This window comes from Salvelinus sp. IW2-2015, linkage group LG11 (assembly GCF_002910315.2).
Source record: "Salvelinus sp. IW2-2015 linkage group LG11, ASM291031v2, whole genome shotgun sequence".
NCBI lineage: Eukaryota > Metazoa > Chordata > Actinopteri > Salmoniformes > Salmonidae > Salvelinus > Salvelinus sp. IW2-2015.
The window spans coordinates 15275666-15347754 of NC_036851.1; the positions used below are offsets into that span (position 1 = coordinate 15275666).

A 72089-nucleotide genomic window follows, 5' to 3' on the forward strand; every position below is an offset into this window, starting at 1 on the left:
TTGTCATACAGACCAGAGGACATTTCTCCAAAAAGTACGATCTTTGTCCCATGTCCCAGTCTGGCTTTTTTATGGCGGTTTTGGAGCAGTGGCTTCTTCCTTGGAGCAGCCTTTCAGGTTATGTTGATATAGGACTCGTTTTAATGTGGATATACTTTGTGACCCCTCCAGCATCTTTACAAGGTCCTTTGCTGTTGTTCGGGATTGATTGCACTTTTTGCACCAAAGTATGTTAATCTCTAGGAGACAGAAAGCGTTTCCTTCCTGAGCAGTATGACAGCTGCGTGGTCCCACGGTGTTTATACTTGTGTACTATTGTTTGTACAGATGAATGTGGTACCTTCAGGCATTTGGAAATTTCTCCCAAGGATGAACCAGACTTGTGGAGGTCTTGGCTGATTTCTTTTGATTTTCCCATGATGTCAAGCAAGGAGGCACGAAGTTCAAAGGTAGGCCTTGAAATACACCCACAGAAATACACCCACAGGTACACCTCCAATTTACTCAAATGATGTCAATTAGCCTATCAGAAGCTTCTTAAGCCATGACGTAATTTTCTGGAATTTTCCAAGCTGTTTAAAGACACAGTCAACTTAGTGTATGTAAACTTCTGACCCACTGGAATTGTGATACAGTGAATTATAAGTGAAATAATCTGTCTGTAAACAATTGTTGGAAAAATTACTTCTGTCATGCACAAATTTGTACAAATTTGAAATTTGTWGAGTAGTTGAAAAATTCGTTTTAATGACTCCAACCTAAGTGTATGTAAACTTCCGACTTCAACTGTATCTCTTCACAGCACAGCTTGCTTCCGGCACACCTGCAAGAAAGAAAACCCAATTGGCTAGCTTGTTCTGGACAGATAGCTCTTTTTAATGGTTACAGAGATCAGGCTGAGGACATTTCCACTAACAATGCATTTCAGTASCTTCTTCTCATCTTCCTTCACCTCCACTATTGTGAAATAACTCAAGTKATTTCTAGTGAAGTCAGACACGTTTCAGTGTCAACCTTCTTCAGTGTGTGTGTGTATAGTGAAGGCAAATATCTGGTAGGTTAGCCTTGGMTCAGGGCCTCCGCTACTATGTTTCACCTATCTTGTGTTTTCAGATCAGTGTCGATACAGGAGTGGAGAAAATGAGGAAAAAACACTGAAAATCATTAAGATGTACCCTAATGTTTAGTGACTAACATCACGTTTGTTGCTCAGCTCAGTCTTGTTATGTATCACAATGAATGGAAAGTCAGTCAGGTCACTCTTTCTCCAAACCTCCAGAGCAGAGAAAGAGGTCTCTGACGTGATGTTAAACAGAGTTAGGCAACAGTGAAAGCCCCTATACAGGGGCATACCCAGAGACTGGAAACTCTCTGCCACAGCAGTGTCCCAGATCTGAATGAAGGGAGACTAATATGAGTCTGGTTATGAGCTGAGAAAAGACAGTAGCAGCCACTGTCGACAGTTGTTCAATTATTTAATGTGCTGGGACAGATTGGACATAATTAAGATAATAAGTCCCACAAACAAGRACTCACCTGCAGAATGACTGCACTTCCCTCTAGGCTCACTTCTTTGGTGAGAAAMTCAAGCCCAATGGTTGCTAGGTACATGTCAGTGAAGCAATAATTTACATACTGTATCTGTTCATGAAGAAGGATTTCCCCACCCTGAGCACACACTGAGTTCCCCTTTCATCTCATTTTGGGACTGTGTCACACACAAAATTGTATGACAGTTCACTTTACACAACAGTGATATGGATGCAATTATCATTGATTAATTACATTTATGATATYAACGTTATTTGATACTTTGCTATCACAAACAATACCTTGTAGAATAACTATGAACTTTATAGTAATTTGACACCGTTTTTTTTACAGTAGCATAATTTGACCCAATGTTGCGTCTCAGAAAAAAGGAAGGGATTCCCAAAGAGAAAGTGATCTACCCTTTCCAAGCTCCTTTCCAGAGAAAAATAGCATTAAATTAAGGGGCACATATGGCAACTATAAATAATGACAAACGTACATTGGCRAGCATTGTCTAATATTATTTTTCGGCCTTATACAGAATTGCCGAGGTTTAGGTTTGCCCAATTCCGTCATGAGTTCAGACGTGTCGTAGCCGATCTGATATGAAAACAGACTGTCTGCGTGCACCCTTTCCCTGTCTTCAATTTACCTGCTATGTTATGTCCCATCAATTTCTGTAAACATATTCAACAATGGCAACAACTTTGGTTAAAGGACTTTAAAAAATCGAATATCTGAGATAATTATAGATTTATGTTATAGATTTTATCTCACGTTTGTCTTTGGTTCTTATCAGAGGGCAACGCGAAGTAAAACCTATTCCTGGCAGTGCGCACAACCCCAATTCGAAACAAATTTCCTCCTTTTTTGCCCACATTTATTCACCTGGTTATTGACTTGAACAATTTGTACTGAAGTTTCTTTCAATGGACGTTACATTTTTGGGGGGAAATTCCAGAGATTTAAATCTTGCATTCACTGAGGTTCACACAATCCCACCCCAGTGCAGAAAGCTGCTAGAAGCCTGGCGCCTTGGCAAGTGCTTCAACGACGGCGCCAATTACATGAAGGTGAATGAAGCCAATTAACCATTGATTGAAGACGACTTGAAATGAAAGACCCGCAGCCACTGAAACAGTTCCTCCACCAGAGGGTGGTCAGTCATATGATGTTATATATGGGCCGACACAATGATTTCTGGAATCCTGCTAGAGTTCTATCAGCTCTCACTGTTCCAAGGTGTCACCATCGTCACCATGCCATGATTAATCAAGATTGTATATCATATCATAGATTTGATCTTACTTTGATAAATACATTCATCATTTGATATCATTATCACAATATCTATAAAAGAAGGGGCTATCAGAGTATCAAATAGGAAAGATCTTATCTTTTCCAATAGGAAAGATAAAATAAGACAGCAAAGGTATGTTATGGTGTTTCAAGCACTTGCAACAGTAGAACAAATATTTGTTGTTCTGTTTTTTATATTTAGAATAACAATGACAAATTGGAGAACTACAACAACAAAAAATCAAAGATGGCAGTGAAACATTTTWATCACATATTTATGTTATTTTTTGTATCGCAATAAAATATCTTATAAACAAAGCTCTGTGAATATGGCTGTTGCTAAGATGTGCCCTTCTCTTCCAGGGCCTGTGTAAGACGCATATCTTGTATTTATCAGATGAAGCGCTGACATTAGCCTTGCTTAAGAGTTCTTTACACACAAATATGTTGGGGTGTGTCAGGGTTTTATGGCAGTTGGGGTGTGGTACCAGCCTATAATTTGTGATTGACCATTATTGAGTAAATATTTCATTAGTAATCATTTAAATGATTTGTGTAATAATCCCAGTTTTTACTGTTATAACAGTGTAGATGCCCTAGACAATTTTTCTCTGACAGCGCACACTTCATGTACACAGAGACACAGCATGTCTGAGAGTTAGCAAGAGAGAAGGGGGGGGGGCACAGTAGTCCCGGGTGTATACCAGTGTCTGAGAATGGCTCAGCAGCCTCTGTGTGGTAAAGATAAGACTACTGCATACAAAGAAGACTGTTTCTTAGGAATTGGAGGTTTGACCTCAATGGCCACCCGCTGTGTCCCCTGCACCCCCCATCATCATGGTATAACCAATTCTATTATGATAAAATTGCTGAACTGTATAATTTAGGTTATAATTTTTCAGTTTCAGATATATTTATGTGTGTGTGTGTGTGTTTTACTGCACATGCCAGTGCAAAGACAGAGATGTATATTTGTGTGTGTAAATGTTTTTTTTGTTTTTTTCCTCATACACATGTGTATTAGGAGTGGCATGGCTTTGCAGGGTGCTTTTATTCCTCTGTGTTTGCTGGGTGACAGTGTAATTCCTGGCCTCCCCCTTTCATCTTGATAACCTCTTATCAGAGACAAGCAGCTCGCTGACAGATTGCCACCAGCCACATCCCTCGCCACCYCTCTCCACCACTCTCCTTTCCTCACACAAACCCAGCTGTACACAGTCAGGAGGACCTCAGCCTCTCTCTCTCATCTTCATTGTTTCTCCCTTTCTTTGAGTGAGCCATAAGGCTGAAAATGATCTCTACGACTTTGGATGTAATGCTTCATTCATCAATCAATACTGTATATTTCCTCAGTATTGTTCGAATTTGAATGTTGTGCATTTGAATGCTCTCTTTCACCATTATAGGAACAGGGACTATACAGCAGTTGTTCAGGTAAAGTCTGTTCTACTTCAAAAAAACAGTTACAGGCAGTGAGCTACAGTAGGACGTGTTTCTTGTGCAATTAAAAGGTTCACTTCTCTCCAACTCTCTCCTAATTTCCCTGAAAACTGTAAATGAACAAAGGAGGAGGAAAGTGGGGGATGCTTTGACTACCAAATGACTGTGACAGAGTGAGGCCTGTCTGAAGCCTACCTGTGTCCAGACCATATCTCTCTCCATGATTGCAGCACCTCTCCCGATTTGCATTACTGTCCTCCACTCTAAGCTGTGCAGAACCACAGAGAAATGTATTCTTTGCATTTTTCATTTGCTTTGTTTAAATGCCCGTCTCTCCTTTTTCCATGTGTGTCTGGTCTTATCAGCGTTGTATGCATATCCATCAACAGACAAAAACAGTCCCTGCTGTAAGCTGGCTACATGACTCAATAAAGATTGTAATTCAGGAGCAAATACTGAGAAGAGATTCCAAAGCGCAAAAGTCTAATGGAGGCAGTGAAATTCTGACTTGGACATCTTACTAGTCTAAGATATTGGTCTAGATATAACTGAAACAAGTCACATTAATACACACCTGTCATTTTAATACCCGTCAACTCCCCATTTTTATACAACAGTTCCATCACATAAATCGTATACAAATAATGTTAAAAAGTTCATGTTTACCATTCCTGTCAATAACATAGAGGTAAATAATGATTGTAAGGAGTTTCTGGGTATATATTTACTGACAATTTGTAGTTGTGACTGACTATAGTGAGTCTACCCAAGCAGACAAATTAGATGTCTCTTGGTATAGCAGGACCAGGAGGTGTGTCTTTCAAAAGAGTTCTTCCTAACCCCTCCCATCGCTCCCTTTCTAACGTTAACCTCAGTCATTTTTTCGAGGGGTACAAGACCTCAGTTATTCTTCTGGCGATTTGCCCACACAGACATAGATCCAGACACTGGAACCTCAGGGCAGTGTGTTCTCTCAATCTCTCACCTAGCTGGGTATCCTGTACTGCTGCCATACTCTACTCTCCTTTGACATCCACTCCTCACAAGGACCTCAGGTAGGTGCAGCGTTTCTGTCACATTACAGTGCCACTGTACACTCTTACAAAGAAGGGTTCTAAAACGGTTCTTCGCCTGTCCCCATAGGTGAACCCTTTTTYATTCCATGTAGAACCCTTTTGGGTTCCATATATAACCCTTTTGGGTTCCATGTAGAACCACGTGTAGGAAGGGGTTATTCAAAGGGTTCTCCTCTGGGGACAGCTGAAGAACCCTTAAAGGTTCTAGTTCTAGCACCTTTTTTTCTAATAGTGTTCACAATATCAGCCTGAATGATAGTGGATGATCACAAGTGTAATGGTGTCTACCTGAAACCTGTGGAAGTTAGCCTTCTTTATTACTCCAGACCATTAGTTGTTTGATTGGCTGCAACCATATGTGAGAATGTAGTGGTGAATGACCTCTTTAGATCATTTTACATTTTGGTAACTACAACTGTAATGCTACAGTTATAGTCAATGACTAGATGGTTTAATTATTTCTACACAGACAAGTGTATACTTATCAACATGTGTTGTGGAGGAGTAATGGTGCATGGATGTTCATGGATGTGAATTTATCAAGCATTTTCATTTAATGAATAGACTTTTTAATTAGAAAAATGTTACTTTACAACTTTTAAGGAAATAGTTGTGTTGTTGTTGTTGCAGTGATAGCATTGATTTATTCTGCACTGTTTGTTATTAAGAGAAGTTCCATGACGGTGGTTTTCTATGGTCCGCTGMGTAGTAGTCAGCAGTAATTGTGCGACAACATATTTCTATTAATCAGATGAGATTAGGGTTGGTGTTCCGTCGTATCACTGGTGCTGGGTATATTTAGTATGACAATAATGTGCTCTATCTGATTTTCTCAGACTCTATCAGACCCTATCAGGCTCCTCTTTCCTCTTATCACAAGTTAATAAAGATATGGGTCAACATTGTCTCTACTACTAACAACATGCACTGTGTGTTCCAGAGCAGACACTACTTCTGTTATTTCCAGAGATGTATCATTTGTTTTGGTTAGAAGCACTCTCTGTTACATTATATAATCAATTAGCCACAACAGTGAATGTGATAATGACGTAGAAATAGGTGGGCAAACAACTGTGATCGCCGGTCATGGTGAAAAAAGTAACGCTTCCAATACTTTAAATGTTTTTTCCTGCAAAAAGTGTGGAAACTGTAGGGGGGGTTAACTGTGTTTATTTGCGTTTACCCTCCACTACACAATAAACTCATTTATACTAGGCTTATGCACTTTATATTATGCTAAATTGTCACTGAACTACATCAAKTTATCTAGATGCTGAACATCTAGATTATTGCCATCTAATGAACTGTTTTCAATTTCATTATTACATTTGTATTTGRTTTCCTTAGAACTCACATTCTGTTTTGACATTTAACCTTTATTTAACTAGGAAAGTCAGTTAAGAAAAAAWTCTTATTTACAATGATGGCCTACACCGGCCAAACCCGGACGACGCTGGGCCAATTGTGCGCCGCCCTATGGGACTCCCAATCACGGCCGGTTGTGATACAGCCTGGATTCAAACAAGGGTGTCTGTAGTGACAACCCTAGCACAGAGATGCAGRYCCTTAGGCCGCTGCGCCACTTGTGAGCCCTAAATAGGAATTCCTATAAAGGTCATTGGTTGTAAGCAAACGTTTGTTCACTGTTTGTAGTTACAGATAGGCCTATTTATTTTTAGGGTCTACTTTCAGCCACAGTCAAATGAGGATCCTTGAAAGGGAAGTTTGAAAACCTGCTGCTGTTGAGTGACCTTCATGTCTTGAAGTTACATGTGTTTCTTGAAAATGGCAGCCTCACAAAAAACAGTATTTGTAAACACTTCACATCAGCCTACTGAGATGCTGGTACTGTCTYGTTGTTGCTATAGCTCCTAATCAGSTTCCAACTAGGATCTATTCACTGTGACTCCCTAGGTTTCTCCTAATCCTTTCTGTTGTTTCAGAGTTAGTGGTTATCTCTGTAAGCATGGAGGATTCCTCTGAACAGTCTCACTGGGTGTCTCCGGCTCTGCTCAGCTCTGATCCCCTGGCCAGCTTCTCCTCAGAGCCTGGCTTACTARCTCCAGGAGAGGAGGGAGAGCCCTTCTTCTCCAACCCTGAGACTGACTTCACCAGCCTTCCCTCCTACTTCTCCAACCCCAGCCACAGCAGGGCTCCATCAGTCTACAGACAGAGCTCAGGTCAGAAGCGAGGAACATAACATAACATAACTTTAAAACATTTATGTTGACCTTTCATAGTGTAAATTAATATTGAATTTAAAATAATGCACAGTTTCTGTAATCAGGGACTCCCCTGACAACTGTTCCCTTCTACTGTTTCTCTCTCATACAGTTCGCCAGGTGTACTCCTCGCCCTCTCTCCTGAGCAACCTTCAATGGCTGGATGGCCCTGGGAGCCACTCTCTGACCTCTCCATACAACCCATCATCCTCTACCTGGACCAGCAACCCTTTCACTAAGACTCCTCTGCACCCATACACCCCAACCTCCCTTTATGCCTCCAGCGCCACATCCTCGTTCACCTCCAGAGATGGGTACTCCTCTCCAGGTAGGGATGGCAAGGAGAGTCCCAGGCTTCAGGAGGCCCTGAAGGCCGAGCGCTTGAGTCCTTTGGGTGGAGGTGGTGGAAGCAGTTTTCTGAATCTGACTTCTGCTGCTGGGAGTGTGTGCACACCATCTCCCCACTCCCATTCACACATGCTGGGCCCCTACAGCTCGTACATGACCTCTCCACAGGACTACACAATGGCAGGCCTCTACTCCTCCCCAGGGGCATGGATGAGCCCCTCCTCCTACTCCCCCAAACTACGTAATAAGATGAGGCTGTCTCCACCAGGTGAGCATCATGCATCATATCCATGCTATCCCATCTAAGTAATTTTACTCTGTCCTCTGAACGTCCTGTGGGATTCCAGATAATTATTTGTGTGTCTGTGTTTGTGGCAGAGGCCAGAGAGTGTGTCAACTGTGGAGCCACTGCCACTCCTCTATGGCGTCGAGATGGAACAGGACACTACCTGTGTAACGCCTGTGGGCTTTACCACAAGATGAATGGCCAAAATCGTCCCCTGATCCGACCAAAGAAAAGACTGGTATGATATGGCATAAGGACCGGATAAGATATGATAATAATCAGTRGTAAATTCCATGGTGTTGACATGCCAATCAATTGATCGAAAAACACAATGAATCCAAATAAACATTGGAGCTCATCTTTAATCTACAGAATTGACTTATCTTTCTCTCTCTCTGTTTCAGATTGTCAGCAAGCGGGCCGGGACTCAATGTGCCAACTGTCACACCAGCACCACCACGCTYTGGAGACGGAACGCCAGGGGCGAGCCTGTGTGCAACGCCTGTGGACTCTACTTCAAGCTGCACAACGTGAGTCAATGAACAAGATACATTTACTGTTCTCAATTAGCTAGAGAACTACTATTACTATTTGTAGCTAACACTTCCTCGGTGATTGAAACAGTAAAACGCCACACAACCCCAAGCTACTGATTCTGAACCCAAGTCATTGAACATAAACTTGAACTGAAACTCTACATTTTAACCTCAATAGAGATGTTTTTWTTTTTAAATCTACCTCCTGTAGTATAGTAGTATCAGGTTAATACTGGAGAAAGAGAATGTACTAATTTATGTATGTGAAATTAAGGCACACTTCTCTTTTGACAGGTCAACAGACCCCTTACTATGAAGAAAGATGGTATCCAAACACGAAACCGTAAAGCGTCCAACAAGAACAAGAAGGGCAAGAAGAGCGCCATGTTGGAGCAATACCCTGACCTTTCACAGGGTCCCCCCCTCGATGACCACGGGGGCCCCTACTCCCTGTGTCCGGGGCCACAGCTCTCCTACAGCCACACCCCTCACTTCCTCTCCCCACCCTCCGGCCTGCACCCGTCTGCCAGCCTGTCTTACACCCATCACCCAAACACTGGRATGGTGCCCACACTGGTGTGAAACAGACCTAGGCATATGCAGACCCATAAAGGCAACATACAGCACATACAGCACATACAGTACAGACACAAACTCGCCTACTGAGGAATAGCTTCTTTGTAGCAATGGATGCCTTGTACATAAATGCATTTATACTTTTTTCCTTCCAATTTTATGTGTGAAGTTGATCTTGTCTTAACACTGGACATAATACTGCACATTTTACAAGATCAAAAAAGAAAAACTTTATTGGAAGGATTTGATTGTATTTTGTTAAAGGCATATTCTATTTTTATGAAAACTAAAACTTTAAAAGTAAAGTTTAAACTTCCCACTGTAATCATTGATACGGGTAACACTGGTATGAACTTGTATCTGTATTTCGTAAATACGTACCGAATTSTGTGGACTAAAGTTACCATATCCCTTTTCAAATGTTTATGATTTTAGTTGAAGGTGAATGGGCATTAAAATGTGAATTGTTTTGTATTTGCTACATTTCTATATTTGTAATTTCTTACAAGCTCCTCATAAACAATAAAACATGAATGGTAAAATTAAGAAAACTGTTTCTGATTATTTACTATACAAATACCTGGGTTTGAGACACACGTTTATCGTTTTCAATGTGTAAATGGTATTTAAATTTTCTGCACTCTTTCAGGTGCTGTGGTGAGTCACTATAGTGGCATTGTACTTTCACTCARTGAGGTATAATGGTGTCTTTGTCCAGGCTCTGTTGGAGGTAAGGACTGACAGTGGAATTGTATTYGGAGCACCGGACATGCAAATCCTCAGTTTTCCATTAAGCAGCGGTAAAGTGACAAAACATTCAACTCAAGTGAGAAAGGTGTGCCAGGTTCTACATTTAGATTGATGTGGCATTACCTACCGTTAGGTCAACAAAAATCGACACACAAGCTGGTACACACACACACACAACTAAAAATAACTATATGAAGAAGTGTAATATTCTATATTTTARGGAGTCGTGGCTGAACAAGGACATGGATAATATACATATCGCTGGCTTTTCCATGCATCGTCAAGACTGGTCGGCAGCCTCGGGTACGATGAGGGGGAGGGGTGTGTCTCTTTGTTAAGAAAAGCTGATGCGAGATCTCTAATGTTAAGGAAGTCTCGAGTGGATGCTAAACTACAGGACTGTTTCGAWAGCACAGACTGGAATATGTTCCGGGATTCATCCAATAACATTGAGGAGTTTACCACATCAGTTACCGGCTTCATTGATAAGTGCTTCGACAACATCGTACGTACATATCCCACCCAGAAGCCATGGATTACAGGCAACATCCGCACTGAGCTAACGGCTAGAGCTGCCGCTTTCATGCAAGACACTAATCCAGAAGCTTATAAGAAATCCTGCAACGACCTCTGACGAGCCATCAAACAGGCAAAGCATAAATACAGGACTAAGATCGAATCCTACTATGCCGGCTCTAATGCTCGTCGGATGTTGCAGGGCTTGCAAACTATCTCGGATTACAAAGGGAAACCCAGCCGCGAATTGCCCACTGACGAGCTTAATGCCTTCTATGCTCGCTCTGAGGCAAGCAACACTGAACCATGCATGAGAAAGCACCAGCTGTTCCAGACGACTTTGTGATCTTGCTCTCCGTTGCCAATGTGAGTAAGACCTTAAACAGGTTAACATTCACAAAGCCGCAGGGACAGATTACCAGGACGCGTACTCAGAACACGCGCTGACCAGCTGGCAAGTGTCTTCACTAACATTTTGTAAAACCTACATGTTTCAAGCAGACCACCATAGTCCCTGTGCCCCAGAACGCCAAGGTAACCTGTCTAAATGACTATCGCCGTAGCACTTACATCTGTTGCCATYAAATGCTTTGAAAGGCTGGTCATGGCTCATATCAACACCATCATCCCAGACACCCTAGACCCACACCAATTTGCATATCGCCCCACAAATCCACAGGTGACGCAATCTTTATTGCACTCCACACTGCCCTCTCCCACACGGACAAGAGGAACACATATGTGAGAATGCTGTTCATCGACTACAGCTTAGCGTTCAACACTATAGTGCCCTCAAAGATCATCACTAATCTCAGGACCCTGGGACTGAACACCCTTTGTAACTCGATGCCGGACCCCCTCACGGGCCGCCTCTAGGTTATGAGAGTAGGCATCAACACATCTGCCATGCTGACCCTCAACATGGGGGCCCCTCAGGGTTAATGTGCTTAGTCCCCTACTGTTCTCCATCMTCAACACCATCATTAKGTTTTCTGACGACTTGACGGTGYTAGGCCTGATCKCCGATGACGAAGAGACAGCCTATAGGGAGGTCAGTGACCTGGAAATGTGGTACCAGGGGCTGTAGTGGAGCAGGTTGAGAGCTTCAAGTTCRTCAGTGTCCACATCACTAAGGAATTAACATGGTCCACAAACACCAACACAGTCGTGAAGAAGGCATAACAACYCCTCTTCCCCCACAGGAGGCTGGAAAGATTTGCCATGGGCCTCAGATTCTCAAAACGTTATACAGCTGCACCACTGAGAGCATCTTGACTGGCTGCATCACCGCTTGATATGGCAACTGCTTGGCATTTGACTGCAAGACGCTACAGAGGGTAGTGCATAAGGCCAAGTACATCACTGGGGCCGAGCTCCCTGCCATCCAGGACCTCTATACCAGGTGGTGTCATAGGAAGGCCTTAAAAATGGTTAAACACTCCAGCCACCCAAGACTATTCTCTCTGCTACCGCACAGCAAGCCGTACCGATGCACCAACATTGGAACCAACAGCACCCTGAACAGCTTCTATCCCTATGCCATGAGACTACTAAATAGTTAACCAAATAGCTACCCGGACTATCTGCATTGACACTTTTTGCACTCTTTTGACTCATCACATAAGTTGCTGATACTGTTTATTATCTATCCTATTGCCTAGTCATTTTACCCCTACCTATATGTACAGTGCATACAGACCCCTTGACTTTTTCCACTTTGTTATGTTATTATTATTTTTATTTTTTTACCTCATCAATCTACACACAATACCCCATAATGACAAAGCAAAAACAGGTTTTAAGAAATGTTTGCTAATTTATATATTTTTGAAAATATGATATTTCAGTTACATAAGTACTCAGACCCTTTACTCAGTACTTTGTTGAAGCACTTTTGGCAGCGATTACAGCCTTGAGTATTCTTGGGTATGAAGCTACAAGTTTGGTACACCTGTATTTGGGGAGTTTCTCCCATTCTTCTCTGCAGATCCGCTCAAGCTCTGTCAGGTTGGATGGGGAGTGCCGCTGCACAGCTATTTTCAGGTCTCTCCAGAGATGTTCGATCGGGTTCAAGTCCAGGCTCTGGCTGGGCCACTCAAGGACATTCAGAGACTTTTCCCGATCCACTCCTGTGTTTTCTTGGCTGTGTGCTTAGGGTCGTTGTCCTGTTGGAAGGTGAACCTTCGCCCCAGCCTGAGGTGAACATTTCGCCCCAGTCTGGAGTAGGTTTTCATCAAGGATCTCTCTGTACATTGCTCCGTTCATCTTTGCCTCAATCCTGATTAGTCTCCCAGTCCCTGCCGCTGAAAAACATCCCAAAGCATGATGCTGCCACCACCATGCTTCACCGTAGGGATGATGCCAGGTTTCCTCCAGACGAGACGCTAGGGCATTCAGGCCAAAGACATCAATCTTGGTTTCATCAGACCAGAGATTCTTGTTTCTCATGGTCAGAGTCCTTTAGGTGCCTTTTGGCAAACTCCAAGTAGGCTGTCGTGCCTTTTACTGAGGAGTGTCTTGGTGGAGTGCTGCAGAGATGGTTCTCCTTCTTGAAGGTTCTCCCATCTCCACAGAGGAATTCTGGAGCTCTGTCAGAGTGACCATCGGGTTCTTGGTCACCTCCCTGACCAAGGCCCTTCTCCCCTGATTGCTCAGTTTGGCTTGATTGATGGAGTGCTGACCGGGCGGTCAGGTCTAGGAAGAGTCTTGGTGATTCCAAACTTCTTCCATTTAAGAATGATGTACACTTCCTAAGATCTGTGCCTCGACACAATCCTGTCTCGGAGCTCTACGGAAAATTCCTTTGACCTCATGGCTTGGTTTTTGCTCTGATATGCACTGTCAACTGTGGGACCTTAAATAGACAGGTGTGTGCCTTTCCAAATCATGTCCAATCAATTGAATTTACCACAGGGGGACTCCAGTCAAGTTGTAGAAACATCTCAAGGATGATCAATGGAAACAGGATGCACCTGAGCTCAATTTTMAGTCTCATAGAAAAGGGTCTGAATACTTGTGAAAATAAGGTATTTTTGTTTTTTATTTTTAATACATTTTCAAAAAATGGAATGCAAAAAGGTAATGTATAAACAACAATCATAATGTGCTTTGTAATGAATCAGGGACAAATATGATATTKAAGTTGTATATACTGATTAAAATTTCCTTACAGATGTAGCCAAAGGCAAAATCAATATCATGTGCTAATATCTAACTGTAAGTTGCTCTGGATAAAAGTGTCTGCTAAATGACTCAAATGTAAAACCTTTTTTTTTGTAACATAGCTGAACTAGACTAAATTATACATATTGGTATGGACAAGTATAGCCCAATATAATGTAGAAGTTGTGACCTCGAAAGTGTATTTTTCAGTCCGTGGTGGGGAGTAGGGTTGGGGTTGTTCAGTACAGTGGCTGTCTGACTACTGATACCTTATCATTGAAGCCACACACTGTAAACCACCCACCTGCTGCCAAAAGCCACTCATACACACTCCCCCRGCAGTTACTCACTCAGAGGCTCTGCAGAGCACACAGGTACTAAGCCCAATGCCCATGCATGCTGAGGACTGATCTAACAATAAACAGACTAATCAATCTAAACAGACCAATCAATTGAGCAATAATGATTATTACAGTAATAATGATCAAATGATAATATAAAGCTAATAAATGGTAGTATGATAGCAGTCACTTTTAAATCAAAAACTAAATCAAGCTATTCATGAGGCATGACCATAAAGAAGGCTACAGTTGTGAGCACCTRTCTGCATAGAAGTTTTCTTACTTCACTATTGCTGTATATTTCTTGCACTTCACACTACATGTCATGCTTTCAACCTACACAAGCGGTGGACACAAATCCACACACATAGATTCAATGGACCAGATCTAGATGTAAACATTAATTTGCATAGTTGTGTCTTTATTTATGCAACATCCTGTTTCAGCCTTGTCAACACACCACCCTGTTGCAAGAAGAACCAGTGAACATCTGGACATGCCACCTAGGCTCAAGCTTACATCCACTTTCATTATGAGAGGGGTCATAATCATCTTTAGCCTGCTTTTACATATCCAAAAAACYAACTTCATACAGTATGACTTCCAGGACTCTGATGTCCTGGGCTCTCTGACCATAGTGTCAAGATCATGTATAGCAGCGTTGGGCTCAATTCAGAATTGAATTGAGAATGCCTCATAAATTCTAATTAAATGATTGAATTTGAATTGAAGTAGTCAACAGGATACAGAATTGCAATTTTAATTTGAATAAAAGGAAATTMAATTMAATTCAGTGAAATTCAATTCAATTCAAATGCCTCTTCTAGGTGTAGTCTATACAAATATACACATTGTACATAAAACATCAAACATGTCGTTATATACAGCACCAGTCAAAGGTTTGGACACACCTACACATTCAAGGGTTTTTCTTAATTCTCACTATTTTCTAGAATAACGTAGAATAATACTGAAGACATCAAAACTATTAAATAACATATATGGAATCATGTAGTATGCAAAAAAYTGTTAAACAAATCAAAATAGAATTTATATTTGAGATTCTTCAAAGTAGCCACCCTTTGCATGTAACGTCTGCTTCCAACTCACACTCTCAAACACTTAGATCCCCTGAACGCAGCTCACTTTCCAGCTCACACTCTCAAACACATAGATCKCCTGAACGCAGCTCACTCTCCAGATCCCAATCACCTGAATTCTGATCACCTGTTCACACACCTGTATGTCATTTTCACACACTATTTAGTTCAGTCTTTTTGCACCCCATCATTGTGAGATATTGTTTGTTTTGTGACACACTTCTATTTGGAGCGCTGGGCTTCCTGTAAGTTATCCTCCCGTGTATGATAGTTTTTGCCTGCCTCACTAACGACGCCTGTACCTTAGCCTATCGGATTTCCTGTTATCAACCTATTGCCTCATCTCCCCAACGATGTTACTTGCCTTTTCTCTGCCTATACTGTTGCCTTTTTGGACCCCCTGTGTATGACCTTCTGCCTGCCCCTGGACSCAGCTACCTGCCTCCTCCAGTGGTCCTTTACAATAAACACCTGCTGCACCCTGCGCTTGAAAACAGCTCCCTGTCTTCCATCGTGTTCATTACATTGCCTTGATGACAGCTTTGCACACTCTTGGCATTCTCTCAACCAGCTTCATGAAGTAGTCACCTGGAATGCATTTAAATTAACAGGTGTGCCTTGAATTTCTTTCCTTAATGCATTTGAACCAATAAGTTGTTGTGACAAGGTAGGGGTGGTATACAGAAGATAGCCCTATTAGGTAAAATACGAAGTCCATATTATGGCAAGAACAGCTCAAATAAGCAAAGAGAAATGACAGTCCATCATTACTTTAAGACATGAAGGTCAGTCAATCTGGAAAATTTCAAGAACTTTGAAAGTTTCTTCAAGTGCAGCTGCAAAAACCATCAAGCACTATGATAAAACTGGCTTTCATGAGGACCGCCACAGGAAAGGAAGACCCAGGGTTACCTCTGCTGSAGAGGATAAGTTCATTAGAGTTAACTGCTTCAAATTGCAGCCCAAATAAACGCTTCAGAGTTCAAGTAACAGACACATCTCAACATCAACTGTTCAGAGGAGAATGCGTGAATCAGGCCTTCATGGTRGAATTGCTGCAAAGAAACCACCACTAAAGGACACCAATAAGAAGAGACTTGCCTGGGCCAAGAAACACGAGCAATGAACATTAGACCGGTGGAAATCTGTCCTTTGATCTGATGAGTCCGAACTTGAGATTTTGGTTCCAACCGCCATGTCTTTGTGAGACGCAGAGTAGATGAACGGATGATCTCTGCATGTGTGGTTCCCAATGTGAAGCATGGAGGAGGAGGTGTGATGGTGCTTTGCTGGTGACTCTGTGATTTATTTAGAAATTAAGGCACACTTAACTAGCATGGCTACCACTGCATTCTGCAGCGATATGCCATCCCATCTGGTTTGCACTTAGTGSGACTATCGTTTGTTTTTCAACAGGACAATGACCCAACCCACCTCCAGGRTGTGTAAGAGCTATTTGACCAAGAAGGAGGAGAGTGATAGAGTGCTACATCAGATGACCTGGCCTCCACAATCCCCCAACCTCAACCCAAATGAGATGGTTTGGGATGAGTTTGACCGCAGAGTGAAGGAAAAGAAGCCAACAAGTACTCAGCATAGACTTTTGGAAAAGCATTCCAGGTGAAGCCGGTTGAGAGAATACTAAGCGTGTGCAAGGTGTCATCAAGGCAAAGGGGGTCTACTTTGAATTATCTCAAATATAAAATATATTTTGAGTTAACACTTTTTTGGTTACTGATTCCATGTTATTTCATAGTTTTGATGTTTTCACTGTTATTCCACAATGTAGAAAATAGTAAAAATAAAGAAAAACCCTTAATGAGTAGGTGTGTCTAAACTTTTGACTGGTACTGTATATGCATATAAATATTGCTGAAACAATTGATTTTCAGGACAAACTCTTAATGAATGATCAAGGAAATAAAAACCTGTGTGTGACTATTCTTAGTTATTATATTTCATTAATCACATTTTTTTCAACATGGGAAAAATACTAAATTTACCAGAATGCATTAGTTTCACCCTCAGGTTGACCCTGAGGACTTAAACAATAAGCCAAACAAATGAAAGGGTTGGTGGAAATATAATGGTCCATTCTAAGCACTAAGGTTAAAAGAGTATATCAACATTGTTTCCAGAGAAAAGTGATATATTCTTTGGTGTATGGAAGTGTGACCTGTCAGATTCAATGAAACTCTCATGTGCTATGACTGAATTTCTTTGAACTTCACTGAATTAAATGATTCTTCCTGTTACTAAAACTCAAATTGTATATCCTGTGGGGTGTGACTAATTAAATTCAAATTTCAACTCATGAGTTGAATGGGAGTCAATTCCAAAATTCTGAATTGAGGCCAAGCCTGATGTATAGAGAAGAGGCCTTTATTTCCCATAAATATCACTCATTATATACAGTATATTCCCGACACATATTCTCTATAATAATATAGTTTTGAATACAAAAATCTGCTTCGGGCTAATTCCGCTCACAGTTTTGTGAGCTTTCAAAAAGAACCAAGATGCAGAGGATGAGAATATGACAAGTAAGAGTTAGATTCTCTGAGAAGCTGGTGAGTTTCCATAATTTATTTCCTTAACTGGCTTTATCCGCTGGTGTGCCTAGCTATGGTTTGCGGAAAAGGCAACAAATGACAGGGAGAGATTAGCAACCACAGGCTCGGTCCAGCCTGCTCGATATAGTCCTTCCATATCTGCCATGTCTATTCCATTCAGACTTTCAGCCTTCTTCTWTGAGAAGTCATCTCTTCGTGTATTTTGAATATCGTAGGCGCCAATGAATAGATCCAGTAGTATGTTATTATCTGGAAATACCTACAAGTTTATCAACCTATGTGATTCTTCTTCAGATTAATACATCAAACTATTCTGTACGTGCTCTTGAATAAAAATGTTGAAAAAAATAAATAAATAAATATCAACTACATTGTGTAGGATGAGAACATGAAATATACATTATTTACAACTACATACTATATATTCAAAATGAAATTCAAAGGGYTTACAATGGCTTCTTTTAATTGTGCAAAGGTAGCAGGAATTTGATTCCAAGCCAAGTTGGATGTTTCACTGCCATCAGTGTTGTAAGCCATTTCCAAACTCTCCTAGCGAAGAGCTTCGAGAGACAATGTGACATTAGCAGTATATTAGAGATACACTCTTCAGATCAACACTCTCTGGGAAACAGGACAAGGTATTCCTGATATGTTGCACAGAGTTGAGGCTGAAAAATWGTCACTCCAGAAACTGTATTTGTTGAGCACATGCACCCCCTAATGGCATATGAGAATGCAGCGTMGCCAATCTGAATTTATTACTTACTCAGTGTTCTCACTCTCTGTGTTGTACTATTGTCAGTAAATCACATAAAACAAAAACACTTAAAACATGAATATGTTTTATTATTTAGTGCATGCCTGAAACTTCAGCACAGCAAGGAAGGAACGGAACACTTAAAGAAAATGTCAAATGAAAACAGGTTTGGTTTAACTTCTTGGAGCAAACTAAATAAAAACAATATTTTAGAATCTTCAATGGTATCGGTCAAATGTTCATTTGGAAAGAATGTCTGTAGTTGGTCCTAAGGTATACAGGGTAACACACAAACCTAAAAACACGAAAACAATCTATCACACAAGCTGTATTTTTCCCATTCACTCTTAGCTTATCAGGTCCATTTAAAGCATCTCTAGTCTTGAATGCAACACCCTTAAAAACTTAAAATAAAATAAAATAAAACCAATAATATGAAAAATATCATAAAATGATATGATACGTATCACTTTTAAAATGTAAAAAGAAGGGRGCAGGACAGGAGACGTGAGTAGTAAAACAGCTCACCAAGCTACATATTGATTGCCCAAAAACTGCAATATCCAGGGCTACTAATCAGGTTTCTGTCAGTGCACAAGCAGACTGGGCTTATGTAAACAAACTTTTAAGTTCTATTTTCATTGATTTTGCGTTTATATGTGCTGGGTTTATATGTGCTGGGGGTAACGTAGATGTAGCTTCTATTCCACCACTCACTGGCATTTCTTCATGATGAGAGTGCCGACCAGTACTCCTGAAAGCAGCATCACCCCAACTAGCAGCCATTTTCTTAAGCTCTCCTGGGACCGTCGGACATCTGCAGCTGCATCTCTGCCGAAGATCTCCGCAAAACGGTCCTTTCAGGGAACAGAGAGAGSAAGATAAATACAGTGAACTATGTGTTAGCAACCCATCAGTGTACCTCAATACCCCTCTGTAGCTTCTCCTTTTAGGGTAGTCGATCATAGTATCCTCAATTTCTCAGAGAGAGTGGGTGCAGCAAACGAGGCACACACACACCATAGTGTTGACAATGAGAATGTATTTCTAAATTCCATAATAAGGATATAGAATGTGTGGATGTATAGTATCAGCTCTAACCTACCCATCCTCCTTGGCTCTGGATCCAGGGCTGGATATGGTTGTCCAGGTAGGTGGTCATCCAGTCTGCGATGCGCGTCACCAGGTGGCTCATATCCTTCTCAACACACTCAACGCACAGGGCCCCGCCGAAAGCAAACAGGCCCACCACACGACCCCAGTTGACCCCGTCCCTGAACACTTCGTCCATCACGCTCTCAAAGCTGTGGTAGGCTGTGGCAGGTGTGATGTGGAGCTGGGAGGAGAGGTCACTGAAGGCGCGGGTGTAACGCAGCTCAAACTCATCCACTGAGTCCCGTAGTGCTGCTTTCACTGCCTCAATTCCCCCCTGTGGAGAGGAAGGCTTACCCAAATTGCTTCTGCCGTTCCTGTTGTTCCCCAAAGACCCATTTGCAATGGCTTCATCCCCCTCGGTCCGTCCACTTGCACCCTCCAGCACCAACTGACAACATGGATAATTTCTCTGGGACAGTTTATAGCTTATAAAAAACACCACCAGTTCCCTGTTACTGTAAGACATATTTTCCACCTTCTATGCACCCTCTTTATCCATTGACTACACTATTTGGATTCGCAGGGCTCTCCTGCCATACCTAACACTGTAACTGGGATGTCTAGAATGAAGGCTTGCCGTCTGGCAGTTTCCTCTGGGCTGCAACAAGTAATCACACCCTGGAAGAAAAAAAACACACAGACACACACACAAATTCTCAGATGCAGAACACATGAAAACACTGTGGATTCTATTGGTCATTGTCATTAAGAATGAAACTCTCTGCCCCAGCAGCATCACGATCACCTAGAAATAATGTAATTCAATGTTATGATCTACTAGTCCTTACATAAASCAATATAGAAAGTCTTGCTAAATCCAGATCTGTTGGGTAAGGTAGAAAAAAAATCATGCATCGCCAAATAAGCCGCTGACACATGTATGAAACTAATTACYCAATTAATACCATTGACGTCAGGTAGCAAGCTAGCTGTCTTTGCTAACTAAATGCAGTGGAGGCTCCTTAGAGGAAGAAGGGGASGATCAGCCTCCTCAGTGTTTAAAATCAAAATCTACATTTTTTTGACAAAACTATACTAAATATATTTACATGTCACCAAATAATTGAATAAAACACACTGTTTCACTATGATGGACTACAGTAGCCTCAAAAGKACTCTGTAGGGTAGCACCATGGTGTACACAGAGGACAGCTAGTTTCCATCATCCTCTGGCTACACTGACTTCAATACAAACCCTAGGAGGCTCATGGTTCTCACCCCCTTCCATAAACTTACAAAGTAATTATGAGACCTTACYGAGGACGTCCTCCAACCTATCAGAGCTCTTGCAGCATGACCTGACATCTTGTCCAACCAATCAAAGAATAAGATAATGAATCTAATACTGAAAGCATAAGCTACAGCTAGCTAGCACTGCAGTGCYTGAAATGTGGTGAGTAGTTGACTGAAATAGAGAGAAAGACAATAGTTTAAAAGTTAAATTAATTTCTTCAAAACTGAATGAGAAGCAAGAGAGAGAGCGTGCTATACATTTTGTTTTATTTTTTTCACTTTAACTTACTTAGCTAGCAAATGCAGCTAGATAGCATCCCTCTGTTTGGGTAGGCTAAACTATGTTTGCTAGCTGTGTCTATCCAACACTGGAACTCTTTCAAGTCATGGTAAACTTTTGGTTTTGTTTATTTATTGCTACCGGGGCCCACTGGTGTAACTGCTAGCTAAACTGCTTCCTGACTTTACACTCACTGTACTGCATGATTGTAGTGGGTTTACTAACATGTTAGTTCTATTAGCTATGTTGACTATGACATTCGCTAATATGGTGACAACAATGTAGGCTGTGTGTAGCGGTTTGCAGTTATGATATGAKGTTTTTTTCGAGTGGTCACAGGCAGCTGATGTGCACTGAAGTCCACACATGAAGAGAAKATGTGAGAGGAGGGTGTGGCTGCTATTAAAGTGAACTGTGTTTGATCAGAGATGTATTAATTTAGCCGATTCTGTTGAAAAACGTTTCGCAAACGGAAGCAAACGGAACAAAACGGTAATAAACATCACTGCATTTGTCGAATAGAAACTCTCGTTTGCAACTGGACTAATGATTACACTAATGATTACACCCTAGATCAGCTAAATGCAGGCACGTGTGCAAGACGGTATTGAACGTGTCACTGTCACCTTGATTACTCACATTTTTCTCTCAACCTGTTGTTGCGTTGTAAACTTTCGTTCATAGGCTAGGTTGTAGCAACCTCATGATGGGTATAGGGAAAATTCGAGTATCATGTAGTAGCCGAAACCTATCGATGTTACATTGAGCTSGGTGAATGGAATACGAATGGCAGTCGTCCAATATGCTGTAATAGTAATAAGGCCATACTCATTTTAAAACGGCACCGACCGCCACAGATCTAAAGCGTTTAATTTCCACCAAACAATGCGCTTTCTTCGCTAGATAAAATGAAACGGCTAATATAGCAATTGTTTACATTATGGCACGTTTGACAAGAGTGCATAACCTAGCTCCTAGTAACAAATTGTCAAAATGTGTTTGCTTTCCTGCTGCGCAATAGCCATATAAATGGATTTCACAGCTCAAAAACAAACGTATTGAGATAAAGTTAATATCACCTGGAGTAAAAGTGACAACCAAGCAATAATTTCTCAATACGGTATGCATAAAATAAGTGAATGTATGTAGCTGAGTTATACGTATCAAATTAGCATCGTTGCTAGCAAGCTAGAAATGACAGCTTCATATATTGCTTAGCTACACTGTACAAGCTTCCGATCTCCATAGTAATATTTTATAACCCAATCATTAAAAATACCATGGTCTGTCATACTTACAATTGCAACTAAGACTGAAGTACCTTTCAAGGGAGAGGTATCGATTTTTTCAAAGGTGGATTCCTTTTTGTGCATAAAAGCATATAGAATATCGACATATTTGCAGCAGCGAAAYGGCCATTAATGCACGTTGGCCATTGGCCAGTTTTCTCAAGTAGATCGGATGTTCCGCCTTTTCACTAAATTAACAACCAATCAGACTAGGCACAACGGAAGTTGAGACCTGTGTTCAAAATGTCACAGGGCAGATATTCCGTGTTCTGATATATCAATGTATTCCCTCAGATTTTGGACAAATATTTATCTTTATAAATAATTTACTTACCCTTTCATTGAGGGTATATTACTCTGAGTTGACCTTTTCAATTTACCAAACATTTAAAGAAAATGTAACAAACATTTTTATTTTAATAAATGAATTGTGCAATGGAATAAATTTGCATAACAGAGGAGCACAATGACATGATACTAGTGTTGGTCAAATGAGAAGGTTAATTGCAAACAGCTTTATTAAACAAAAGTGAACATGGGCATACATATTACCCTGCTATCTCTAAAATGTAAATGACAATAATACATCATATGGGTGGACAATCCATATGACTATATGAAGAGTGAACGTTTTTTTATTACACTTAAAATTGTGACATTAGTCTGGATGTATGCATAATCTAATGTAGGCCTACTAAATATGTACAATGTTACAGCCAATATTAGTTACAGACGCCATACATTTTATTTTGCACCATTGTTTAGCTCACTTCAGCAAACCTTTATCTGGAGCCAGAAGTTAAGTTTGTTTCTATACTTGTGTAGTTCCTAATTCATAAGTCATTGTTCTTTACTTAAACTGCACATCCCACTGACTTTATGAAGTCTTCATTTGTCCTGTCAGTCTCTCATACTTTCCTATAACCGAATAATTGTAGTGTGCAATGATTACCTGCACAAAACCCTCGTTATACTTTGTGTACCGCAGGTCTTTTAAACTGCTCTCATTTTGATGTCTCATGTTATCAAACCAAGGCACCTTCTCTCTTGAAGGCCCATCAATGCTTGGAGTTCTCTCTTCTGGCAGGTTTGATTTCTCTTAAGATGTGACATCCACAGATTTGTGTGTGTCAACTTCCCCATTCTTAACAGAACAGTCCTCTTGTTCTGACTCACTATCAGACGAGTCAATTGATATGGGTTCTGTCACTTCTGTGTAAGTACTTAGCTTGAGGGTACAGTTAATTGTTTCGCATCGTTTGCTTTGGTCTGTGTTAAGTGTCGGCCTAGACTTAAAGGCTTTCTCCACTGAGGTGACAGGGAGCTTGGTTTTCTCCTCAAAGTCCATGTCATGCTTCAGTCCCTTGAGTGCCTGCATGTCAAAGCCAAGTAGCACTTTCAATTTCCTGGTCTCACAGTCCCTCTCACATGACCTCCTTCGGTGAGCYAAGTGACTGGCAATGTCAGACTTCCAGAGCCACAGGCTTGCAGACAGCTTCTCTTCTTCCTGTGAGGTTAGATAGGGGCGACGATTGAAATAGGCTGAGAGGAAGGCTTTTCGTGCCTCATAGGTCTTGTGCTCATAGCTTCTGGGGTCCAACACTAGATCCACAGCCTCCCCTGGCTTGTCCATGGGGTAATACCCAACATCATTGTTAATCTTCATCCTCTTGGAGTCAGACATGGTTTGGGTGGGTAGCTGACGCTTTAAGAACCCTGCACCAGAAGAGTTGAGTGTTAAGGCAGACTTTGGTCCCGGGCCCTTCTGGGCCCTGCCCACAGCTCGGCACTGCACAAGATGCAGAGTGATCGTGGAGGCCACCATGTTACTGGTGTAGACACCCAAACAGTGGATGCACTTGTACGTCAACTTCTTCTCCACAGGGTGCATCGTCTGAAGCACTTGGTGTCGTTCCCTCAGATGCTGTGCCAATGCATCAGAGATGGGACCCTTGAGGATGGTGAAACACAGTGGGCATAGGGTCTTGCCAACCTCATTGCTGCCAGATACAGTGGCTTGACTTCTGGCAAGCATGTCATTCTTTCTTTCTGGCATCTTTGAATGCAGACTCTTCACTGGAGCATGGAAGCTGTTCTGAGCATGGGAAGCCATAGACTGCTCCTGGGCAGCTACAGGTTCCTTCATGTTATAGGTTATAACAATAAGCTGTATGATCTTGTTCTTAGCCTGCCCAATTGTGAGGTCAAAGGTAAGCGGGGAGGCAGCTGGAGGACCAACAAAGTCATCTGGGTGAGCCTGACCCACATGATCCAGCATTTTCTCCACATTATTGAAGCTGGCATGACACTGTGGGCAGGTGAGCCCATGGATCAGCATGTGGTTAAGCAACGTGTCACTTGGCAGATAACGGTTGCAAAGCAAACACTTACTGGTGAAGTTGTGGATCTTCATGATGAACTTCGCAATTGCCCATACCTTCTTAGCCTTGTGTGCCTTCTCAAAATGAGCACTGTAGAGGTTTTCAGGGAAGAGCTCATTGCAGACAGTGCATATCTTCCACTTCTGTGTTTGGGATGTAAGACTAGCGTTAGCACCAGAAACCTGCTTTCCTGAGGGTGACGTTAAGTTATTGGATAAGGAGGCTCTGCCTTCTCCCAACCCACTATGGCCAGGAATGGTCAAACGCTGGCCAGCAATAGAGGACTGACTGGTCATATTCTTCAGTCCAGAAGGCCCCTGCTTTTGATGGGCCCCCACCATATGGCTAACCTGTTCAGATGTCAGAGTACGACCCCCAGTCACAACAGAACCCTTCTGGGTCATCCCATAGCTTTGGGGTCTAGACACCACAACATTAGCATGTCCAATCATGGTTGTCACCTGAGAGCCAATGCGCTCATGATATTCAATGACATGCTGCACTAACGCCTCATAGCTACGGGTGGAGAACTGACAGCGCTTACAGAGGATGTTGTTACCATTGACAGCATTGGCTCCATTTTTGACTGATGTTTCTGAGACCATGGCAACATAGGGTGAGACCACATGCTGGAAGTGCTCCCTGTAGATGTGCCTTCGCACAACATTGTACAGAGGGTCCCGGTAGGTACACTTCTTGCAATAGTACATTGCCCTCTCCACCTTGTTATTTGCACCCACAGCAGCCCCCTGGTAGGTGCCCAGACCCTGACGCACCGCACTGGATATGTGGAAGACCTTGACATGCGTTTCCATAGTCTTCTTGCTTGCAGTGAATGTGCAGTAAGGGCAGTTGAGCAGGATGCGGCTCTCAAAGTTGTTCCTGTGAACATTTCGAAAGTGGTTCTTGTAGCCTGAGTAGTACTTGGAAGAGAAATGGCACTCTGTGCAGCAGAAAGGCTTTGACCGGTACTCCTGTAAGACACAAATACCCAGGAGAGTTTAAGAATGGGACACTGCACTAACATAAAAAAACATTTTGAAAATGTTAATGATTGCTACTTCATCCAAAACTAGTTTTAGTTATGATTGTGACAAACAAAGAAGKACTATAATCATTACAAACCCCAAAATAAGTGGTAATTGAATAACCAATCTTTTAAATTGACTAGTGCGAGTGATTTACCTGTGTTTTGGAGAATGACGGATCCCATGAACAAAGTTCCAGGCAGACAGTATTCTTCACATAGTTCTCATCTGGGCAAAATTCTTTGAGGTCCTATGTGAGAGGGAAGAGCATTTTGATCAGAAATCACAGAACTGTATGCTGGATCTTGTCAAATTGGAATATATCCCTATTCATTTCTACCACCACAATGTTTGAGAGCACAAGTGACTACAACATTATGAATGAAACTCACAGAAGTCAGACACACTTCAACCAAAACCCTAGTGATAGGTAAAAGCTATGAAAAATAAACATTTAAGCTCACCTCCGCTTGCTCCTTGCAGTACTCCAGTCCAATGTCACTAAGTGCCTTCTTCACCTGTTTCCTTGCTCTCCGTATGCTAGTGAGGTTGTTCACAGGGAGTTGATACATCTTTCCAGTCTGCAAGAAGAATAAATCAGGGAGAATTCTATTAGTACTCATGTCAAACCTATATGGCCTACATCGTTACAGTTGATGGTTAGCTAGCTAGCGAATTTTWGCCATATTCGCATAGACATGACATCAGTCAAAACAAGACATGGTATCAAGAATAAGATAAAAAATAGCTGAAATGAGCTACCTACGATTCCCCGCATGGCAGCTTCATGTCATTGTTGCTAGCTATCTGGCCACCCAGAATCACAACACACAGACTTTTGCCACATTGAATAGCACGCATCGTTTGTGACGTTGTCAGATAACCAATCTATAACAGTTTTCTTACATTAATTTATAATATTTTMTTMMTTGATTTGGCACATTTTTCTATAAATTGTTGAACATAGACTCAAGTCTACGGGCATATCAAAGTTGCAGAGTGGGATCTCAGCTAGTTAAAAATGATAACTTATGGCACACATAGTAGGCAATGTTTTAGATTGGTTAGTCTAGCGAGTTATCTAAACTTGTAGTAATCATGGGCGAATACCAACCAGGCACGCACAGCACGTGTCCACGGGCTCTGACCTCCTGGGGGCACCCATTGATTTTGATAGTCACCCTCTCTTAGATATCATTAACATAGCATAAGTCATGGCAAAATGTGTAGTCCCGTGACACTTGACTTGCTGGTCAGGTGGGGTCGTAGAGCAAAACAGATAACACCATTGTGATTGTCAGAGTCTCCCCTTTCCATAGAGTGGTCAAAAGTTTGTCGGCCAAACCGTTCGGACGCTACAGACATTTTTGTGAGAAGAAGCTTGGCCACCTTCGACTGGGTACCTGCTTCTATAAACCAACGAGGAGATGGGAGAGGCAGGACTTGCAGTGCGATCTGCGTCAGAAATAAAACTGACTTCTATTTTAGTCCTTGGCAACGCAGGCGCTCGTTGGCACGTGCGAGCAGTGTGGATGCAATAATTTAATAATATAGATTTCTAAAGTGTAGCCAGCTTGTTAAGGATTAAAGTTGAGTAGAATTGCTTGAAATTTGTTATAACATGTAAAAAATGATCCACCCCATGACGAAATGTGTTAAATTGCAGGAAATTAACGTTAAAATGTACATTTGTCTCCTCTGTCAAGAGGGGGGGCCACTGTTTAAAAAAAAAAATAAAGGGCCCACTTAGGGCACCCAAAAAGCTAGAACCGGCCCTGCCTACAGATTAAACATGGAGTTTTTAAAACCTCTTAGATGTAAGGTCCCCTTTTTAGCCTGTGAAACCTGAAACCACTTGAAGCTGGGATGTCCCTCCTACCATTTCATTTTCTTTTCAACTCCTGGCTGAATCCTACATCACCAACAAAGCATATGCCTGCAATCCTTACATCGTAGCGCAGCAGGAGAGTGTGATTTCATCYCAGTAGCACATTCAGAAATTAATTTATAGCCAMTACTCTAAAATAATTCATACATGTTAAACAAAAGAACATTGTCATAGACGGAKAAGATTAATATGAGATGAAAGTCGAGTTCCTAAAGAGTTCAGGAAGACAAGTTAGAGCTCTTTGAATCGTTCACAACTATCGGGGAAGACATTTTGATTAAGAGACCTTAATGAAAATATGCACATTTTGTTTAACACTAAACATACAAATATGCATTTTACAGTAGGAAGGTGAAATCTTTAGTCATTTTAGAATTTGAATATACATTATTTAGAAAGCATACAGGTCATTTCAAGCCTTACTCATACAGTTTTGTTGAATAGGAATTAAATATATCATACTTGTACTGGATACTTGAGCTTTTGTCCTCAAAAGTGACTACACCTCAGTAAATGTATACGTAACTATTTTTTACCAGAAAGGTGAGATTTTAACCTTTGAGTATGCAGCATTACTAGTTATTGTTTCTGGCACTCATGATAAAGAATTGGTTTTGGGGATATTGTAGTGGACATTTCGATTACATTTAATTACCTTTAACTGGTTTAAAGGAGGCCTGGGTAAGGCCAAAATGTCAAACATACCAACTAATTAATTCTCAATTAAYCTTTTAGATCCAATGTCAAATATATGTCAACAATCGTTCCTCCAAAAAGGACCATTCTATGGATTACATTTCGTGAAAATCCTCAAAAAAATGTATGCCCATGTTTCGTATAAAATCACTCTGATGCCTTAGCTAGGAAGTTAGTTATGATTCTTTGCGGTTGAAAATCATAGCTAAATCACAAGCCGCATGAATGGCACAGAAGTGATGGGACTTCAGTTCTGGCACAACCTGATTTATTTTTAACAGATCTTTTGGCCTAGTTAGCTAGGTTGTGATGTCGTGACTACAGCAAGCTAAACGTGGTAATAATGGTAGCGTTCATTCAACGATTTTGAGACGACTATCTAGCTAACTTTAAATTAGCTAGCTAACTTGGCTTAGTTGTGCCTGCAAGTTAGGCTTTTGAACTTACGGTACCTAAACTAGCTACTTAGATACATTGTTAACAGTAAAGCTAGAGACTATTTCCAAATGTCAGTGCCCTGAAAAGCCTGGGTAGTATATAGCTAACGTTAGCTATTGTTACCGTGAAAGGGCATCGTTTTTAGCAAGCATAGAAGCCAGCTAACTAACGCGCGTTAAAGAACTCAGCTAACGTTAGATCWGATGTTGGTAAGCTTGATAACCACAACGTTGGTTATTTAGAAAACGTTGTTAAATACAAGAAAAMAAGAAATACACATAATGGATGCTAGTTACTATTTAACTTAATTGCTAGCTGACGTCTGGGGTTAAGCTTAGTATAACGCGAGCTGGCTAGCATGCAGTAGTTAGCCAACGTCCAGCCGACCAGTTAGCTAGCGTAGCCATGCATGTTTGTCAGCTAGTTAACGACAGTTGCCTCACATAACGTAGCTAGCTAATGTTAGCTAGCTAATTATAAAATAAATGGTGCGTCTTTCCTCCAACCAATCTTACCTGGTATGTCTCCGAACCCGACCACAAAAAAACTGGGAGCCCAAATCTGGTTTACTGAGATAGTATGCTAGTTTACAAGTAACGTTAGCTCGCTAGCTGGCCAACGATTGAATCCAACTCAATGATGCAGTTGTTGTTCGTCTTCGCCAAGCCGGTGTTGCTGCTTAGCTAGCTAGCCGAATCTCTGTGCCATCTGCAATATGTTAGATTAATTTCTAACAGGCAAAATATTTGTGATACATGCTAGTGCATATTAGATAAGATACATTGGACTGTTACAATAGACTCTGATAATCATCAATCAATCCTTCTCTCCTGAATGTTCCCAACTAACCCCCAACCAAATCAACAATACAATCCAAAATGGCGAGGAGAAAAAGACGGAAGTGAATGTTTGGGGATGAGAAGTTTTTAAATTACGATTTTTTTCTGAGYTACGTGCTTTCTTTAGCACTGAGTATGTAATTGTTTCAAAAGTCACAACAATGATTCTTGCGTGTATAATTAAGGAAAGTTTCATTACAAGTATGTTTTACTTGATCTGGACCCACCCACATAATTCAGGATATGTGGGCCCATGGAATACTACTGCCTTTTTTATATATACTGAACAAAAATATAAACTCAACATGCAACAATTTCAAAGATTTTACTGAGTTACAGTTCATATAAGGAAATCAGTCAATTGAAATAAATCCATTAGGCCCCAATCTAAGGATTTCACATGACTGGGAATACAGATATGCATCTGTTGGTCACAGATGTATAAAAGAAAAAAGTAGGGGCGACGCGTGGATCAGAAAACCAGTCAGTATCTGGTGTGAKCACCATTTGCCTCATGCAGTGCCACACATCTCCTTTGCATAGAGTTGATCTGGCTGTTGATTGTGACCTGTGGAACGTTGTCCCACTCCTCTTCAATGGCTGTGCGAAGTTGCTGGATATTGTCARGAACTGGAACACGCTGTCATACACGTTGATCCAGAGCATCCACATCAAATCAAAATGTATTGGTCACATACACATYGTTAGCAGATGTTAATGCAAGTGTAGCGAAATGCTTGTGCTTCTAGTTCCGACAGTGCGGTAATATCTAACAAGTAATCTAACAATTCCCCAACAACTACCTAATACACACAAATCTAAAGAGGTGAATGAGACTATGTACATATAAATATATGGATGAGCGATGGCCGAGCTGTCCTTGATGATCTTTTTGGCCTTCCTGTGACATCTGGTGCTGTAGGTGTCATGGAGGGCAGGTAGTTTMCCCCCGGTGATGTYTTGTGCAGACTCTCTGGAGAGCCTTGCGGTTGAGGGCGGTGCAGTTGCCGTACCAGGCAGTGATACAGCCGACAGGATGCTCTCGATTGTGCATCCGTAAAAGTTTGTCAGGATTTTGGGTGACAAGCCACATTTCTTCAGCCTCCTGAGGGTAAAGAGYCYCTGTTGCGCCTTCTTCACCACACTCTCTGTGTGGGTGGACCATTTCAGTTTGTCCGTGATGTGTACACCGAAGAACTTAAAACTTTCCACGTTCTCCACTGCTGTCCCTTCGATGTAAATAGGGGGGTGCTCCCTCTACTGTTTCCTTTGTTTTGTTGACGTTGAGTGAGTGGTTGTTTTCCTGACACCACACTCCGAGTGCCCTCACCTCCTCCCTGTAGGCTGTCTCGTCGTTGTTGGTAATCATGCCCACTACTGTTGTGTCACCTGCAAACTTGATGATTGAGTTGGAGGCGTGCATAGCCACGCAGTCGTGGGTGAACAGGGAGTACATTAGGGGGCTGAGCACGCACCCTTGTGGGGCCCTAGTGTTGAGGGTCAGCGAAGTGGAGATGTTGTTTCCTACCTTCACCACCTGGGGGRGGCCCGTCAGAAAGTCCAGGACCCAATTGCACAGGGCGGGGATGAGACCCAGGACCTCCAGCCTGATAATYAGCTTGGAGGGTACTATGGTGTTGAATGCTGAGCTGTTGTCAATGAACAGCATTCTTACATAGGTATTCCTCTTGTCCAGYTGGGATAGGGCAGTGTGCAGTGTGATGGCGATTGCATCGTCTGTTGACCTGTTGGGGGCGGTATGCYAACTGAAGTGGGTCTAGGGTGACCGGTAAGGTGAAGGTGATATGATCCTAGACTCTCAAAGCACTTCATGATGACAGAAGTGATTGCTACGGGGCGGTAGTCATTTAGTTCAGTTATCTTTGCCTTCTTGGGTACAGGAACAATGGTGGCCATCTTGAAGCATGTGGGGACAGCAGACTGGGAATTGAATATGTCCGTAAACACATCAACCAGCTAACATCCCAAACATGTCTGGCCATGTCAGCTTCCAGGAATTGTGTACAGATCCTTACGACATGGTGCCGTGCATTATCATGCTGAGACAGCCTATAGGGATGAGGTCAGAGACCTGGTAGTGTGGTGCCAGGACAACAACCTCTCCCTCAATGTGAGCAAGACAAAGGAGCTGATCATGGACGACAGGAAAAGGCGGGCCGAACAGGCCCCCATTAACATTGACAGGGCTGTAGTGGAGCGGGTCGAGAGCTTCAAGTTCCTTGGTGTACACATCACCAACAAACTATCATGGTCCAAACACACCAAGACAGTTGTGAAGAGGGCATGACAACACCTTTTCCCCCTCAAGAGACTGAAAAGATTTGGCATGTGTCCCCTGATCCTCAAAAAGTTCTACAGCTGCACCATCGAGAGCATCCTGACCAGTTGCATCACCGCTTAGTATGGCAACTGCTCGGAATTTGACCTTAAGGCGCTACAGAGGGTAGTGTGTACGGCCTAGTACATCACTGGGGCCAAGCTTCCTGCCATCCAGGACCTATATACTAGGCGGTGTCAGAGGAAAGCCCAAAAAATTGTCAGAGACTCCAGTCACCCAAGTCATAGACTGTTTTAAGTCTAGGACCAAAAGGCTCCTTAACAGCTTCTACCCCCAAGCCATAACACTGCTGAACAATTAATCAAATGGCCACGGACTATTTACACTCCCCCCTCCATTTGTTTTGTACACTGCTGCTACTTGCTGTTTATTATCTATGCATTGTCACTTCACCCCTACCGCCATGTACAAATTACCTCGACTAACCTGTACCCCCTCACATTGACTCGGTACCGGTACCCCCTGTATATAGCCTCGTTATTGTTATTTTATTGCGTTACTTTTTATAATTTTTTMACTTTAGTTTATTTGCTAAATATTTTCTTAACTCTTTATTGAACTGCACTGTTGGTTAAGGGCTTGTAAGTAAGTATTTTACGGTAAGGTCTACACTTGTTGTATTCGGCGCGTGTGACAAATAAAYTTTGATTTGATTTGAAACATGAGGTGATGGAGGTGGATGAATGGCACGACAATGGGCCTCAGGATCTTGTCATGGTTCTCTGTGCATTCAAATTGCCATTGATAAAATGTAATTGTATTTGTTGTCCGTAGCATATGCCTGCCCATACCATAACCCCACCGCACCATGGGGAACTCTGTTTCCAGCAGACGGCTTGCTCACAAGACGCCATACACATGGTCTGTGGATGTGAGGCCAGTTGGACGTCCTGCCAAATTCTCTAAAACAACGTTGTTGGTGGCTTATGGTTGAGAAATTAACATTCAATTGCACATTTTAGTTTGACCTTTTATTGTCACCAGCACAAGGTGCACCTGTGTAATGATCATGCTGTTGAATCAGTTTCTTGATATGCCACACCTGTCAGGTGGATGGATTATATTGGCAAAGGAGAAATGCTCACTAACAGGGATGTACATTTTTTTTGAGAGACAGAAGCTTTTTGTGCATATGGAACATTTCTGGGATCTTTTGTTTCAGCTCATATAGCCTCGTTTATATTTTTKTTCAGTATAGTTTTGGCAGGCACTGCCAATTTCTCTCTAGGCTAGCTACTGTAGCTACATCATGAATAGACGTAATAATATTTAACAGGCTGAATCTACAACTCAGCTATCTACAGCCATGGATGCTCAACAACAAAGCCATGCACTGGGATAATTTTTATTTCAAGACTCCTAAGAAATTGGAAGTAGTTTACAGATCTTTTTGTAGGCTACACGGGCGGGGTTTAGACAGGCATCCCACTTCTAATCTTTTTAAGTAATTGATCATTTGACGAATCAGATCTGCGCTGAAAAAGCTCTGGTGTGAAAAMATCTGATTTTACTGGTCAAAAGACCAATTAGTGGATACGATCATCATTGGGCTGCCTGTCTAAATGCAGCCAAAGATACCACAACTTTCCCATTTGGCACACAGCACACAATAGTGGAGTTAGGTCAGGAGATTTTGGAGGCTGATTTTGGAAGATTTTGAAGGGACTTCAAGACCCCAGTGGTTCCATGACCTCCAACACAACAGTGCGAGGTCCGGTCATCACCAACCTGGTGACCTGGAGGTAATCCAGGTGGAGAACGCTCCGCCCATTCACCTGGCACACAAACTGACGCACCTAGGCATAGAAGTAGAAGTACAGGAGAATGTCATGATAAACATATATTCATATATTACTGTGTGTGTAACTATTTTAGTATGTGTTTGTGTTACCTTAACCSCTGCAGCAGCAGCAGGGCTTCCAGGATCGACTGCCTGGACGTAAACTGGAGCCACACCTCTGATCACAAAGCCCCAGCCCACTGCATCTCCCATCACCTGAGATGCAAAACACTGGTATGAGGGGGCTAAATAAATATTTACTTCCCCAATAGAGACAAGACTAGAAAGAGGAAGGACATACAGTATATTGGCCTTATAGCTCACCGTCAACACTCTCTTGATGAAGGGTGCACCAGGGGACAGTAGCTCCTCACATGTTACATTCCTCTTAAGTACTGTCAAAACCAATGTAGAGTTTTCATTTRGGTGTTTAAATACATGATTTTATCAATAGCATTGCTAAACCATGTTGCCCTCTGGGCGACTTGGCAGGTCAGAAAAAGTAGGCACTCTTGCTCAATATTAACTATTTTTAAATGTTGTTATACTTTTCGGTAAAAACATTATGTTTTGCCCTTAATGGCCTTCATCAGAAACTAACTGCTTAGGGAGACTACATCTGTGTAAGCCTGAACAGAACTAATTATGTCAAAAAAGAACAGAGGGACGATCTGACCTGATTTTGGATTGCATCTCACCACTGGGGCAGAGGAGAGTGTGGCAGGGGGTAAATATCCACTAGCATGTAGCTGCAGAGAGTTCAAAATGGCCTGATGCACATTGGGTATCATCTTCAATGGTTTATTGGGCTGCACTGCTATGAAAGGTCAGACATAAACGCATGCATGTGTGCATAAACAGCTCATCCACTGTGTCAKAACACTATAGGCAACCTTGGAAGAAATGTGCATATGAAGTATTTTAGAGCTCTTGCTTTGTTTTTATGTTTGCATTTACCAGATTGAAACCCACTGCGTTCCTCTTGTGGGGGGATCTTGGGCAGGACAAAGGGGCTGTCGGCATGGTTGTCCTCCAGTGCATGCACTGATGCACCTTCCTTTTTGTCTCGCTCAGTTTCATTCAAGAGCTCAGACAGGTGGCGCCGGCGGCGAAAATTGATGCAGAACTGATACAGTAATCTACTGTCAAAGAAGTCGTACTTCTTTGACACTAATGGGAATTGGGAAGAGGAGAGAGGAAAAGTATCATACTAATTTTCTGATAGAAGTAATTTGAGTAGGCGATCAACTGTGAGAGGCTATGGAAACAGTATTACCTCCAATGTTATCAGCCAAAGGTTAAAAGGTAACATAACTCACCATGCTGAATGATGCCATGCTCTAGCAAAGCACGGCAGAACTCCAAACCCTGGCGCCTACTCTCTGTCTCTCCATTCTGTAACAACCAGTCCATCAACTGGCAGCCAGGGATGGAGCGCTGGTATGCAACACCCTGCTCCTCCCTTAGTTGCAGAATGGAGTCTCTGCCAGTTATTAGACTACAAAACACAGACACACAAATCAGGTCACATCCATTTTGCACTCCAGAGACAGAATGAATGGAACAATTACACACAAACTTGTGTATACAGTTGGTAAAGTTTCAAGTTTCAGTCCATAATCACTATAACTAGCACATACTGAGAACATAATACAGATGATGTGGTTACCCTAAGATAGGTTTGACCTCAGCAAGGACACTTGTTCCTACCAGATAGAGACCCCCAGGGTGAACAAAGTAGTTCTTACTGCTCATACAATCGTTGTCCTCGGATGAAGACCTTCACCTCGGTGTTAAATGGAAATGTGCCATCATCCTTACGGAAACGGTACAGCAATTTTGCATTCTTGAATATAGGGTGCTTGTCACAAACTAAAGAGATCAGAGTGGAAGAGAGACAAAGGAAACGTCCTGAGAGTGTCTTCACATTGCCCTACTTTATGGTTCAGCATTTTGGATCTCCCATATCAATTATCAATGTTAGTATCTTGGCAAAGCTCTTATGCTCTTGTGAGAAACTGCATTATAGGAGTTGGATATGCACTTTGTCCTGTGTCAGGGCTATAAGCTCTTGGAAAAGCTACTATGCATTTTATATCCCCTGAGGAATGTTATTGTGGTGCCCTACCATGYTGCACAATGTCATGGTCCATCAGGTGTTGCATGAGGCAGACTGCTGTGGCCCGATCAGGAGCTTCCTTGTTGCTGATCAACCAGTCTGTAAGCTCTTGGGCTACAAAGCAGTTGGGGTAAGTGCGCAGATGGTACCGTCGATCCTTGATCAGTTTGCCATCATGCAGCCTCAACCTTGTAGTGAGGTAAAATGTTGAATAAAGCAGCTATAACGACTATAAGTAGACAAGGGCACCTTAAGAAATATATTCAAACATGAATTGAATCAGTTTCAGTTGACATTTCTTATATGATATATTGTATCTCTTATAATTAAATGTTTACATTAAATTGGAAGGTCAGCTGAAGGAAATATGCAAACTACTATATCTGGAAGGAGCTTGTCGGATTTCCACACAGTACGTTTCAACAGGTAGCATAACCATAAAGAAAGCCAATCTCTCTCTTCTCTCTCTCTCTCTCTCTCTCTCTCTCTCTCTCTCTCTCTCTCACTTTCTCTCTCATACCTCAGTTGTTCTCCAGCAATCATAACTTTAGCCTTGTGCAGTCTGGCCATTGATTTTCTGTTTATGCTGCTTCCCATTTTCTCCATGTTCCTTTACTGTCACTGGTCTGAAAAACAACTACTCATTTCATTAGAAGCCTGTATGTTTACCAAATAACCAGTGCCCAGCAGCACCCTCTGACCATGTTGGATAGATGTTATGTATAAACACACACACACAAACAGAGGGAGAGAAGGCTACAAGAAAGTACAATATGTGATGTGCTGAGAAAATCACAAGCCACCATTATCATACTTACCTGGTATAGGCTAATGTGCATGCTCTTTACATTCTTTTGGCAAGGTCATTATAAAAAAGCCAACATTCACATTTTGTTTTAATTTAAAAAGAACGGGGTAGCTATCAGACAACTAGTTTTCATTCAAGGTTCAGTATACACTGAGGGGCAAGAATGAAGTTTTACCTCATATCACCTCAAGGGGTCAGCATAGATCCATAAATATAACATTTGGCTGCCCACTCTCAGGAGAAACCCCATAGAAATACAGTTATTTAGAATTAGCCTATTTCTAGCTCTATGATCAACCCTTTGTGGTTTTCATATAATGTAAGGAGAAATCAAATAGAACACATGCAAGTGGAATATAAACATTTATTTTCAATGAGCTACTCATGGATTAGAGATAGGATAGGCTATTTGTTTATTATGGGTGGTGGTGGATTATTCAAAAAAGCACAACAGCTCTATTAGAATTCTTAATTGTCTTTTTGCAGAATGAACTTCCCCTTAAATATAAGCACCGTAGTCCAAATATAACCGTGACTTTAAAACCGTGATGCTTTTATGTTATTTATATGGAAAGTCATATGATCATTTAGGGCGACTAAATGTTTATTTACTAGCCCTATTGACTACAATATATATATCCCTGGACATATAGCCTACAGAATTAACATAGCCTATTTAGTCCTCAGATGTTTTGCATTCCAGCATCAGTTCCTAAACGGTCTTTCAAAATAAACACTTTTAATACATCAATTGGCGAGGGAAAGTGTGAAAGAAAGAAAAACGAATGCACAAATGAAATAAAGAAGTAGGCCACAGTAGCCTAGAAAACGTGTACAATATGTCTGTSTGCAGATCTATGTAAAAAAAAAATGTGGGCTACATTCTACATTCAACCTCTGCTGGATTGTCAAAACACATACATCAGCTATTATGCAAATTYCCCTTCTCGCCGTCTTTTTATTGGAGAGGAGCATGGAGGTGTAGTCTATATCGTGTGACATCATGCAACGGTTCTTTATGAAGAAAGTGCGCTCGCAAGCATAAACCAGTAGCGCTACACACATGCAGAGAGCTCTTGGCCCCGCCGTGGACTCTGAGCACTTTTCTTCTGTCCGATTAATAGGCTACTGTATGTGTTTCTAAACTTTTGAGTGAAGAGGACGGGTTTCTTTCCATTTTTGCGCACGCGTATTTTCACTGTAGATTTCATTTGACGGACTTATGATTGTATAAAACGTCTTCCAATAGTGAAATTGTTGCAAAAGACTGCATGAAAGAATTGAGTTTTGTGACCCTTGGATGTGGCCAAGATAAATAGATCCAGAAAATAATGACCGCCGAATCGCATACAAACCTGGGTCTGCCGAAAACCCCTTTGGGTTATGTCAGTGCGTTCGACTTGATGAAGTTCGATGTGAAGAAGGAGACAATGCAGGGGATCGACCGCTCATTCTTTGGGCCGTGCAGCGATCTCCAGAGACCGGACTCAGTCTCCTCCACCCCGGTCAGCACCCCTTGCAGTTCGGTGCCCTCYTCACCGAGTTATAATCCGGGTGAGCAGAGGAACCCTGATGATGATCTTTACTGGACGCCCAGCAGTGGAGGTTATTCTCAGCAAATGTATCCCAACACTTTTGGCCTGACACCTGAGGACGCAGTGGAGGCCCTCATCGGTACCACAGTCCACGGGCACCAACCCTCTCCACACGGTCACCAACAGGCTCTCCAATCGGATTTCGAAGGGTACGGGGCGGCACATAACCTCAACGGTCATGCTCAGCAGTACCCTGGACTTAACCGTCAACCCGACGCCCTCTCGGGTCCCCCTGATATGCAAGATATGCACTGCCAAAATCAATATAACCCCAACAAGCACGACCTCGACTACTCGGCTCCGCACTCACCCGACTCGCAGCTAAGTGCGCACCACCTCCATCAGCAGAATCGCCACGACAGACGACTCAACGTGGAGAGCGGCTTCTCCGACGACCAGCTGGTGTCTATGTCAGTGAGGGAGCTCAATCGGCACATGAGGGGTCTGACCAAGGACGACGTGATGCGTCTGAAGCAGAAGCGCCGAACCCTGAAAAACCGCGGTTATGCACAATCCTGCCGCTACAAACGTGTTCAGCTGAAGCACGTTCTGGAGCATGAGAAGACCAGCCTTGTCACACAGGTGGAGCAGTTAAAGAACGAGCTCAACCGGCTGGCACGCGAGAGGGACGCATATAAACTCAAATGCGAGAAATTGACTGGTTCTAATGGTTACCATGAAACTGGGTCAACCAGTGACAATCCTTCCTCGCCCGAGTATTTTATGTGAGTTTATTCTTTGTAACAGCCACAAAATCTATTTTACTGATTTTTTTTTATTGATATGCTTATTTGTTTTAACAATATTAATGATTTCATACAAGTTCTTGATGCAAACCTATCATCTAATTCAGCTTTTAAAATTATTACGATAATAAGTCAGATTTGTAATATTAATCTATAATCAATCATGCATGCTGGACATGTATGGAACTGTCTATTTAGTAGGCCTAAACTTGGCTGTTGTAGGCTACTTTGCCACACACACATCTTCACGAACATACTTGAAATAGTTCCTCTTACTTTTGCTAAATTGAATAACCAGTCTGATTTATGAAAGTACATTACATACGAGAATTACAATATTAATTTTTGGCTTCATGTAGGCCACTAGGCCGACTCTCAATTTTGTCTTACATTGATTCATCCATCAAAACACTTGGAAATGGTTTTACTTATTTGTGTTCAGATCTTCACTCAAGTGCTTTTCTGTGATAATTCTATTCTAACAAATATAATGCATACATGGTTGATGATGATGTATCTATCTCCTTGTGCTGGACATCCTTTGACTCACATTGCATTTTGAGGACCTGGTTCTGCTGGTCAGATGTGGCTTAAAATTGTGTTGTTTTTCTTTCACAGACATGTTTGTTAATTGTTCAAGAAAAAGAGCTAGATTYCATTTTTTTTTATTATGATGCGTTATTGCCTGCAAATGACCATAATTTTTTTGTTACCTATCCAGCTGTGTTGAAATCATTTGTCATCTGCTTTAGATCAATAAAACCATTACTACTTCTTTGTGTTAGTCTGTTGAGTAATTGTTGGATCCACTTATAAACATTTTCCTGGCTCACTTATGTATTCTTTCATTGATTCCATGACTAGATCATGGAAGCTAGTGGCTTTAGATTTTGTAATATTTCCTTTCTCCAGAATATATATWTTTTTTATAGAGACAAAGGTTTGCTTTATGTGGCCATATTGTTTTAACACTTAGCAGTATGATTATTATTTTACTCATGTCTGTATAAAGGAGAAGTGTAGTGCGACAGGCAGACAAAATGTAAAGGAACGCAAGTCATCTTGCTCACTTTTAATTAGGCTTATTGATGTGGAAAGAACGACAGTCATTACAACAAGAAGGAGCTCCATAAAACACCAAATTCAAAGCTGTGACAAATGTGTTTTTATAAAAAAGGTTATTGAGTGATTGATTGATTAAAACAAATGTCTCTCCATTTACACTCCTTTCTTTCACCATACCATAACGTCTAGGATTCATTCCATCTGAGAAAACAAGTGTGAACTTTGCACTTGGAGCATACGCATTGTACATCAGGCTCCAAGAAAGCTGTGGAAGCCTTTTTAAAAGTTTGGTCTGTGCATATACTAAATCACGCAAACAGCTCATGATGCCTAATACAGCATTTATGATAACTAAGACATATTCCTTCAACATTTTACTKATTCACCTGTGTGCAATAAAGAGCAGTGAAAGTCCCCAATGTACATTATAACATTCCAGGTTATTGGGACTGTGATTTAACAGGATCAAGTTTATTGGCTATATAATGAAAATATAAAATTTTATTTATTTATGTTTTACACACAGTCAACTGACTTGATAGAAAAAAAATTATACAAAACTTAGGCCTAATAATAAACACTTTTGCATACAAATGCACTAATTTGGCTWGTGACAAATGAAAGTGGAGTGTCTCTTTTTTCTGTAAGCTGACATTTGACCATTGATGGTTGCTTCCTGAGGGACCACTGGATGTGAAGACACTGAAGACTCACTGGCTGGGGCTGTGTGGTGGAGATAATGCCCATTTCAGACAGAATATGTGGTATATTACCTGTAACGTGTATATGACCCACTTTCAAACAGCCTCTTATTTACCACTTTCTTGCAGGTATACATAGCCCTTTTATACATATCAGTGGGTAACTGGCAAAATTGGAGGGGTGGGGGAGTAGTTAAACCATGGTGGCTGTTTGCAGTTCAAAGTAGGGAGGTGTTAAACAATGGAAGTGTTAATGAAATTACAGTGGTTTCGGAAAGTATTCAGACCCCTTGACTTTTTCCACATTTTTTTTACATTACAGCCTTATTTAAATGATCAGCACTTTATACACAATACCCCATAATGACAAAGCGAAAACAGGTTTTTAGAATTTTTTGCAAATGTATAAAATATTAAAAACAGAAAACATATTCACATAAATAWTCAGACCCTTTGCTAGGAGACTGGAAATTGAGCTCAGGTGCATCCTGTTTGCATTGATCATCTTTMATATGTTTCTACAACTTGATTGGAGTCCACCTGTGGTAAATTCAATTGATTGGACATGATTTGGAAAGACACACACCTGTCTATATAAGGTCCCACAGTTGACAGTTCATGTCAGAGCAAAAACCAAGCCATGAGGTTTTCGAAAGAATTGTCCGTAGAGCGTTGAGACCGGATTGTGTCGAAGCACAGATCAGGGGAAGGGTACCAAAAGAATTCTGCAGCATTTTTATTTCTTTATTATTTCTTTATTTCACCTGTATTTAACCAGGTAGGCCAGTTCAGAACAAGTTCTCATTTACAACTGCGACCCTGGCCAAGATAAAGCAAAGCAGTGCGACAAAAAACAACACAGAGTTAACACATAGGATAAACAAAAGTACAGTCAATAACACAATAGAAAAATCTATATACAGTGTGTGCAAATGGAGTAAGGAGGTAAGGCAATAAATAGGCCATAGRAGCGAAGTAATTACAATTTAGCAAATTAACACTGAAGCTATAATTGCAGATGATGATGTGCAAGTAGAAATATTGGTGTGCAAAAGAGCAAAAAAGTAAATAAAAACAATATGGGGATGAGGTAGGTAGTTGGGTGGCTATTTACAGATGGGCTATATACAGCTGCAGCGATCGGTAAGCTGCTCAGATAGCTGATGCTTAAAGTTAGTGAGGGAGATATGATCTCCAACTTCAGCGTTTTGTAATTCGTTCCAGTCATTGGCAGCAGAGAACTGGAAGAAAGGCGTCCAAAGAAGTGTTGGTTTTGGGATGACCAGTGAGAGATATACCTGCTGGACCGCGTGCTACGGTGTTGTTATGGTGACCAATGAGCTGGGATAAGCGAGCTTTACCTAGCAAAGACTTATAGATGACCTGGAGCTAGTGGGTCTGGCGACAAATAGTAGACGAGGGCCAGCCTATGAGGTGACGTTCGTTGTATGGAGGAAGAGAGGAGGACCAAGAGCGCAGCGTGATACGAATACATTCTTCTATTTATTAATAACGAAACGAAGAACACTTAAACAAAACTAATAAAAACAACAAAACGAACGTGAAGATATTAAATTCATTTTTTATTTTTATTCTATTATATTTATAAAAAGTCAACAAAGCAACAAATGTTACTATAGACAAAAAACCCATCCCAAAAATACCCAACGGAATATGGCTGCCTAAATATGGTTCCCAATCAGAGACAACGATAAACAGCTGCCTCTAATTGAGAACCAATCTAGGCAACCATAGACATACAAACACCTAGACTAGTAAACACCCCATAAACATACAAAACCCCTAGACAAGACAAAACACATACATCCCCCATGTCACACCCTGACCTAACCAAAATAATAAAGAAAACAAAGACAACTAAGGCCAGGGCGTGACAACGAGAGCATACAGGTCGCAGTGGTGGGTGGTATATGGGGCTTTGGTGACAAAACGGATGGCACTGTGATAGACTGAATCCAGTTTGCTAAGTAGAGTGTTGGAGGCTATTTTGTAAATGACATCGCCGAAGTCGAGGATCGGTAGGATAGTCAGTTTTACGAGGGTATGTTTGGCAGCGTGAGTGAAGGAGGCTTTGTTGCGAAATAGGAAGCCGATTCTAGATTTAATTTTGGATTGGAGATGCTTAATATGAGTCTGGAAGGAGAGTTTATATTCTAGCCAGACACCTACAGTGCTGTGAAAAAGTATTTGRCCCCTTCCTGATTTCTTATTTTTTTGCACATTTGTCACACTTAAATGTTTCAGATCATCAAACAAATGTTAATATTACACAAAGATAACCCAAGTAAACACAAAATGCAGTTTTTAAGTGATAATTTTATTTATTAAGGATAAAAAGATATCCGGACCTTCATGGCCCTATGTGACAAAGTAATTGCCCCCCCTTGTTAAATCATGAATTTACTGTGGTTAATCAAATTTTTTGGAAAGCTGAGTTCAATTTCACTAGCCACACCCAGGCCTGATTACTGCCAGACCTGCTGAATCAAGAAATCACTTGAATAGAACCTGTCTGACAAAGTGAAGTAGGCCCAAAAAATCTCAAAAAGCAAGACATCATGCCGCGATCCAAAGAAATTCAGGAACAGATGAGAAACAAAGTAATTGACATCTATCAGTCTGGAAAGGGTTACAAAGCCATTTCTAAAGCTTTGGGACTCCAGCGAACCACGGTGAGAGCCATTATCCACAAATGGAGAAAATTTGGAACAGTGGTGAACCTTCCCAGGAGTGGCCGGCCTACCAAAATTACCCCAAGAGCGCAGCGACGACTCATTCAATAGCTCACAAAAGAACCCACAACAACATCTAAAGAACTGCAGGRGTCACTTGCCCCAGTTAAGGTCAGTGTTCATGATTCAACCATAAGAAAGAGACTGGGCAAAAATGGCATCCATGGCAGAGTTCCAAGGCGAAAACCACTGCTGACCAAAAAGAACATAAAGGCTCYTCTCACTTTTGGCAAAAAAACATCTTGATGATCCCCAAGACTTTTGGGAAAATATTCTGTGGATTGACGAGACAAAAGTTGAACATTTTGGAAGGTGTACGTCACGTTACATCTGGCGTAAAAGTAACACAGCATTTCAGAAAAAGAACATCATACCAACAGTCAAATAWGGTGGTGGTAGTGTGATGGTCTGGAGCTGCTTTGCTGCTTCAGGACCTGGARGACTTGCTGTGATTGATGGAACCATGAATTCTGTTCTCTACCAAAAAATCCTGAAGGAGAATGTCCGGCCATCATTTCGTGACCTCAAGCTGAAGCGCACTTGGGTTCTGCAGCAGGATAATGATCCAAAACACACCAGCAAGTCCACCTCTGAATAGCTTAAAAAAAAGAAGAAGGTTTTGGAGTGGCCCAGTCAATGTCAGGACTTGAATCCGATTGAGATGRTGTGGTGTGACCTTAAAAAYGCGGMTCATGCTCGAAAACCCTCCAATGTGGTTGAATTAAAACAATTCTGCAAAGAAGAGTGGGCCAAAATTCCTCCACAGTGATGTGAAAGACTCATTGCCAGTTATCGCAAACGCTTGATTGCAGTTGTTGCTGCTGAGGGTGGCACAACCAGTTATTAGGTTTAGGGCGCAATTACCTTTTCACATAGGGCCATGCAGGGTCGGATAGCTTTTTKRCCTTAATAAATAAAATCATCACTTAACTGCATTTTGTGTTTACTTGGGTTATCTTTGTGTAATATTTAAATTTGTTTGATGATCTGAAACATTTAAGTGTGACAAATGTGCAAAAAAAAAGAAATCAGGAAAAGAGGGAAAATACTTTTTCACAGCACTGTAAGTATTTGTAGTTGTCACATATTCTAGTCAGAACGCCAGAGTAGTGATGCTAGTCGGGCAGTGGGTGCGGCAGCGATCGGTTGAAGAGATGCGTTTAGTTTTACTAACGTTTAAGAGCAGTTGGAGGCCACGGAAGGAGTGTGTATGGCATTGAAGCTCGTTTGGAGGTTGTTAACTCTCATAGGGTATGTGGGATGGTAGGTCTCCCTCGTCAAACAGCCAGTGAAAGGCAGGGGCGCCAAATTCAAAACAACAGAAATCCATAATTAAAATCCTCAAACATACAAGTATCTTACACCATTTTAAAGATACACTTGTTGTAAATCCAGCACAATGTCCGATTTCAAAAAGGCTTTAGACGAAAGCACACCAAACGATTATGTTAAGTCAGAGCCAAGTCACAGCCATTTTTCAGCCAGCAGAGAGGAGTCACAAAAAGCAGAAATAGAGATAAAATGTATCACTAACCTTTGATGATCTTCATCAGATGACACTCATAGGACTTCATGTTACACATGTCATGTATGTTTGTTCGGTAAAGTTCATATTATATCCAAAAAATTAATATTGGCACGTTATGTATAGTTCAAAACATCAGTGATTTTGCAGAGCACATCAATTTACGAAATACTCATAATAAAACTTGCTAAAAGATACAACTGTTATGCATGGAATTTAGATCCACTTTCTCCTTAAGTCGAACCGCTGTGTCAGATTCAAAAAACTTTACGAAAGCACACCATACAATTTCTGAGTACAGCGCTATCAGAGAACCAACACAACCCCAAGAGATATCAGCCATGTTGTGTAGTCAAAGATGTCAGAATAGCATTCATAAATACTTCACATACCACCTTATGATGACTTCATCAGAATGCACTCCCAGGAACCTAAGTTCACAATAATGTTTGTTTTGTCCATCATTATGTCTCAAATACCTCCTTTTTGTTAGCGCTGTATGGAGCCAGTTAATCAGAATATCATGACGCGCGATTACTAGGTGCAGACGAAAAGTCAAAAAGTTCGTTACAGTCCGTGGAAACATGTCAAACGATGTATAGAATCAATCTTTAGGATGTTTTTAACATAAATCTTCAATAATGTTCCAACCGGAGAATTCCTTTGTCTTCAGAAATGCAATGGACGCAAGCTAACGCTCTCACGTGAAGCGCCTGGATGCACTCGTGGCTCTCTGGCAGACCTCTGACTCATCTCCTCCTCATATTGCCACCACTTCACAGTAGAGCAGCTCAACAAGGTTCTAAAGACTGTTGACACTAGTGGAAGCCTTAGGAAGTGCATTATGACCCCATTTCCATGTATCTTGGATCAAGAAGAGTTGAATAACTACAACCTCAGATTCCACTTCCGGGTTGGATTGTTTCTCAGGTTTTAGCCTGCCATATGAGTTCTTGTTATACTCACAGACATATCCAAACAGTTTTCGAAATCCCAGAGTGTTTTCTATCCAAATCCACTAATAATGTGTATATTCTAGCAGCTGGGCCTGAGTAGCAGGCAGTTTACTCTGGGCACGCTTTTCATCCGACGTGAAAATACTGCCACCTACCAAGAGAGGTTAACACAGTGCCAAAGAAGGGCCAGATGTGTACAGAATGGTGTCGTCTGCGTAGAGGTGGATCAAGGAACACCCGCAGCATGAGCGACATCATTTATATTAACAGAGAAAGAGTCGGCCCGAGAATTGAACCCTGTGGTACCCCCTTAGAGACTGCAGAGGTCAGACAACAAGCCTCCGGATTTGACACACTGAACTTTATCTGAAAAGTGATTGGTGAACCAGGCGAGAACGTCATTTGAGAAAACCAAGGCTGTGAGGTCTGCGTTAAAGAATGTGGTGATTGAACGAGTCAAAAGCTTGCCGTCGATGAAGACGGCTGCACAGTATTCTTTTATCGATGGCGGTTATGATATCGTTTAGTACCTTGAGCGTGGCTGAGTGGCACCCGTGACCAGCTCGGAAACCAGATTGCACAGCAGAGAAGGTACGGTGGGATTCGAAATTGTCAGTGATCTGTTTTTTAACTTGGCTTTCGAAGACTTTAGAAAGGCAGGGCAGGATGGATATAGGTCTGTAACAGTTTTGGGTCTAGAGTGTCTCCCCTTTGAAGAGGGGGATGACCGCGGCAGCTTTCCAGTCTTTGGGATCTCAGACGATGCGAAAGAGGTTGAACAGAGTAATAGGGTTGCAACAATGGCGGTGGATCATTTTAGAAAGAGGGTCCAGATTGTTAGCCAGCTGATTTGTACGGGTCAAGGTTTTGCAGCTCTTTCAGAACATCTGCTATCTGGATTTGGGTGAAGGAGAAGCTGGGATGCTTGGGCAAGTAGCTGTGGGTGCAGAGCTGTTGCCCGGGGTTGGGTAGCCAGGAGGAAGCATGGCCAGATGTAGAGAAATGCTTATTGAAATCTCGATTATCATGGATTCATTGGTGGTGACAGTGTTTCCTAGCGTCAGTGCAGTGGGCAACTGGGAGGAGGTGTCCTTATCTCCATGGACTTTACAGTGTCCCAGAACTTTTTGGAGTTAGAGCTACAGGATGCAAATGTCTGTTTGAAAAAGCTAGCCTTTGCTTTCCTAACTGACTGTGTGTATTGGTTCCTGACTTCCCTGAAAACGTGCATATGCAGGGACTATTTGATGCTAGTGCAGTACGCCACAGAATGTTTTTCTGCTGGTCAAGGGCAGTCAGGTCTGGAGTGAAGCAAGGGCTATATCTGTTATTAGTTCTACATTTTTTGAAAGGGGCATGCTATTTAAGAGGGTGAGGAAATTACTTTTAAAGACCAACCAGCATCCTCAAACTGACGGGATGCGGTCAATATCCTTCCAGGATACCCGGGTCAGGTCGATTAGAAAGGCCTGCTCGCAGAAGTGTTTTAGGGAGCATTTTTTGACAGTGATGAGGGGTGGTTGTTTGAAGGTTGTTTGAAGGTCCCAAAGAACACGAGTGGCTCCATCATTCTTAAATGGAAGAAGTTTGAAACAAGACCTCTTTCTAAAGGACTCTTCCTAAAGCCGGCCTCCTCGCCAAACTGAGAATCGGGGGAAAGGGCTTGGTCAGAGGTGACCAAGAACCCGATGGCCACTCTGACAGTGCTCTAGAGTTCTCTGTGGAGATAGGAGAACTTTCCAGAAGGACAACCATCTCTGCAGCACTCCACGAATCAGGCCTGTTATGGTAGAGTTTTCAGACGAAAGGCCACACCTCAGTAAAAGGCACATGAAGCCCGCTTGGAGTCTTGCAAAAGACACTTAAAGACTCTCAGACCATGAGAAAAAGATTGAACTCTTTGGCCTGAATGCCAAGCGTCACGTCTGGAGGAAACCTGACACCATCCCTACGGTGAAGCATGGTGGTGGCAGAATCATGCTGTGGGGATGTTTTTCAGCGGCAGGAACTGGGAGACTAGTCTGAAACAAGGCAAAGATGAATGGCGCAAAGTGCAGAGAGATACTTGATGAAAACCTGCTCCAGAGCTCTCAGGACCTCAGACTGGGGGCGAAGGTTCACCTTCCAACAGGACAACGACCCTAAGCACATAGCCAAGACAATGCAGGAGTGGCTTCGGTACTAGTCTCTGAATGTCCTTGAGTGGTCCAGCCAGAGCCCGGACTTAAACCGGATCGAACATCTCTGGAGAGACCTGAAAATAGCTGTGCAGCAACGCTTCCACCCAACCTGACAGAGCTTGAGAGGATCTGCAGAGAAGAATGGGAGAAACTCCCCAAATACAGGTGTGCCAAGCTTGTAGCGTCATACCCAAGAAGACTCGAGGCTGTAGTCGCTGCCAAAGGTGCTTCACCGTAGGGATGGCGCCAGTTTTATTCCAGACGTGACGCTTGGCATTTAGGCCATAGAGTTCAATCTTGGTTTCATCAGACCAGAGAATCTTGTTTCTCATGGTCTGAGAGTCCTTTAGGTGCCTTTTGGCAAACTCAAATTGGGCTGTCATGTGCCATTTACTGAGGAGTGGCTTCCATCTGGTCATTCTAACATAAAGGCCTAATTGGTGGAGTGCTGCAGAGATGGTTGTCCTTCTGGAAGAAGAGAAACTCTGGAGCTCTGTCAGAGTGACCATCGCGTTCTTCGTCACCTCCCTGACCAAGGCCATTCTCCCCCTGATTGCTCAGTTAAGAATGATGGAGGCCACTGTTTTCTTGGGGACCTTCAATGCTGCAGAAATGCTTTGGTACCCTTCCCCTGATCTGTGCATCGACACAATCCTGTCTCGGAGCTCTACAGACAATTCTTTCGACCTCATGGCTTGTTTTTTGCTCTGACGTGTGCTGTCAACCGTGGGACCTTATATAGACAGCTGTGTGCCTTTCCAAATCATGTCCAATCAATTGAATTTCCCACAGGTGGGCTCCAATCAAGTTGTATAAACTTCGCAAGGAGGATCAATGGAAACCTGATGTTCCATGAAATCAATTTCGAGTCTCAAATTAAAACATTTCTTAAACCTGTTTTCGCTTTGTCATTATGGGCTATTGTGTATAGATTGATGAGGGGAAAACATTATTTAATCAATTTTAGAATAAGGCTGTAACGTAACAAAATGTGGAACAAGTCAAGGGGTCTGAATACTTTATGRATGTTAATGGCTTTACATTTAATTTAAATTGTGGACTATTGTCTTACTTTATATCAAGTGTTGTTAAAACATGTATTTATGTTGTAGTTACAAACTGTAAGCAAGTGTACTGTTATATGACTGCTTAATTACACATTATACACACATTTGTACAACATGGTTGGTGTTGTTGTTGTTTTTTACATCCATTAGATTTGTAAACAAACTTAAATTGATTGTATTAAACCTTCCCTCAATGTTGATCACACTAGTTTTATTGTAAATCTCTGAAATTGGGKAAGTTGCAAAGATATTTAACATTTGTAAGTACTACGTAACAATGTGTACCCATACTGTACCAGCCAATGTATTTAACATTTATCCTAAATAGGCTTGTATCATTTTTGCTCAACTTTGTAATAAAAAATGTGTAGTTGTTTTTGGTAAGATATTTACATTTACTCATTGAGGGCTGTTTAGGAGACAATAAAATAGCATCCAAGAGAGAGATTTTCAATAGATTGAACATTGAAAAAAAGTGTTGCCTCAGTGTTGTGTTCTTTTTTCCTTTAACTTTTTTCCTCAAGAGTTCAGATGAGCAGGTGTTATACTAATGGCTTTAACCTTTAACCTGGCTGACTGTTTCTCCTCCACTCATACAGTATATGACCTCACAGTGTTGACCTTACCCTCTGTGCAGTGTGTGAACTGCCTCAGAAACAGAGCACAGGTGCAAAAGCACTTTCCCACTGAAAACAGTAGGCAGATTCCCGGAAGGTCATTCCACTGCCCAGGGTGAGGATCAAGTGGTCTGTTTGTAGTGTCTTCTGCTTGCCGTCACCAATGTGACACACTGGAGCAAGAAGATGTGAATCAGGAATGGACCCACTCCCAAGATCTGAATACGTAACAATCCTTTGATTTCCATCTATTTACTGTAATAATCAGTGCAATTACAATGGATTTGTGTGTGTGTGTGTATGCATGCGCGCTTGCATATCTGCCTGCATGTGACAGTCACTGTGTTTAGTATGAAGTAGATTGTTGAAAGAGAGGAGACAGCGGTTTGTGCTCATGTAACACAGCTTGCAGGACACCATTCTAAAAMCCATTAGCCAGCTCTTTTTCATTGCATGTGATAGGCTAGTGTGCCTGATGTGGGAGCCAAGCACTTCCCCCTCCTCGCTCGCTCGCTCGCTGCCACCAACACCCCCACCCCACACCCACCGCCTCAGGCTGATTACTGAGTCAGCAGGATGAAAGGTGTCTGCTTCTCTGTGGCGTCAGCGAGAGAGAGTTGAAGAGAGACGGAGAGAATGGTGGAGAGAGAAAATAGACGAGAGATGGAGAGAAGGAGATAAATGGTTTARAAACACAATATATGGATGGAAAGAACTAGAGAAGCAAAGCTATATTGAGAGAAAGAGTGGTTGAGGGAGGAAAATATAAAGAGAGGAGGGCAAGCATCATCAGCCACCTTTACTCCTTTCAAATTCACAAACAGTTGACCTTCAATGATACCAGCAGGTCATCACAGTAGAGTAGACCATTTTAAAGTGTCATCGTCAGTTATTGCTGCTGGTTTAGTTATAGTTGTAATGTAATACATATAAAGGGACTGATTAACTTTCAATTCTATTGCTCAATAAAAATGTGTAAACACAGGTGACAACATGATTTTAGGGTTCTTGTTTGTAGTGACGGTGATTGTGTGATGGGGGATGGGGCAGGCAAATGGAGTCCTGCTCTTGGGGCTTTGTGCTGATTTGCCGAGGCCTGGCTGCTCCACAGACAGTGGGCACAGACATAGGAATGTCAGGGATGTGCGCCATTGTGTGGGGAGAGGCAGTGTCACCAATGAACACAGCCAGGGCGTCAGTAAGGGAGGGGTGCGGGGCAAAAGGGGCCTTTTCTACTCAAACTTCAAGCCAATCCACCATCCTCACAGTCATACCCATCCTTAACAGAAGTAGGATCTTAATTTGTAGTGTATTTGGGGTTTAAAAAGGCGGCTTCTGAAGTTTGTAATTTCTACGTTGAAATTTCAGACTTGATTTCCCCTTACAAAAAATGTATTAACCCCTACAAAAATGTCCATTAAATATAATCCACATAAAATAATTCACATTTCCTGATGSTGCAGGATTATTTTCCTGCTGTAGCAAACTGGATCAAATTAAGATCCTACATCAGTAGCTAACCCCATACAACAGCAAGGCCAGGGGTATAATATTTGTCACAGCAAATGCCTCTCCTGCCAACAGTTACAGTAAAAGTATGATTTTTCATAATTCACTTGCTTGCTGAGGATATTTCCATGATAATACCATCCACTGACCAGACATTTGACATCTACAGCAGCAGGACATTACCAGTCAGAGCCAGTTATTTCCAACTTAACTATTGTTATTGTGCAATGGATGACCTGTCTATCTGTGGCTTCACGTGAACAGCACAGCAAAGAGTGGAATAGAGGATGGGATGGGGGGGGCTTCCTCTTTCACTTCCTATATGAGGGTCCAGTCAAGTGACTCTTTGAGAGAGTGGGTTGTGTGGTGCAGGAAAATGCAGCTCGGGCAGCGGTGGTTTCCGCTCAGGATGTCCAGTCCCAGCTATGCAGAGTTGTGCCAATCTGAATCATGCACAGATTACACATGCACACACACAAACATGTTCACAAACATGCACATTCGGATCATTATTGAAAGTACTGTATGAAACCTAAATGTATTAGTCAAGTCTCTCAAGTCATAAGTGACACTGTTTTGTCTTGTGTTTTTATCTAATCTCTTGGGCCTACAATAAAATGCACGTCTTCAAGCCAAGATGGCCACATCTTGAAGGGTTGTATTGTAATTATGATGGCACTACCGTAAATTACCCAGTTTATCACATGACAGCTTCAGCAGGCTTCAGCAGAGGAGACTCGTGATCCAGATTAATGTGTAGCTCCAGTGCTATAATAAAGGTGGCAAGCTATCTGGTTTGATGTAATAGAGCACCAGGAGACAGTCCTGTCTTCTGCGTGTTTACAGGCGTGAGTCACTGAGGATCTGATAAGGATCCCCCCTGATAAAGCAGCAGTTACGTTTCTCTGACTACTTCTGAGAGGGATGAGACAATTACTGACCCTGGACTTTGGAGACAGAGCAAAGGTAACGCTCTGCATATAGTAATTCACAGTTTAAAGGCCCTTAACAACTGTAACAAGAATTCAATGGAGTTTATGTATAGTATTTGAATATTAGCTCAAAATCTGGACATGAGCACAGAGTAACGGTTAAATCAATTGTACGATTCAGAGACCTAAAATCACCTAGGGTCCAATTCCCACCCTTGTTCTTCTGAAGCTCCTGACAGTTCTTACAGTAAACAGTTCTTTCTCTTTTTTTTCTTCTTTCTTTTCATAGTGGTGACATAGCAGTTTATTGGCCGAGAGGGGAACATGGACGTTAATTCATGTAGTGCTTAATAAACAGAGTGCAGCAGCAGTAAGCTGGAGGTCAAAGATTGAAACTGGTCATGTGAGAGAGACAACAGGGAAAAGAGAGAGAGTAGAGTTGAAGGAGAGAAGAGAAACGAGCAGGAGTTCCTCTCTCCTTCACTCTCATTTCCCTGCTAGGATTTCCTGCTCTGTTTTATGGGGGTCACGCAGCTGGCAGGCGCCCTCCTGTTTCAGTCCGTAACGATGACAGGCGTCCATTAGTGCCCCGTAGAAACATGAGCCACGGAGGTTAACTCAGGCTCTTCCCCCCTGACTGCCTCTTCCCTTTTCACAGCCTCTGGCCCTTGGCACTGGTTCAGTATCTGGATGGCAGGGCAGAGTTGGAGCTCTCAGTAATGTTAGCAAAGGAGTGACGATTAAGGGTCATTCCCCATTCAGACGCCAGTCTGCACCCTGTTGAGTTCAACACAAACTGCAAAGCTAGTCTCAAACTGTGTGGCTGTATGCACTGCTGTTTAGTATTTGAAGTAATGAGACTTGCATCCTGAAGTCACTGAGGAGTTTGGTTTATTGGTAAATAGGATGTTGTTGTAAAGCTAAAGAGCTGTTTCCTCATGGWWCAATAATAACGCAGGACTCTGATTAAGATTAGGATGATGTGAGAGTGAGYATGAATAAGAAGGTAGAGTGTCACAACAAATGTTAGTATGTGTGCCTTGTGTATGTACATGTGTGACTGCCTGGCATATGTAAGTGTTTTTCTGCCTGGCATATGCATGTGTGTGCATGCTCGCGCCGGTGCATGTCTGTTAGTGTGTTTGGAACAGGGATACATCCTTCTCTGCTGCTGGGGTTGGCTATCCTGGACGCTGGGTTACATTTCTTGTGTGTGAGTTGTTTATCCTAAATGTTACATTCACATATACGGTACATGAACACTAAGAAGCCTAGTCACAGGCSTCATTTGATTTGTATGACCAACKSRAGATTTAGGGAGGACTTCCTTTAAAGAGAAGATCGTGCAATTTACTTGATCACCATCTGCTATTCCTTGGAAGAAACAAAGGTGATATACAWTTACCGTAAAATTACTCCTCTTACGATAAAGAGTGAATAAGAGTGAAAATAGAAGACAGTTAGCCCTTCTGAAAACACAATTAGCCCTCTGCCCCATAAGGTAATTTAGTGAGTTACTATGCATATCATTAACATGAGTATGGACTTGCTATACGTCAGATAAAGATATTTTGGCAGTCGGGTTCTAAGATATACTAACTGGGAGTCGGGTGTGTCCTTCCAAGACATATGTGTCATACATCTCCCTCCCTTTTTTTATCAGAAGTTTGTGTTTCTCAGAAAAGCTAAAAAGACCTCAAGGCCACTCCTCCCTCTGGTTTCTTCTCCACATCTTTCTGCTTCCTCTTTTTCTTCTTCCTACAGTCATAACAGCTGAAAGGGTTGCTTTTCCCTTCACACACCCATTCTTTGATTCCAGACCCAGTTTTCTCACTATTGTTAAAGCCTGGCTAAAACAACTAACGCAACCAAAGACACAAACCAACTCTGTGCTGTATTCTAGCTGCATGGAGGAGGGCTTTCATTGACACAGCATAGAGCATATGAGAGTTTTACTTAACTAAGCCATCCTTTATACAYTACACTCATGTACAGTGCATTCAGAAAGTATTCAGACCCCTTGGACTTTTTCCACATTTTGGTACGTTACATCCTTGTCTCCCCTCCCGCCTCTCATTCATCGACACATGATGACAAAGCAAAAACAGATAGAGAAATTTTTGCAAATTCATTAAAAATAAAAAACTTAAATATTGCATTTACATAAGTATTCAGACACTTTACTCAGTACTTTGTTGAAACACCTTTTGGCAGAGATTACAGCCTCAAGTCTTCTTTGGTATGAGGCTACAAGCTTGGCGCGTCTGTATTTAGGGAGTTTCCAAATTCTTCTCTGTAGATCCTCTCAAGCTCTGTCAGGCTGGATGTGGAGCGTAGCTACACAGCTATTTTCAGGTCTCTCCAGAGATGTTCGATCGGGTTCAAGTCCAGGCTCTGGCTGGGCCACTCAAGGACATTCAGAGACTAGTCCCGAAGCCACTCCTGCGTTGTCTTGGTTGTGTGCTTAGGGTCGTTGTCCTGTTGGAAGGTGAACCTTTGCCCCAGTCTGAGGTCCTGAGCGTTCTGGAGCAGGTTATCATCAATGATCTCTCTGTACTTTGCTCTGTTTATATTTCCCTCAATCCTGACTACTCTCCCAGACCTTACCATTGAGAAACATCTCCACAGCATGAAGCTGCCACCACCATGCTTCACCGTAGGAATGGTATTGGCCAGGTGATGAGCGGTGCCTGGATTCCATCAAATCAAATCAAAGTTTATTTGTCACGTGCSCCGAATACAACAGGTGTAGACCTTACAGTGAAATGCTTATTTACAGGCTCTAACCAATAGTGCAAAAAAAGGTATTAGGTGAACAATGGGTAGGTAAAGAAATAAAACAACAGTAAACAGACAGGTTATAAACAGTAGCGAGGCTAAAAAAGTAGCGAGGCTCCACACAGACACCGGTTAGTCAGGCTGATTGAGGTAGTATGTACATGTAGATATGGTTAAAGTGACTATGCATATATGATGAACAGAGTGTAGCAGTAGAGTAAAAAACGGGGTTGGCAGGTGGTGGGTGGGACACAATGCAGATAGCCCGGTTAGCCAATGTGCGGGAGCACTGGTTGGTCGGCCCAATTGAGGTAGTATGTACATGAATGTATAGTTAAAGTGACTATGCATATATGATAAACGAGAGTAGCAGCAGCGTACAAAGAGAGGGTTGGGGGGGCACACAATGCAAATAGTCCGGGGAGCCATTTGATTACCTGTTCAGAGTCTTATGGCTTGGGGGTAAAAACTATTAAAGCCTTTTGTCCGGACTTGGCACTCCGGTACCGCTTGCAATGTGGTAATAGAGAGAACAGTCTATGACTGGGTGGCTGGGTCTTTGACAATTTTTAGGCCTTCCTCTGACACCGCCTGGTGTAGAGGTCCTGGATGGCAGGCAGCTTAGCCCAGTGATGTACTGGGCCGTGCGCACTACCCTCTGTCATGCCTTGCGGTCAGAGGCGCAGCAATTGCCGCAACAGGCAGTGATGCAACCAGTCAGGATGCTCTCGATGTTGCAGCTGTAGAACCTTTGAGGATCTCAGGACCATGCCAAATCTTTTTAGTTTCCTGAGGGGAATAGCTTTGTAGTGCCCTCTTCACAACTGTCTGGTGTGTTTGGACCATTCTAGTTTGTTGTTGATGTGGACACCAAGGAACTTGAAGCTCTCAACCTGCTCCACTACAGCCCCGTCGATGAGAATGGGGCGCTGCTCGGTCCTTCTTTTCCTGTAGTCCACAATCATCTCCTTAGTCTTGGTTACATTGAGGGATAGGTTGTTATTCTGGCACCACCCGGCCAGGTCTCTGACCTCCTCCCTATAGGCTGTCTTGTCGTTGTCGGTGATCAGGCCTTCCACTGTTGTGTCGTCTGCAAACTTAATGATGGTGTTGGAGTCGTGCCTGACCATGCATTCGTGGGTGAACAGGGAGTACAGGAGGGACGAGCACGCACCCCTGGGAGCTCCAGTGTTGAGGATCAGCGTGGCAGATGTGTTGCTACCTACCCTCACCACCTGATGGCGCCCGTCAGGAAGTCCAGGATCCAGTTGCAGAGGGAGATGTTTAGTCCCAGGATCCTTAGCTTAGTGATGAGCTTTGAGGGTACTATGGTGTTGAACGCTGAGCTGTAGTCAATGAATAGCATTCTCACATAAGTGTTCCTTTTGTCCAGGTGGGAAAGCAGTGTGGAGTGCAATAGAGATTGCATCATCTGTGGATCTGTTTGGGCGGTATGCAAATTGGAGTGGGTTTCTGGATAATGGTATTGATGTGAGCCATTACCAACCTTTCAAAGCACTTCATGGCTACGACGTGAGTGCTACGGGTCTGTAGTCATTTAGGCAGGTTGCTTTTGTGTTCTTGGGCACAGGGACTATGGTGGTCTGCTTGAAACATGTTGGTATTACAGACTCAATCAGGGACATGTTGAAAATGTCAGTGAAGACACCTGCCAGTTGGTCAGCACTTGCTGGCCCCGCAGCCTTGTGTATGTTGACCTGTTTAAAGGTCTTACTCACGTCGGCTACAGAGAGTGTTTTCACACAGTCGTCCGGAACAGCTGATGCTCTCATGCATGCCTCAGTGTTGCTTGCCTCGAAGCGAGCATAGAAGTGATTTAGCTCATCTGGTATGCTTGTGTCACTGGGCAGCTCGCGGCTATGCTTTCCTTTGTAGTCTGTAATAGTTTGCAAGCCCTGCCACATAAGACGAGAGTCAGAGCCGGTTTAGTACGATTCAATCTTAGCCCTGTATTGACGCTTTGCCTGTTTGATGGTTCGTCACAGGGCATAGCAGGATTTCTTGTAAGCTTCCGGATTAGAGTCCCGCACCTTGAAAGCGGCAGCTCTACCCTTTAGCTCAGTGCGAATGTTGCCTGTAATCCATGGCTTCTGGTTGGGGTATGTACGTACACTCACTGTGGGGATGATGTCCTCGATGCACTTATTGATAAAGCCAGTGACTGATGTGGTGTACTCCTCAATGCCATCGGAAGAATCCCGGAACATGTTCCAGTCTGTGATAGCAAAACAGTCCTGTAGTTTAGCATCTGCTTCATCTGACCACTTTTTTATAGACCGAGTCACTGGTGCTTCCTGCTTTAATTTTTGCTTGTAAGCAGGAATCAGGAGGATAGAGTTGGGGTCGGATTTACCAAATGGAGGTTGAGGGAGAGCTTTGTACCCATCTCTGTGTGTGGAGTACAGGTGATCTAGAATTTTTTTCCCTCTGGCTGCACATTTAACATGTTGATMGAAATTTGGTAGAACTGATTTAAGTTTCCCTGCATTAAAGTCTCCGGCCACTAGGAGCGCTGCCTCTGGGTGAGAGGTTTCCTGTTTGCTTATTTCCTTACACAGCCGAGTGAGTGCGGTCTTAGTGCCAGCATCTGTCTGTGGTGGTAAATAAACAGCCACAAAAAGTATAGCTGAAAACTCTCTAGGCAAGTAGTGTGGCCTGCAATTTATCACAATATACTCTACTTCCGGCGAGCAAAATCTAGAGACTTCCTTAGATTTCGTGCACCAGCTGTTGTTTACAAATATGCACAGACCGCCCCCCCCTCYTCTTACCGGAGTGTGCTGTTCTATCTTGCCGGTGCAGCGTYTATCCCGCTAGCTGAATATCCATGTCGTCATTCAGCCACGATTCCGTGAAACGTAGAATATTACAGTATTTGATGTCCCGTTGGTAGGATATTCGTGATCGTACCTCGTCTAGTTTATTGTCCAATGATTGCACGTTGGCGAGTAGTATTTACGGTAACGGCAGCTTTCCCACCCGGGTCCTGACCAGGCATCTGGCTCTTTGTCCTCCGTACCTGCGTCGCTTCCTCTTACAAATAACGGGAATGTTGGCCCTGTTGGGTGTTTGGAGAATGTCTTGTGCATCTTGCTTGTTGAAGAAAAAATCTTTGTCTAATCCGAGGTGAGTGATCGCTGTCCTGATATCCAGAAGCTCTTTTCTGCCGTGAGATATGGTTGCAGAAACATTATGTACAAAATAAGTTACAAATAACGCAAAAACCCCCACATAATAGCACAATTGGTTGGGTGCCTGTAAAACTGCTGCCATTTCTTCCGGCGCCATCAGACGTGACGCTTGGAATTCAGGCCAAAGAGTTCAATATTGGTGCTTCCAAACTACTTCCATTTAAGAATGATGGAGGCCACTGTGTTCTTGGGGACCTTCAATGCTGCAGAAATGTTTTGGTACCCTTCCCTTGATCTGTAGCTCGACACAATCCTGTCTCGGAACTCTACAAACAATTCCTTCAACCTCATGGATTGTTTTTTGAGCTGACATGCACTGTCAACTGTGGGGCCTTATGTAGACAGGTGTGTGCCTCTCCAAATCATGGCCAATCAATTGAATTTACCACAGGTGGACTCCAGTCAAGTTGTAGAAACATCTCAAGGATGATCCTCCACATACAACACCCGTTCTGCCAGTCACATTCTGTTAAAGGACCCCAAAGCACACACATCCCTGGGTCGCTCGTCTTTTCAGTTCGCTGCAGCTAACGACTGGAACGAGCTGCAACAAACACTCGAACTGGACAGTTTTATCTCAATCTCTTTATTCAAAGACTCAATCATGGACATCCTTACTGACAGTTGTGGCTGCTTTGCGTGATGTAATGGTGTCTCTACCTTTTTGTCCTTTGTGCTGTTGTCTGTACCCAATAATGTTTGTACCATGTTGTGTTACTACCATGTTGTTGTCATGTTGTGTTGCTACCATGCCGTGTTGTCATGTGTTGCTGCCTTGCTATGTTGTTGTCTTAGGTCTCTCTTTATCTAGTGTTGTCTCTCTTGTCATGATGTGTGTTTTGTCCTATATTTATTTTTTATTTTCTTATTTTTAATCCCAGCCCCCATCCCCGCAGGAGATGGCCTTTTGCCTTTTGGTAGGCCGTCATTGTAAATAAGAATTTGTTCTTAACTGACTTGCCTAGTTAAATAAAGGTTAAATAAAATAAAATAAAAAAATAAAAAAATAAAGATCAGTGGAAACGGGATGCACCTGATCTCCATTTCGAGTCTCATAGCAAAGGGTCTGAATACTTGTGAAAATAAAGTATTTCTGTATTTGCAAAAATTTCTAAAACCTGTTTTCGCTTTGTCATTATGGGATATTGTGTGTAGATTGATGAAGAAAAAAAATATTTAATACATTTTATAATAAGGCTGCAACGTAACAAAATGTGGAAAAAGTGAAGGGGTCTGAATCATTTTCTGAATGCACTGTATTTGTTTTCTCATTTGTGGTCGAGATACAGGAAGTACTTTGTTCTGGGATTTTAAAAACAGAAAGAAGAAAAAACCCAAGCAGTATTTTCCCACAGTAGGAAACAAATGAGAACATTAAAAGTTGAATGACCATGTTATTTCTAAGTGGTAAAGAGATTTTTGCAGTGTCTATCCTGAAGTATACAGAAGGGAAACATGATATCATTAAACACTATGCATCCTTCATCGTCTGTCATTCTTTTTTTTGAATCTTCACTTTCCACTTATCTTTTCGTATGCCATCTTACTTAATAGCATGCACATACACAAGACACACAGTCTCATACGTGTTAATATGAATATGTTGACATGGCAAAGGACGTGCTAGAAGAGAGAAGGGAGAGTGAGGTCTGTCTAAGTGGATACAATGCCCACATGTGGCTGAGCAGTGAGCCTACATCCCTGACAGACAACATGTTGTGTAACTGTGTATCAGGGGTTTACAGACCCCTGACATGTGACCCCACACCCTTTGACCTTAACCTATCCCTGTCAGGTGTTCCGGAACGCTCAAGAGGGCTCCATTGTTGTGGGAATTTCCCATCTGTCTGTCTCCCGTATACTCACTTAACCTGACACACGCAAACGATGTCCAAGAATTCAGCTACAGAGAGATATAGTACTATTACCAAATCAGCATGTGAAAGAATGTTTCAAAGAATGAACAAAAGGCTTCATCAAGAAATTGCTTTATCAAAGAAATGTAATGTTTGTCTCCCTAACTTAATTAGGAATGTCAAATTTCTGTTGAGAGTTCCCAGCTAGCACATAACGTTCTGAGAACCATATGTTTCCAGTGGCGTGTATTCATGCATGCCAAGGGAATCCAGGCTTCCCCAAAATAAAAAATAAAAAAGACAAAAACATACAAAATATTTATCTTTCGACTCTGTGTTTCATAAATTTCCTTCAATACGCAACAGGCTAAATGTATCTCACCGGAGAAATCATGCAAACAAACGAAACAGTGCCCCTCTGTCTCAGTATGTGTAGCCTGTCTATCTGATTCTATCTGGTCAAAAATAGTATGACATTGTTGTCCCCCGTAGGACATTGAATGCAAAGGAAGCCAGCGAGCATTTGGCCTCTCTTGATAAAAAAATATAGCTATATAGCTAGCTAGCTAAAATTGTCCCTTTCCAAATTAGCCATGGATGGAGATAGGGATTTGGACTTGTGGTTACTTAATTATCTCTTCTGTATAATGTTACATTCATACATTGTACCCTTGGCCTGAGAGGATGGAAGTTTAACATGTAGCTAGATGTAGTAGGATAATGTTAACCAGTTGGCCTGGCGCATTGTTGCCCACAAAAGCAAGCAAGCATTTTAGCCAGGTAGCCTAGGCCAACAAAAACTAAAAGCGTGTACTGTATGACAGAGTCATAGGCCGTTTAGGCAATATGAAAGAGGAAGATGGCAATGGCATTTCTCTACAAGTAGGGTGAGTCAACATGTTCTTTCTACTTGCACAAACGCACACACACAGAAATCACACAGGTTCTTCTGTGGGTACAGCACTGTGCAAAAGTTTTAGGCAGGTGTGAAAAAAATTCTGTAAAGTAAGAATTCTTTCAAAAATAGACATGTTAAATTATTATATTGATCAATTAACTAAATGCAAAGTGAGTGAACAGAAGAAAAATCTACATCAAATCCATATTTGGTGTGACCACCAAAACCATCAAACCATCAAACCACCATCAAAACAACATCAATTCTTGTAGGTACACTTGCACAAAGTCAGGGATTTTGTAGGCATATAGTCAGGTGTATGATTAAACAATTATACAAAACAGGTGCTAATGATAATCAATTCAATATGTAGGTTGAAACACAATCATTAACTGAAACAGAAACAGCTGTGTAGGAGGAATAAACTGGGTGAGGAACAGCCAAACTCAGCTCACAAGGTGAGGTTGCTGAAGACAGTTTACTATCAAAAGTCATACACCATGGCAAGACTGAACACAGCAACAAGACACAAGGTAGTTGTAATGCATCAACAAGGTCTCTCCCAGGCAGAAATGTCAAGGCAGACAGGGGTTTCCAGATGTTCTGTCCAAGCTCTTTTGAAGAAGTACAAAGAAACGGGCAACGTTGAGGACCGTAGACACAGTGGTCAGCCAAGGAAACTTACTGCAGCAGATGAAATCAATCAGAAGATGTCCAGCAGTGCCATCAGCTCAGAATTGTTAGGAAACATTAGGGCCCTGGTACACCCATCTACTGTCCGGATAAGTCTGGTCAGAAGTGGCCTTCATGGAAGACTTGCGGCCAAAAAGCCATACCTCTGACGTGGAAACAAGGCCAAGTGACTCAACTATGCACGAAAACACAGGAACTGGGGTGCAGAAAAATGGCAGCAGGTGTTCTGGACTGATGAGTCAAAATTTTAAATATTTGGCTGTAGCAGAAGGCAGTTTGTTCGCCGAAMGACTGGAGAGCGGTACACAAATGAGTGTCTACAGGCAACAGTGAAGCATGGTGGAAGTTCCTTGCAAGTTTAGGGCTACATTTCTGCAACTGGAGTTGGGGATTTGGTCAGAATTAATGGTCTCCTCCATGCTGAGAAGTACAGGCAGATAATTATTCATCATGRAATACCGTCAGGGAGGCATCTGATTGGCCCCAAATTTATTCTGCAGCATGACAACGACCCCAAACATACAGCGAAAGTCATTAAGAACTATTTTCAGGGTAAAGAAGAACAAGGAGTCCTGGAAGTGATGGTATGGCCCCCACAGAGCCCTGATCATCGAGTCTGTCTGGGATTACATGAAGAGAGAAGCACCCAAGGTTTCCTAAATCCATAGAAGAACTGTGGTTAGTTCTCCAAGATGTTTGGGACAACCTACCTGCCAAGTTCCTTTAAAAACTGTGTGCAAGTGTACCTAGAAGAATTGATGCTGTTTTGAAGGCAAAGGGTGGTCACACCAAATATGGATTTGATGTAGATTTTTCTTCTATTCACTCACTTTGCATTTTGTTAATTGATAAATATAAACTATTAACATGTCTATTTTTGAAAACATTCTTACTTTACAGCATTTTTTCACACCTGCCTAAAACTTTTGCACAGTACTGTATTTCAGTACAGCATAACGTTTTCTTATGGTTGTATTTATAGTCATGTTCTCAAATTGCTCTAAGAACCTTAAGAAACAATGTTCTTCTGTGGGAAATTCAGTACTTCAGCATAACATTTTCTACAGGTTTCTTCATGGTTCTATTTAAAGTCATATTCTCAGAACATTCAGAGAATGTTCAGAAACAACATTCTTTTGTGGGAATTTCAGTACATCAATGTTTTCTGCAGGTTTAAGAAAACTTTCCATAAAAACCACAAGAAAACAGTAACGTTCAAAGAATGTTCTAAGAAAGTTATTTAAAATCATATAAATTCTGTCAGTGTCAGACAAACTCTCTCTATCCTCTATTTTGTTAAGTGTGTTGGCGACGCCCACTACTTGGCTATACTTGATCTTAATGAGTGATTGTTTCCTTTGAAATGGTGTCTGTTTAAATAGACTAAAATTAACAACTTAGTATGAGTTGAAGTGGTGCAGTGGACTAATTTCATGGATAGAGAATGGAAGATCATAGGTTCGAATCTCACTGATACCATGCCACAACAAAAAATAAATGTGTTTGCATGATTGCTTAAGCAAATTAATGTGTCCTATCTGTTCTCAGAACATTAATTAAATATCCCAGGAAAACTGTTAGGGAACCATAATAAAACATTCTCAGAACTTCCCTGCAACCTAAAAATGTATGTTTCCAGAACAGGCAACATTTTCACTTCCGTTCTCAGAACGTTTCAAAAACTTTCATTTTTTTCCGMCCAGGAAATGTATGGCTTCTTTCTCAGAACCAATTGGCAACCAAAAAAATACGTTCCCATAACTTCCAAGAAACCAAATGCGCTTGCTGGGTTGTACTATGTTGGTGAAAACATCCTGGGTAGTTATCTGTTCAAAGTCTCCATTGTGCAGTTGCGTAAAGGTCAAAAAGTCATGATAACACTCTCTGACAAGGGACGTGGTGGTGAGGGCTATATACACACAAAAGCATGTGGACACCCCTTCATATTAGTGGATTCAGCTATTTAAGCCACACCCATTGCTGACAGGTGTAAAAAAATTGAGCACACAGCCATGCAATCCCCATAGACAAACATTGGCAGTTTAATGGCCTTACGGAAGAGCTTAGTAGCATCGTCATAGGATGCCACCTTTCAAACAAGTTAGTTCGTCAACATTCTGCCRTACTAGAGCTGCCCCTGTCAACTGTAAGTGTTTATATTGTAAAGTGTAAACGTCTGGGGAAAACAAAGGCTCAGCCGTGAAGTGGTAGGCCACACAAGCTCACAGAACGGGACCGCCGAGTGCTGAAGTGCGCAGCGATTAAAAATCATCTGTCCTCGGTTGCAAAGCTCACTACTGAGTTCAAATCTGCCTCTGTAAGCAACGTCAGCACAATACAGTTGAAGTCGGAAGTTTACATACACTTAGGTTGGAGTCATTAAAACTCATTTTTGAACCACTCCACAAATGTCTTGTTAACAAACTGTAGTTTTTGCAAGTTGGTTAGGATGTCTACTTTGTGCATGACACAAGTAATTTTTTCAACAATTGTTTACAGACAAATTATTTCACTTATAATTCACTGTATCACAATTCCAGTAGGTCAGAAGTTTACATGACTGTGCCTTTAAACAGCTTGGAAAATTCCAGAAAATGATGTCATGGCTTTAGAAGCTTCTGATAGGCTAATTGACATAATTTGAGTCAATTGGAGGTGTACCTGTGGATGTATTTCAAGGRCTATCTTCAAACTCAGTGCCTCTTTGCTTGACATCATGGGAAAATCAAAAGAAATCAGCCAAGACCTCAGAACAAAAATTGTAGACCTCCACAAGTCTGGTTTATCCTTGGGAGCAATTTCCAAACGCCTGAAGATACCACGTTCATCTGTACAAACAATAGTACGCAAGTATAAACACCATGGGACCACACAGCCGTCATACCGCTCAGGAAGGAGACGCGTTCTGTCTCCTAGAGATGAACGTACTTTTGTGCGAAAAGTGCAAATCAATCCCAGAACAACAGCAAAGGACCTTGTGAAGATGCTGGAGGAAACAGGTACAAAGGTATCAATATTCACAGTAAAACAAGTCCTATATTGACATAACCTGAAAGGCCGCTCAGCAAGGAAGAAGCCACTGCTCCAAAACCGCCATATAAAAACCAGACTACGGTTTGCAACTGCACATGGGGAATAAGATCGTACTTTTTGGAGACATGTCCTCTGGTCTGATGAAACAAAAATGGCCACAATAGCCATAAAGACCATTGTTATGTTTGGAGGAAAAAGGGGGAGGCTTGCAAGCCGAAGAACACCATCCCAACCGTGAAGAACGGGGGTGGCAGCATCATGTTGTGGGGGTGCTTTGCTGCAGGAGGGACTGGTGCACTTCACAAAATAGATGGCATCATGAGGTAGGAAAATTATGTGGATATGTTGAAGCAACATCTGAAGACATCAGTCAGGAAGTTAAAGCTTGGTCGCAAATGGGTCTTCCAAATGGACAATGACCCCAAGCATACTTCCAAAGTTGTGGCAAAATGGCTTAAGGACAACAAAGTCAAGGTATTGGAGTGGCCATCACAAAGCCCTGACCTCAATCCTATAAAAAAATTGTGGGCAGAACTGAAAAAGCATGTACAAGCAAGGAGGCCTACAAACCTGACTACACCAGCAGGAGGAATGGGCCAAAATTCACCCAACTTATTGTGGGAAGCTTGTGGAAGGCTACCCAAAACGTTTGACCCAATTTAAACAATTTAAAGGCAATGCTACCAAATACTAATTGAGTGTATGTAAACTTCTGACCCACTGGGAATGTGATGAAAGAAATAAAAGCTGAAATCATTCTCTCTACTATTATTCTGACATTTCACATTCTTAAAATTAAGTGGTGATCCTAACTGACCTAAGACAGGGCATTTTTACTAGGATTAAATGTCAGGAATTGTGAAAAACTGAGTTTAAACGTATTTGGCTAAGGTGGATGTAAACTTCCGACTTCAACTGCAACTGTTCGTTGGGAGTATAATGGGTTTCCATGGCCGAGCAGCCGCACACAAGCCTAAGATCACCATGCGCAATGCCAAGCATCGGCTGCAGTGGTGTAAAGCTCACCACCATTGGACTCTGGAGCAGTGGAAACACATTCTCTGGAGTGATGAATCACGCTTCACCATCTGGCAGTCTGACGTATGAATATGGGTTCGGCGGATGTCAGGAGAATGCTACCTGCCCAAATGCATAGTGCCAACTGTAAAGTTTGGTGGAGGAGGAATAATGGTTTGGGCTAGGCCCCTTAGTTCCAGTGAAGGGAAATCTTAACGCTACAGCATACAATTACATTCTAGACGATTATGTGCTTCCAACTTTGTGGCAACAGTTTGGGGGAAGGCCCTTTCCTGTTTCAGCATGACAATGCTCCCGTGCACAAAGRGAGGTCCATACAGAAATGGTTTGTTGAGATCGGTGTGGAAGAAATTGACTGGCCTGCACAGAGCCTTGACCTCAACCCCATCTAACACCTTTGGGATGAATTGGAATGCCAACTGCGAGGCAGGCCTAATCGCCTAACATCGGTGCCCGAACCTCACTAATGCTCTTGTGGCTGAATGGAAGCAAGTCCCCCTAGCAATGTTCCAACATCTAGTGGAAAGCCTTGACAGAAGAGTGGAGGCTGTTATAGCAGCAAAGGGGGGACCAACTCCATATTAATGCCCATGATTTTGGAATGAGATGTTTGARGAGCAGGTGTCCACAGAGAAAGGAATGGCCCCGACTTACATGTGTACAGCATCCCCTTTCCAGTCACAATAACGCAACACCTCTGCTGACTGAGATGCTTGATACAAACCTCACCAACCCACACAAAGCTAAATGAAGTTAGTGTTATTTGCATGTGTGACAAAGATCATGAATGGCTCAATTTGTTTGGTGTCAGCCTCTAAACAAAAAATATGCTACTTTTACTTAACACAACATATGGTGTGAAAATCATTTGCAATGGGACATAACATTTCAGCTATGGAAAGTTCCGACTTTGTTTACAATCCATATTTGAGGCTCCTTTAGCTACTTTATATGTTTATGTCATGAAGATAAAAAATGCATATAGGGCGACATTTAGAGCGTTGGACCAGTTACCGAAAGGTCATTGGTTTCGAATACCCAAGTGGACAAGGTGAAAAATCTGTCCATGTGTCCTTGAGTAAGGTGCTTYACTCTAATTTGCTCCAGGGGTGCTGTCCTACAATGGCTGACTCTGTAAAAAAAATATGATGACTGGATCTGTGAGTTGTGGTTTCTGGTGGAAAGCAGGGACATTGGGCTTTCCCACAGGATCAGGGGAGATACTTTGAAGTAGGAGCAGGCGCTGAACTTTTATCTGGCACTGATCACTTGATAAACCTGTCAAAATCAACCCAGAGACTCCCCCCACAAGTAGTTGTGACGCCTGAGAAACATTGGAGCACTCAGTCCTCAGTCTCACAGATAGGGGCTGTCAACTCAGCTGTGACTCCCTTGGCTGTGTTATTAACACTGTGTGTGTGTGTGTGTGTTTGTTTGTTTGTTTTTGTCATTGGAAAGGTGTCAGGAGGAGCCTTCCCACAGGAGTGGAGAGAGAGCTACAGTCCCACACCTTCCTCTCCTCACTCCCCAGTCTGACAGGTGACTTATCACTACCTCGATCTACAGGGCAGATCTGGGTCTGTTTAGCCACTCCACAGAGGCGTTTGGGGATTAAAGAGCAGAAACGGCACCCTTGTGGTGTTTATTACAGTTAAAGGGTCTGTTAGGGCTTTCTGCTTGTGACCCAAGACAGTCAGTTGTCTCCTAAATGCTACATACAGTACAGACACTGAAAATGGTTGTTGCATTCCAACAAGAGGAAAAAAATGGATAAAAGAGAAAGGAGAAAAGTAACATTTAACTCTGTTTTGCACTAAGTTCAGAACATTCCAATAGAGAAACCAGCAGCATCATCAAAGCAGCGATTCCACCTTTCCTGACCGCGATTATAAAGAAGAGTTGACCTTGCCTTTGGCCTCTTGGCTGCCTGACAAAGCACTCCCCATGCTCTAGTGCAGTGTGGCTGTCCTCTAAATGAAAGTAGCTGAAAGGGGAAGGGCAGCAAGGCCTTAGGAATATCAATATGTGATGCTCTCAATTAAGATTAAAGCTTCCAATAGAAGCCTATGGAGATGGTTGATATTGCACCCTTGCTGACTCTGTATAAAATCAGAGTCAAGCACTACGACTACTACTACTACGACTACTCCTATTGCCTGTCCCTCCTCTGCTACCTCTTTATTTTGCTGGATTCCTGGAATTAATATTGACTCATAGTCACACTTATTAGATAGACGTAAAATTGATAATTTTACTGCTGGTGGATGATAAGAATATTGAAATACGAGAAATGTTTGGATCAGCAAAACGACAAACTGCAAGGAAAATACGAGGCAATCAGAATAAACCTTCAGGCACAAACAAACATCCCTGCAGGTAGATGGAGGCTGGGGGGGGGGGGCTTGTTGGGAAAGGTTTTCATAAAATGTCAATCTGGTCTCATATTCTGTATGTAAATCTGAGACACACCTTTTAGAATGATATGTTACAGTTCGTATATTAAGTATTATTTTGTGGTTGTCCATCACCCATTTCGTATGATATGTTACGAATTACAACTTGTATTATATGTTACGAATTTGCAAAACGTACATGTTGCACATTTTTGTAACATACAATATGTTACGAATTTTCAAAARGTATGATTTSTTACAAATTCTAGGTAGGTGGCTAAGAATAGCTAGCTAGCTAACGTTAGCTAGGCTAGGGGTTAGGGTTAGGWGTTAGATTAAAGGGTTAAGGTTAGGGTTATGGGAAGGGTTAGCTAACATGCTAAGTAGTTGCAAAGTAGCTAAAAAGTAGTAAGTAGTTCAAAAGTTGCTAACTAGCTAAACTTGTCCGTGATGTGATTCAAACTCGCAACCTTTTGGTTACRAGACATTCTCATTATGCCTACCCATCCACCCGACCAGCCCCCCTACTTTCGTTTTTGCCTTAAGGAACCATCTTTCTTTTGTAACCATACCAAACGTATCAATTTGAGTGTCCCGGATTTATGTTTACCAGGTTAAGTGTAGTCTATGAGACCAGGCTGAAAATGTCTCTGTCTCCTTTTGACAAACTGAAATAGAATACTAGTATCAGACCTTCCACCATAAATGATAGCCCACAGTCTGTATGCTAAATATTGTTGACRGAGAGGCACATTTGCAGTAGATTAAGGCCTTTAACCAATTAATGTATTAATTATGTGCTTGCTAGGAAATAAAGACCTTGGGAAAATGCATTACACCAAAAACATTTAATCAACATCATCCACACATCATTGTATTACGCTAATCCTATCAATCACGTATGCAGCTACACCACACTGTATAACACTACTGCTTACCGTAATAGAGGATAAGATGATTATGGCTAGTGTAAGAAATGAGAACAAAATGGAGACCAGCGTGTAAACCTCACTCCAATAAACAGAATTCCACATCAAGCTCCAACTCTGCCAGATTGACCTGAATCAATGCAATTCCAGTTGTGCTGATCTTGCAGTCTGTGCCCTTCCCCCATCTCTGCACCCCCCTCTCCCTGCGCAGGTCTACCATCCTAACGCATTAGCAGCGGCAGCCATCACACAATCAAGACAAGCTACTGTATGAGATGTCAGCCCAATTTGTTTTCCTTTTCCAGCAACGTCACATTAACTGGGTGGATATACCCTTGAGCTAAATCCAAGTTCACACACAGAGGGCAGTGAGCTGTTTGGCAGAAACTGGCTGCATTGTCAGAATTATTGAGACAGCTCAGACATGTACCAGCAGAACATGATTAATGGTTAGAAATGTTGTTTTCATTGTTTGTTTGGAACTCCTTTAACATAATAAAATGTGGGGATGTAGCAGTATATACAGTATATACAGTTGAAGTCGGAAGTTTACATACACCTTAGCCAAATACGTTTAAACTCAGTTTTTCACAATTCCTGACATTTAATCCTAGTAAAAATGCCCTGTCTTAGGTCAGTTAGGATCACCATTTATTTTGAGAATCTGAAATGTCAGAATAATAGTAGAGAGAATGATTTATTTCAGCTTTTATTTCTTTCATCACATTCCCAGTGGGTCAGAAGTTTACATACACTCAATTAGTATTTGGTAGCATTGCCTTTAAATTGTTTAAATTGGGTCAACGTTTTGGGTAGCCTTCCACAAGCTTTCCCATAAGTTGGTGAATTTTGGCCATTCCTCCTGACAGAGCTGGTGTAACTGAGTCGTTTGTAGGCCTCCTTGCTCGCACACGCTTTTTCAGTTCTGCCACACATTTCTATAGGATTGAGGTCAGGATTTGATGGCCACTCCAATACCTTGACTTGTTGTCCTTAAGCCATTTTGCCACAACTTTGGAAGTATGCTTGGGTCATTGTCCATTTGGAAGACCCATTTGCGACCAAGCTTTAACTTCCTGACTGATGTCTTCAGATGTTGCTTCAACATATCCACATAATTTTCCTTCCTCATGAGGCCATCTATTTTGTGAAGTGCACCAGTCCCTCCTGCAGCAAAGCACCCCCACAACATGATGCTGCCAACCCCGTTCTTCACGGATGGGATGGTGTTCTTCGGCTTGCAAGCCTCCCCCTTTTTCCTCCAAACATAACGAATGGTCATTTATGGCCAAACAGTTCTATTTTTGTTTCATCAGACCAGAGGACATTTCTCCAAACAGTACAATCTTTGTCCCCATGTGCAGTTGCAAACCGTACGGTTTATTGGCGATTTTGGAGCAGTGGCATTCTTCCTTGCTGAGTGGCCTTTCAGGTTATTCGATATAGGACTCGTTTTTACTGTGATATTTGATACTTTTGTACCGGTTTCCTCCAGCATCTTCACAAGGTCCTTTGCTGTTGTTCTGGGATTGATTTGCACTTTTCGCACAAAAGTACGTTCATCTCTAGGAGACAGAATGCGTCTCCTTCCTGAGCGGTATGACGGCTGCGTGGTCCCATGGTGTTTATACTTGCGTACTAATGTTTGTACAGATGAACGTGGTCTCTTCAGGCGTTTGGAAATTGCTCCCAAGGATGAACCAAACTTGTGGAGGTCTACAATTGTTTTATGAGGTCTTGGCTGATTTCTTTTGATTTCCCATGATGTCAAGCAAAGAGGCACTGAGTTTGAAGGTAGGCCTTGAGATACATCCACAGGTACACCTCCAATTGACTCAAATTATGTCAATTAGCCTATCAGAAGCTTCTAAAGCCATGACATCATTTTCTGGAATTTTCCAAGCTGTTTAAAGGCACAGTCAACTTAGTGTATGTAAACTTCTGACCCACTGGAATTGTGATACAGTGAATTATAAGTGAAATAATCTGTCTATAACAATTGTTGGAAAATTGACTTGTGTCATGCACAAAGTAGACGTTCCTAAAGCCGACTTGGCAAAACTATAGTTTGTTAACAAGCAATTTGTGTAGTGATTGAAAAATGACTTAATGACTCCAACCTAAGTGTATGTAAACTTCCGACTTCAACTGTACAAGGAAAATAAAACCACTGAAAAATTGTATCCTGATTCAATTATGAGTGCACCAGATCATTCAAAAGAATTGTCACATTTCAGTATTCTCACGCTTCTCTAACAACCCCATACTGTTCTGAACCACACATATAGGARCCCATAATATGTAGCTTTATCGGCACCTACTCGTTATTATAAAATACAAATGTTATTAAAAGCCTGTCAATAGTTCAATTATCCAAGGTCCATCAGTTAATTAAACATATAATCGACCATCTAAGGAGTAATGATAGCAATCCCATTACCCATGAATCCATCCGACAGGGCACATCCACCATTTGACCCCACTGTGGATTGACTGGCCTCAGTAACAGGGTCAGAGTTTATCCTCTGTTAACTGGACTCTTTATTATTGGCAAAAGATCTGATCTGATTGGTCAACAGACCAATTAGTTGCAAAATATCAGATTTGCGCTGCCTGTGTAAACACAGGCCAAGAAAACTAGACAATATAAAAGCAATTATTGCGTACCTCTGAATTTGTAATTTCACATTACTGGTGACAACATATCACACACCTTATTTGAAATCCCCCATTTTCTCATTTATATTGAGATGTCCATTTAATCCACTCTCTTCTCAATCCCTTTATCCCTGCACTATCCACCAT

The 72089-nt window shown here is 42.0% G+C and overlaps 6 protein-coding genes across 8 annotated transcripts in view; 2 read left to right on the top strand and 4 right to left on the bottom strand.

The window, feature by feature from the left end:
• Positions 1-2044, bottom strand: part of LOC139028430 (ras-related protein Rab-7a-like) — a 3710-nt gene extending 1666 nt beyond the window's left edge. The window contains exons 1-3 of the mRNA XM_070445819.1: positions 2033-2044; positions 1537-1641; positions 1196-1393 (exon numbers count right to left, since the gene is read on the bottom strand). Coding sequence (XP_070301920.1) covers positions 1196-1393; positions 1537-1641; positions 2033-2044 — 315 coding nt within the window. The remainder of the gene's footprint in view (positions 1-1195; positions 1394-1536; positions 1642-2032) is intronic.
• A 3189-nt stretch (positions 2045-5233) lies between these two features.
• LOC111969873 (GATA-binding factor 2-like) lies at positions 5234-9867 on the top strand. Its single transcript, XM_023996223.2, has 6 exons — positions 5234-5327; positions 7292-7528; positions 7683-8186; positions 8297-8442; positions 8609-8734; positions 9035-9867. The coding sequence occupies exons 2-6, from the start codon at positions 7315-7317 to the stop codon at positions 9320-9322; spliced, it is 1278 nt and encodes a 425-aa protein (XP_023851991.1). The 5' UTR covers positions 5234-5327; positions 7292-7314; the 3' UTR covers positions 9323-9867.
• Positions 9868-18747: 8880 nt separating this feature from the next.
• On the bottom strand, positions 18748-22636 carry LOC111969874 (bcl-2-like protein 1). The gene is made up of 3 exons (XM_023996224.2): positions 22482-22636; positions 19621-20288; positions 18748-19372 (listed from the first exon to the last, which is right to left on the bottom strand). The coding sequence occupies exons 2-3, from the start codon at positions 20134-20136 to the stop codon at positions 19229-19231; spliced, it is 660 nt and encodes a 219-aa protein (XP_023851992.1). The 5' UTR covers positions 20137-20288; positions 22482-22636; the 3' UTR covers positions 18748-19228.
• Positions 22637-23446: 810 nt separating this feature from the next.
• LOC111969875 (activity-dependent neuroprotective protein a) lies at positions 23447-29804 on the bottom strand. Its single transcript, XM_023996225.2, has 4 exons — positions 29419-29804; positions 26346-26462; positions 26039-26131; positions 23447-25827 (listed from the first exon to the last, which is right to left on the bottom strand). The coding sequence occupies exons 2-4, from the start codon at positions 26451-26453 to the stop codon at positions 23572-23574; spliced, it is 2457 nt and encodes an 818-aa protein (XP_023851993.1). The 5' UTR covers positions 26454-26462; positions 29419-29804; the 3' UTR covers positions 23447-23571.
• Positions 29805-33430: 3626 nt separating this feature from the next.
• Positions 33431-37454, bottom strand: si:dkeyp-97e7.9 (DEP domain-containing mTOR-interacting protein). 3 transcript variants are annotated; one of them, XM_023996227.2, is made up of 9 exons: positions 36521-37454; positions 36010-36188; positions 35630-35753; positions 35201-35379; positions 34839-35051; positions 34558-34695; positions 34206-34276; positions 33993-34097; positions 33431-33897 (listed from the first exon to the last, which is right to left on the bottom strand). In XM_023996227.2, the coding sequence occupies exons 1-9, from the start codon at positions 36604-36606 to the stop codon at positions 33769-33771; spliced, it is 1224 nt and encodes a 407-aa protein (XP_023851995.1). In that variant the 5' UTR covers positions 36607-37454; the 3' UTR covers positions 33431-33768. The 3 variants fall into 3 exon arrangements, with proteins under 3 accessions (XP_023851995.1, XP_023851994.1, XP_023851996.1); XM_023996226.2 differs by having other exon boundaries at positions 34558-34698; XM_023996228.2 differs by lacking the exon at positions 34558-34695.
• LOC111969877 (transcription factor MafB) lies at positions 37454-39923 on the top strand. Its single transcript, XM_023996229.2, has one exon. It carries the CDS (start codon positions 38140-38142, stop codon positions 39130-39132), a length of 993 nt encoding a protein of 330 aa, XP_023851997.1. The 5' UTR covers positions 37454-38139; the 3' UTR covers positions 39133-39923.
• Positions 39924-72089: the final 32166 nt, after the last annotated feature.

Coding starts and splice junctions, on each gene's coding strand:
- LOC111969874 (XM_023996224.2), bottom strand. CDS start 20,136: ATGTCTTACAGTAACAGGGAACTGGTGGTGTTTTTTATAAGCTATAAA. Junction 19,373..19,620: donor TCCAGAGCCAAGGAGGATGG/GTAGGTTAGAGC, acceptor GTTCCCTGAAAG/GACCGTTTTGCGGAGATCTT.